Below are 72,089 nucleotides of genomic sequence, written 5' to 3'. Positions count from 1 at the left end.
AATTGTTTCCGATGCTAGTTCTTTGAATTCAAGCAACATATGGTCTACTCTTATATTGTTAATTTGAAACGAGTGGATATTACCTCTCTTTCTTTAATAGGTACATTTTTCGTTTATTTTTGAAGGCTCTGTGGGTTACATCAACTATTATTTCCATTTTATTATCCAGTCTTTGACAGTTTTGCGCTTCCCTCTCCCTGCATCTACCTCCACCAAGCGTTATGTTTCATTACACTTACGTCTTTTTTGTCACTTACTTGATATATTTTCCACCCATTTAATTCCCTTTCCCATGTCATTCCGCCTCCCCCACCCCGACCCCTCACCAAGTCTTCCACTCCTGCTTCTAGTAAGTATATTTTCATTCCATTGACAAATATTCCACAGCACCCCTACCACACGCTCATTGCCGACTCCATTCCATCACCACCCTCCCGCCTCCTGTTTCCCCCATCTACGCACCCCCATCACTCCATATTTAGAGATAGCTGATCATTATATAAATTGTGCATTTAATTACTTTAATTAATGAATCGTACCTGTTCTGCAATGTATTGGTTACAACACATAATATATTAATGACAAACTTTCGTAATTTCCTGTACCATAACATATATACCTACACTATACTAACGTTCGACAGAGGGTTGTGTTGTGCCACGGTTATAAATGTTCTACACTGTACTGTCGTGTGGATGTTTCTCGTTAAATCCAGTGTATGATATATCGTAGTCCTTTCGGCCTGTCACAAATGACCTCGATGTCGACAGGACGATAAACGTTAATCTCCCCTCCTTTCTGCATGACGTCATATTTTTGTTTACACCTTGTATTATTTTCAGATGTGTTAACAGATAACACAGTTCCTCCAACGACTTACGATTTTATGTATTTATGGTCTTTTTGTAATCATGGATTATGCAACATAGACTTAAATCCTTTGTTGCTTACTTTGATCACCACCCACCAGTGATTTACATAGTATATGTTTAGACCAGTATGTATTTAGACTGCACATTTAACTACTATATTTATGTGTATTTTGTGACTCAATAGTTTTATTGATGGAAAACTTGTTTGCTACCAGTCTGCCATACTTTTTGGGACGTCTCCTGGCAATACATTTAGAAAATCGTTATAACATTTAACAAAAATATTAAAAATAATCATTTATCTGTTTTATTGTTATTATTTCATTACTGTGTGAATGGTTGTAGGTTATGTATATCAGGAAAGAACAATTTTTCATTTTTAAGTTCGTGCAATATTAACGTATCTATATTTCACGTTTGTGGTCGGCGAATATACGTATCGAAGCAGACGATGATAATTAAAAATAATTACAAAGATGCATATTAAGTTGTTTAAAAATAATGTCTCTGTCTTCTTGCGCCGTTAATGTTTTACGAGCCAGTGACGCTCGCTTGAATGCTTAGGTAGCCTTCTTTGTCCTTTGATCGAGAAAGACGCCACTGGAGGCTGATATATGTAAAAGGTGTGTAATTTCAATTTATGTTGAGTTTTTTAATACAGAAGTTGTTAAAATTATAACCTGTAACAAGTTATTGCTAACTTGCCCAAGATTTCATTCCACATTCTTAGCCGTTTTCAGCATATTAGAAATTTTTCATAAAGCGGAGCCGTGCAGCGATCGCGGAAACCACTGCAGCGGCAATTTCAAATTAAATTAAATGAAAGCAGTTTTCCTGCAATATAACTGATAGATAACGGTACATTAAAATGTTCTCTTTCAGCTTCCTGGAGACTTGAGAGGGAAACTGTGGATTTTATTATGTCTTCTTCAAGTTGACATGGGCATCTGCTACTGTGTTATCAGTCACGTAAATAATTCATGACTGTTAAAATTTTACTTGTCTGTGATCAAAGACTGCTCCGCAAAACCTGTTCTGGCTAATAACATACAAATCAAATTTCATTTTTTGCTAGTTTCATGCTCTCATCTTACTCGTGGCGTTAATAGTGTTTATACATTTAAAAAAATCCACTTCAGGTTTTACGTTTAGGGAACATAGCATACTGTAAATTCCGTACTGGTAATTAGAGTAATTTTCAGTGCTTTCAAGAGATGAAAGTAGCGAAGGGCATTTTTTATTCCATAATTACTTACAGTAACGATACCATATTCCACATCTAACAAGCCACATCAGTGTCATATACAAATAGTTTGCAAATTAATGATCGTACGTCCACAGCAGGAAATCTTTCATTGTTGGGCGTATCCCCACATCATAGGTCAAAGTGCATAAAATTAAAATTCTTTCAACTGTAGAAACTAATAGTGAGAATCGTATTTTATCTGCCGTGCTCGTAACAACGAGCAATATAAAATTATTTAATATATTATGCCAAATAAACTGCATACATGGTAAATAAGGTGTGCGGTGGGGATAACGCGACACTTTCGTGGTTCTGAACTTGTCTATATGCTGGAACATCTTGTTCAATTGATTTTGACGACGACTTCACTTATCAAAGTCAATTATACCCAACATTTAAGTAGTATTATTTCTATAATTTTTGATCTAACAGTGGAATGGCGAACTGATGTTCCGTTTAGGTCTTTCTCACTTGTGGTCACGTATAAGGTGTTGGAGGCATCCATACCATTCAGGCTTAGGCTCCGTAATGAAGAGAGTGGAAATGAGTTACGGGTGCACCTCAGCCAATTTAAGATAAGCTGTGTTAACTATGATCCATGTGAGGAGGAGGGGCGGGCGAAGCTCATCTGTTGAGCGAACGATAGCTCGTGTCACGATCTTTGGCGCAAAGGGGGGATGGCACCTTCACAGCTAGTGACGTGGACGCCGTTTTCCGGGCAAAGGGGTGAAGCAGACCCCCTGAGCTCCAGTTCAGATGGGAGCGAGTTTACTTTTTATTCTACCACATGTATGACTTTCAAGTTTGTCTGGATGTATGACGGACCTACACCAGAAACGGGAGTGGACATACTATTCCTCTGGTCAACTAGATGTGGAGGCGGTCTGTGGGACTTTGTCGTCTCCTGGTAACTCGACGCTTTACCGCAGTTTGTTGCCACTCAGCAGCTCTGGATACTTTGTGAGCTACTTTTAGTTCGTTGCTTCGGTGCCCAAACCAAGCGGCATTCGTAAAGACTTATCTTGCTCGCTGCTGTGAGCCTGATAATTGTGACTGGTTCGGTTGCTGGTAGTGTGTTTCTTGCTGCTTCTGTATGACACTCTGTTCAGCCTCCTGTCGTTGTTCCGTGTTCGTATGCCTGGGCAGACGATTTGAGGAGAAGTTCACTGGTGTGAAAATATAATAGCCTCAATTTGGTAATATGCGTATAGTTGTGGTTTGATGGCGTGTTTTTTTAATTATTGGAGTTTTGGACTGCATGTTTAAGACTGCATGTTTAGCACAGGTGAGGTTAATCGGGCAAATGGATTGCGTGTTTCTTCCACCTGTGTTTTCCGTCTCGTGGGACGGTTAAGTTCTAGCCGGTTCCGCCTTGTGGTTTGATTTGAAGCTGTATTTCTGTTGGCTGCTGAACTTTGTAATCAGGTTTAAGTGGGGAGGGGACGCGGTTGTCGTGGCCAGTTATCTTATAACCTTTTAACGATTTATTATAACTGCTTTACCCACCTTGCAGCGTATGATGAATAAAGATTTTACTCATTTTACTTAAAAGTTTCTTCTCTGCTCGTTAAGCTATCACTGTGAGTTTGTGCCTTGGGGCGTACACCCACTGGTTGCTTAGAAAAGGAGGATTGTGTTGAGAGGCATACCAGGCCTTTGTTAAATAACATTGGGTCTGTTCGTCCGGACCACATTTCCTGATGTCGTTTCGTCTCAAGCACCTTCAATTGTTTTTATTTCCTTGTAATGAACTCCCTTTAGGTAAACCTTAATTGTTAGTTGTATTTTAGTCAAACACAATCTAAAGATGTTTCGTGCGTGACTGTTTTGAAGACTGTTTTCTATTCACGTCGTACTTGTTATAAAAACTGTTAATTCATTCTTGAGTTTTGCACTAAAACAGATTGTTTTTATCGATTATTAGTAATTGTTCTAAAATTGTTACATTCAGTAGGATGTTTTTGTCTCAATCTACAAAGGTCCTGTTGGCTCATTTTGTGAAGTTACTTTTCCTGAGAAGTATTAATAAATATCTTGAAAAGAATATTTTGCGTAGCACTTCCACTTTCCGGCAACCTTACTTCAGTAATGCATACCAGTCTCATCATCAAAAATTAATCGACCTTTCTGAAAGTCCGGAAGATGATGGCGATAAGATGAAGATTCAATCCCCTTCGCCTGCTCTGTTCTGATTACCAACTGAAATGCGAGCGTGATGTCAAGTACACACGATATTTACGTAATCACAACATTCATTATCTGTAGGAACGGCTTATTTCTGTACTGAACGTAAACTTGCATCAAGGTGAAATTTTAAGCAACAGTTCCAACAGCATAACGTAATACAACTTTAACGTGGGATCGCCAAACAACAGGACTTAACTTGTTTCGAAAGCGGTAAGGACGACTTTCCGAAATCGCACATCACGAGAATTCAGAAACGAACGTGGTCGAAACCACGGTGTCACATATTACTTTTGTTAATATCAATGCTACTAATGTTACCTTCTTCAATAGTACTACGTATGAATTTCTTCTGCTATTTTGTTGATGCGTTATTCTCGAAACACAACAGTGCCTTTATAACATGCAAGTTATCATTTTAGCGAGCTGTAGCAGTGTTGCAACATCTCAGCTAAATGTATAGCTACAGCAGATCTCAAATATTCAAATGTCCAAATGTGTGTGAATTCCTAAGGGACCAACCTCCTGAGGTCATTGGTCCCTAGATTTATGCATTACTTAAACCAACGTATGCTGAGAACAATACACACACACAAACACCCACGCCCGAGGAAGTACTCGAACCTCCGGCGGGAGAAGCCGCGCGGTCCCTTAAATGGCACCTCATACCGTACGGCCGCTCCGCGTGGCATAGCGTGTCTCGTGCACGACCGCGTCGCAGGTGAAACTGGTTGTGGTGTAACAATTCGAATATCCGTCAGAGTGAACGTAAAGCTCATAAATAATCTAGATTACGTTACGTTTCAGGACCAAGGTTACTCAACAAGTGCCTTTTATTGAATGTTGTCCTCCTCTTTAGCCGCGCGGGATTACCCGAGCGGTCTCAGGCGCTAATGTCATGGATTGTGATGCTGATCCCGGCGGAGGTTCGAGTCCTCCCTCGGGCAAGGGTGTGAGTGTTTCTCCTTAGGATAAATTAGGTTAAGTAGTGTGTAAGCTTAGGGACTGATGACCTCAGCAGTTAGGTCCCATAAGATTTCACACATTTTGTGCACTGATTTTCAAAGGGATAGGTCGTGCGGTAGCGTTCTCGCTTCCCGCGCCCGGGTTCCCGGGTTCGATTCCCGGCGGGGTCAGGGATTTTCTCTGCCTCGTGATGGCTGGTTGTTTTGTGTTGTCCTTAGGTCAGTTAGGTTTAAGTAGTTCTAAGTTCTACGGGACTGATGACCATAGATGTTGAGTCCCATAGTGCTCAGAGCCATTTGAACCATTTCAAAGGGATATGGATACGCAACAGTATCTTTCAACATTGTCATCACGTCACTATAAGCAGCGGTCGGGAAATTCTACCAATCGTTGAATTCATCTACTACAGAAACCCGCTCGCTGGTCACGGAGCAATTCGAGACCCGTCGTGTGAACTTCCTCATCATTGGAAGCTGTGTGATTGCTAAGACAGGTTTCTTTGACTTTCTGGTTACTTTCCTCGACGTTGACGACTTTCTTTTTCCTATAAGCATGTCTCCTGTCTCTGAGGTCTTGGTCAGTGTTGTGTACATAGTTCCGCGTAATCAGCGCGTACACAGTTTTCCCACTAGAGCGCGCCCCGCTAAGCACAACAGCGCAAGGTGAGCGCTCGTCCGTCTCTGCACTACGAGATGGCGCTGGCATAGAGACGGACCAAATTCTACTTATGCCGTTCCGTGTATTAATATGTAAGGCAGCCAATGAGATTGCTGCTAACGTAGAACCTTTTCTGCTCGCGGATCACACTCGTGCAGTGATACATGAATGCGCGAGGTATTAGTGTGCATTTGTCTGTACCGGTCTGTACGAGTTCTACATTTGTCTGCACCAATCTATAGTCAACTTTCAGTCTGCGCCTAGTAAGATTATCATATTCCTGTACAGAGCCATAAAGATAAAGGTATAGACACTTTTATCAAGTATCAGAGATATATGTGAGAATTAGATTAACGTACCAATACCAAAGGAACTTCAGATTGTCAATTGTAAATAGCATCGAGAACCAAGTTAAGTATTTTTTATGCTGGTTATTATTTTAATAATTGTGTGTGAAAATTAATGAAGTTCTTTTTATAGGGGGTCACTGTCAATCTGGTACTCTAGGCGTGCAAGAGGCATTTCTATCGTAGGACCTAACGGCAGAAGAATAAGGCGCCACGATAAGACCACGAGACACATTGCTAACACTCGCCTACTTCGTTAGAGCGACAAGTCAAATAATTTGATTGTGTGTGTACTGAAGGTCTTACAGTACGCACACCACAGTCAGATAGTTCTACCGTTATAGAGTAACGGAGTTTACGGTGAAACTGTCGGCGGTTGAGACGTTTTATCGAAAGGAATCTTGCTATCGCCTGTCATTCTTTAAAACACCAGTTACCACACCGCAGCAGAATTCTGTCCGCAAGAAACTCAGAACGAGTACCCTTATCTCATGCGACAATCCTGTTGCGTAATGGTGTCTTATTGCGTAATGGTCCTATGTTGGAACAACCAACGTTTTGAAGTCCAGCCGTATTTAATAACTTCATACCTTAAAGCTTTATCACTAGAGCTAACATATGGAAAGTTTTTACCGTATAAATGGCGTGCCACTGGAACTACGGACTCTTGGTTACTAACTGCAGCGGTTCAGCGAGGCCGGTCTATGTTGTGGGCACGGAGTGGCGCCCATAGCTGCGGTCGGATGGCGCGGGATCGAGGTCGCCGTGGAACGGAACACCGTTGATGTGGTCGGGTGGCGGCGGGCGACGTACAGCCGGCGCCACATGCGGATTCTGCGCTGCCACACACTGCGCAATTAGTGTCGCGGGACCGCGACACACTGACATCGGCGGCGTGCGCTGCGCTCTCAGCGACTGCCGTGCTGGCACAAACCAGCCCTGATTAGTCGCGAGAAGCCGCAGGAATCCCGCTTCGTGTCGGCGCTAAATAACTCCCGCACATATACCAAACAGCGTTCGGAAAAAAAGGATACGTCAACATCTCTCTTTGGTCAGCAGTATTCAGAGAGGTTTCTACACTACTGGCCATTAAAATTTCTACACCAAGAAGAAAAGGAGATGACAAACGGGTATTCATTGGGCAAATATACGAGGGGGCTTCAAAAGAAACCTGACACCGAGGGCGCTGCCACTCGTAGACGTAGCGCAGGGCTCTTACGCTAGCTGTTGTTAGTAGAGACCTTCGTGAAAAGGTCAGTGTAGAGTGTAGAGCTGAATCTGCAAATGTGTTATTGTGTTTCTCTGACTGTTGGCGGGCTACCTCTGCGAAGTCGTTAATGCAACTTTAAAAGAACAAAGAGTGTGTGTGAAATTTTGTTTCCTGCTTTAAAAAACTGCAACGGAGACACACCAGATGTATCACGAAGCTTTTCAGGAGGATGCTATGAACCGCACACAGGTTTTCGAGTGGTTTGGGCGCTTTAAACTTGGTGACATGTGTGTTGAAGACCAAGCTCGTTGTGGACGACCTTCAACATCGCGAAATGGGGAGAACATTGAAAAGGTCCGCCAAAAGATCAACGAGGATCGTCGCCCAACGATCGACTAAATTTCAACAGAGACTGGAATCAGTTGGAGCTGGTGCCAGCGGATTTTGAGTGGGGATTTGCACATGAGACGTGTTGCTGCTAAATTTGTTCCGCGCCTTCTCACACAGGAGCAAAACACCATCTGAATGACAGTGTGTCAGGACTTAAAAAGAGAGAATGCACGTGATCCAATCTTCTTGAACAAAGTCTTTACAGGGGATGAGAGTTGGTGTTACGGGTATTACCCAGAAACCAAGCAATCGTGAAGCCAGTGGAGGACTCCCAACTCTCCCAGACCAAAAAAAGCAAGGCAAGTTAGATCAAATGTCAAGACGATGATCATTGTCTTTTTTTTTATGTTCGAGGAATTGTGCATTGGGAATTCGTACGCCTTGGCCAGACTGTAAACCAACACTTTTACTTGGATGTTTTAAGGCGTCTGCGAGAGGATGTGAGGAGGAAACGGCCGAAAATTTGGCGAACAGGTGAGTGGTTTCAGCATCACGACAATGGTCCAGCTCACACGGCCTTACAAGTGACCCACTATTTGGCATCTCGGAGGCTGTCTGTTGTTCCCCATGCTCCATATCTGCCGCATCTATCTCCGTGCGACTCTTTGCAATTACTACGAATGAAAAAACGCTAAAAGGGTCGCCTTATGACGATGCGGAGGCGGTAAAAACAAAGGGCACTGGACAATATCAAACTTGAAGAGTTCCAAACATGCTTCCAACAGTGCAATAAGAGACTTGACGAGTGCATCGCATGTAGTGGAGAGTATTTGGAAGGTGACTGATGTAATTTTGTAAAAAGGTTCATCAATAAAATTTTATGACAACAATCCGGTTTCTTTTGGGGCTCCCCTCGTATTATACTAGAATTGACATGTAATTACATTTTCACGTTATTTGGGTAAATAGATCCTGAGAAATCACTAACCAGAACAACAACCCCTAACCGTAATAACGACCATGATACTCCCGGGCATTGAGTCAAATAGAACTTGGATGTCGTGTACAGGTACAGCTGCCCATGCAGCTTCAACACGATACCACAGTTCATCAAGGGTAGTGACTGGCGTATTGTGACGAGCCAGTTGCTCGACCACCTTTGACCAAACGTTTTCAATTGGTGAGAGATTTGGAGAATGTGCTCTCCAGGGCAGCAGGCGAACATTTTCTGTATCCACAAAGGCCCGTACAGGACCTGCAACATGCGGTATTATCCTGCTGAAATGTAGGGTTTCGCAGGGATCGAATAAAGGGCAGAGTCACGGATCGTAACAGATCTGAAATGTAACGTCCACTGTTCAAAGTGTCGTCAATGCTAACAAGAGGTGACCTAGACGTGTAACCAATGGCAGGAACCCCATACCATTACGCCGGGTGATACGCCTATATGCTAATGGCAAAATACACGCTTCCAATGTGTGTTCACCGTGATGTCGCCAAAAACGGATGCGACTATCATGATGCTGTAAACAAAACCTGGATTCATTCGAAAAAATTACGTTTTGCCACTCGTGCACCCAGGTTCGTCGTTGACTACACAATGGCAGGCGCTCCTGTCTGTGATGCAGCGTCAAGGGTAGCCGCAGCCATGGTCTCCGACCAGATAGTCAATGCTGCTGCAACCGTCGTCGAACTGTTCGTGCATATGGTTGTTGTCTTGCAACCGCCCCCATCTGTTGACTCAGGTATCGAGACGTGGTTGCACGATCTGTTACAGCCTTGCGCATAAAATGCCTGTCATCTATACTGCTGGTGATACGAGGCCGTTGGGATCCGTCACAGTATTCCGTATTACCCACCTGAACCCACCGATTCCGTATTCTGCTAACAGTCATTGGATCTCGACCAACGCGAAAAGCAATGTCGCGATACGATAAACCGCAACTGCGATAGGCTGCAATCTGACCTTTATCGAAGTCGGAAACATGATGGTACGCATTTCTCCTCCTCACACGAGGCATCACAACAACTTTTCACCAGGCAACGTCGGTCAACTGCTGTTTGTGTATGAGAAATCGGTTGGAAACTTTCCTCATGTCAGAACGTTGTAGGTGTCGCCACCGGCGGCAGACTTGTGTGAATGCTCTGAAAAGCTAATCATTTGCATATCACAGAATCTAATTCCTGTTGGTTACATTTAGCGCCAGTAGCACGTCAGCTTTGTGGTGTAGCAATTTTAATGGCCAGTAGTGTAGCTGACCTCCTATATTTATTTTCCGGGAGCGATATCTTCATCTCAGAGCAGGACAGACAGCCGGTGTCCCTAATTGCTTTTCGAAGACAGTTCAAGTTTTACCCTGTCTGATAAAAAAGATGAAATACGCAGAAGACATGGTGGAATGGTAATGTTGCTTGTTACACGTCCTCACTGTCAGTCGCTACGTAAATTATTGCAGTTGCAATTCTCTTTCAAAGCTAATACCATCGGCGACACACTTCTTTTCGTATTTGCTCTGGTGTGGCCTAGAAGAGCGTTTCAGGAGTTTTCAACAGCGTCAGGTGTTCAATGCTCCCTGTGAAGGACATTCCTATTAGACACAGTTATTAAAACCTGACACAGTATGGGGGTCTCTGCTGTGGATGAGCCATCTAGTAAAGTTTTGTGGTTCCTGGGTGGATGAGGGGTGAGCGGTATGATAAGTGGGTTGCCGGTTTCCTCTCGCTGCAACACAAAATGGACACATGGTTAAAATACGCTATATTACTGTAACGAACTGAGAATTTAACTTCAATGAAGTCCAGTATGAAGTTCTGTGGTTAACAGCAATCAAATAAGAAGTTCTCATTCTTGAATCTTGTCCGTTTCCATATCGTAATTGTACAGCGTAATTCACGAAAACTAAAGAAAAAAAAGATATAAACATAGATCCGCAAGTGTTTAGTTACAGCTAATAAAAGATTTTGTTCGAAATTTAGCGCATTCGCTAATGTGAAGCCTTCGCAAAACTGTACGAGATTAATGTAACGCATGATTTCCATTTATTTTGTTGTTATTGGTCTGGTGAAGCTAATAAAACATGTCGCAGACGTGTATCTCCAGTAGTGTCCCAGAATATCCAGCGAAGCTGAGATTATTATACAAGTAAAATTGTTTACTTCCACATTGACAACGTAGAATCTTTTATTTCATTGCTGGCAACCGCCAGTGAGTTCTTTTCGTCGCTTCCTAACCGTGAAATGAGCTGGTTTTCTGTATTGTTCAGTGAAAGAACATAACAACAACAGTGCTATTAAGTTAAACCACACAGTAACTGTTGTAGTTTGTTCATTGTTTATGATATAACGATACATTCATACAGTTTCAGTAAATATTGTTATCATAATTGTTCGAAAATTTAATTCTCTACAACTTACGTTGAAAACTCTGTGCCAATGTCTGGAATTTAAAAAACAAATTTGGCCAAGTAGTTATTAATATAAAATTTTTAGGAATTATGTTTTTGCTTCTCTGTATGTTCTGAAACGACTGGAGATACACGTGTGGGACACGTTTAATTAGACTCACCAGATCAATAAAAACAAAATAAATGGTAACTGTGTTTTACTTTATGTTCTTACAGTTTTGCGATGGCTTCATATTAGCGAAGTTGCTGTATTTTAGGCAAAATTTTTTTTGTCCTTATCTCCGTAACTAAAAATATGAACTTTTTTCTTTAGTTCAGCGCCTGCTATACCATGTTACCTAGTGCCGACTGGTGTGTTGGCGAAGGCATACAACAGCAAAGTCTCCATTACGGTGGCTGTTCGAGTTGGGTAATATCCAGATTTGTGGGGTTTTCACCCCACCGGTTTACGGATACATGTAGGCAAGCGTAAGGCAGGGGGCCAAGATTTCGTCACCTTAGTATGTTAGGAGCTGTCCAGGTCCTGAAAGGTAAAGGAAAAGACTACATATTGGTATATATATTCCCGGATCTATCCTACACTTGTAGGCATGTTACAATTAAATTATTATAATGTACTGAAGCCGGTATTATACGTAAAGTGTTAACACTGCAAAAAACAGAAATACAGATAAAAAGAGCTCGTTGTTTCATCTCCCATAGAAATTCTCAAAAGTACAATTAATTTAAATGTGTTTCTCCATTTTAACGTTGCCAGACAATTCCACTGCTATAAATCACCTGAAGGCCAGGGATGAACAATGTTTTCAAGTTATTTTTAACTTCCTAAAGATGTGTCACAGATGAATCTGTATATGTCTGTGTAGATGAGGAGTAATTTTCGTGATACAAAATTAACTGCTTCGTGCAATACCATTTCTTCCCGCTTGGTTTTTCCATCATGAAAAACTGAAGTACTATATATAGATAGCAAATGAAACCCATTTAAATTACAGTTCTACATTTCTTCGCCAGGTGAAAATGGGAACAAACGGAGACGGAATTAATAACATACCAAGAATTATTATAATGGCCGCTCGTGTAACATACACTCCTGGAAATGGAAAAAAGAACACATTGACACCGGTGTGTCAGACCCACCATACTTGCTCCGGACACTGCGAGAGGGCTGTACAAGAAATGATCACACGCACGGCACAGCGGACACACCAGGAACCGCGGTGTTGGCCGTCGAATGGCGCTAGCTGCGCAGCATTTGTGCACCGCCGCCGTCAGTGTCAGCCAGTTTGCCTTGGCATACGGAGCTCCATCGCAGTCTTTAACACTGGTAGCATGCCGCGACAGCGTGGACGTGAACCGTATGTGCAGTTGACGGACTTTGAGTGAGGGCGTATAGTGGGCATGCGGGAGGCCGGGTGGACGTACCGCCGAATTGCTCAACACGTGGGGCGTGAGGTCTGCACAGTACATCGATGTTGTCGCCAGTGGTCGGCGGAAGGTGCACGTGCCCGTCGACCTGGGACTGGACCGCAGCGACGCACGGATGCACGCCAAGACCGTAGGATCCTACACAGTGCCGTAGGGGACCGCACCGCCACTTCCCAGCAAATTAGGGACACTGTTGCTCCTGGGGTATCGGCGAGGACCATTCGCAACCGTCTCCATGAAGCTGGGCTACGGTCCCGCACACCGTTAGGCCGTCTTCCGCTCACGCGCCAACATCGTACAGCCCGCCTCCAGTGGTGTCGCGACAGGCGTGAATGGAGGGACGAATGGAGACGTGTCGTCTTCAGCGATGAGAGTCGCTTCTGCCTTGGTGCCAATGATGGTCGTATGCGTGTTTGGCGCCGTGCAGGTGAGCGCCACAATCAGGAGTGCATACGACCGAGGCACACAGGGCCAACACCCGGCATCATGGTTTGGGGAGCGATCTCCTACACTGGCCGTACACCTCTGGTGATCGTCGAGGGGACACTGAATAGTGCACGGTACATCCAAACCGTCATCGAACCCATCGTTCTACCATTCCTAGACCGGCAAGGTAACTTGCTGTTCCAACAGGACAATGCACGTCCGCATGTATCCCGTGCGACCCAACGTGCTGTAGAAGGTGTAAGTCAACTACCCTGTCCAGCAAGATCTCCGGATCTGTCCCCCATTGAGCATGTTTGGGACTGGATGAAGCGTCGTCTCACGCGGTCTGCACGTCCAGCACGAACACTGGTCCAACCGAGGCCCCAGGTGGAAATGGCATGACAAGCCGTTCCACAGGACTACATCCAGCATCTCTACGATCGTCTCCATGGGAGAATAGCAGCCTGCATTGCTGCGAAAGGTGGATATACACTGTACTAGTGCCGACATTGTGCATGCTCTGTTGCCTGTGTCTATGTGCCTGTGGTTCTGTCAGTGTGATCATGTGATGTATCTGACCCCAGGAATGTGTCAATAAAGTTTCCCCTTCTTGGGACAATGAATTCACGGTGTTCTTATTTCAATTTCCAGGAGTGTAGGTCAGCTCTTGACTGTCGCCATTACACACAAGAGAGTATAATACATCACTGAAATACAGCCCAACATTTGAACACAAATCTTGCTCACACTAGCTTTTGCAGGGTCACCTCAGCGTAAACAAACTGAATTCCTTCGTAGACGAAAGCTTTCGAACACGTGCTCCTCCGTGTTCTGAAGAACACAGTGGAGAGAGGCGAAGCATTCTCACATGGCTAGACGTTTGTTACGAACAGTGAACACGGGAAATTACTAGCAGACGATATTAGAAGCAGGGGCGATATTGGGACCCTATAACTTATTTGTCGTCAAGGTTCTTGTCCAAAACGTCTTACGATTACATGTGAGAATAGCAGTTTAGTGCATCAAGCTCATCGTAAACCCCTCCAAATCTGCTCCTGACATCCGAAATCAAGTAATGCATTCCCTGACACATTCTGCGTCGTTTCGGACCAGTAGTTACGGACTAGAAGCGGCCGGACTAAGGAATTATGGTCCCGCGTTGGCTGCGTCTAACACAAGAGGCTTCGTTTTGAATGAGGCCGTGACCGGGGAATGTGCAGTGCTGATAGATGGTTTCGCAATGTGTTTAAAGATCAATAGAAGATGTTTAATACACTGTAAGGCGTCGGATTTTATTGACGTCTTACGTGAAGTAATTAACACAACACTTCTATTTTAAGAGATCGAATATATGTTACTTTATGGAAATGTGCGGGCAAGGAAGATGACGTTACAAATAGCCTGTATTGCATGCTCAGGGGTAGACTACGGCACAGTGTTTTTGCTGGGAAACCTCAGCAATTGAAGACTTACGGACTGCTCGGTGGCGAATTGCCGGGACGGAACAGCGTTTGTGCACGGCTTCCACAGTGCGATGTCGTTGGGAGGGCGGCCACATCCGGGAGTCAATGGCACAGCAAGGGACGCAGGGCCTGCCGGCTGAAAGCCATCTCTTAGCTCTACACTTTTACACCGGCTAGGGCTGTGAAAGTTTTGCGGAAGCTGGAGTGGAAAGCGAAGCCTGTTGTGGCGAAACGGTTCCACCCCAGGCACAGTCCAAACGCCACAGCATAAATTAGAAGAAAAAAAACCAGCAAACACTGGCTCTTCTAAAAAAGTTGGCAGGAGTTCAAGCTTAGCTGGAAATTTTCATCTCCTAAGACGACTACTACGGACAGGCACAAGGCTATATGACTCGACGTATGAGAGAGCACTCTTTCAGAGACGAGCTTTTTGACTGGGCAGGAAAGTGCCGCCATTCTGCTGTTCTTATGCAATGGCGGAGCTGTCGGGTCTGAGCTTTCACCGTGATCGGAGAGGACGTGTCTCTGTATGCTCCATCTTGTGCAAAATAGAGAGGCACCTAGACACGGACCGATTATCGAGTAAAGGTAGCATCGTATCTCTGTGAGACGTATAATCGTCACTCTGTAAGCAGAGTGGGGAATTTAGAAATCTCTAAGAGCAGTTGGACGTATGAAGTACTCTTTGTTATAGCGTGCTTGCAGTGAAGCTCTGTCTTTATTTGGCTAGTGGGTAAGCAGTTGATCTGACTCGCACACTGTACGACACCAGACCAATTCGCGGAAAGGAAAATAACGGACAATATTAACGCACGCCGTTGGTAGACGCTCGATGGGAAATTCACCTACCCAGGTGAATTTCCCATCGAGTGTCTACCAACGGCGTGTGTGCCCCAATTAGTATCAGACACTTTCACTATCGTTTTGAAATTGCTGAAACCGCAGCTCGGTAAAATATAGGCGAAACGCCCGCTAAATCACGCAGGGCTAAAAGGTAATTAAGGTTGTGGAAAGGGCCAAGGGATTTGCGGTCGGATTCATTTCACAGTGGCGATTTATTATCATTTAGTTCACAAACCCACTTTTGAAAGAATTAAATTTGCTTCACACCTGAAGCCCTCCAAACATGCTTTAAAGTAAGTTCAATTTTGAAAAGTCATGACTCAGTTAAATTTACGAACAGATAATACGTATACATATATGAGTTCAGAATGCAGAGCGGCTGAAGGCCGCCGGATTAAATCTTCAAAATTCCAAATATACTATGATGATTACTGGAGGCAGAAGGCCACAAAGGTTTGATGGCCCACAAGGTTCACAGAAACAGGTAAACAAACGCAGAACAAAGTTAAAACCTGAAAATTCCGGATATATATATATATATATATATATATATATATATATATATATATATATATATATATATATATCGCAACAATGGGTAAAACAGTACAGTAAGTTTAGAAATTTCCTTTTGCAACATCAATGGCAGAAGGCCCACAATAAATTATAAAACCTTTGAGAGGAAATTACAATAACTTTTAAAGAGCAGAAGGCAATAATATTTGATCTTGAAGGAAACTCTGAGAACATGTTTACAGGGCTGAAGGTCTCAATAACCTTGCCCAATTGAAAATATAAAATACAGTAAAGCCTCAAAAACGTTTTAAAATAAATATTTTAAACATAGCTGCACAACAGCAACGGTTTAACTTAATAAAATTATAAATAGCTGACCAGTTACGTTCTGAAGAACACCAATTTATATTTGTCGAAACCTAGGTAAAGAATTTCTTCATCCATTGCTACTGGTCGGCTGTTAATAAATTTATTCCTTTAAAATAAATTACAACAACATTAACACTGTCAAAGAATAATTAAGGGAACAGCACTCAGGAGCCTACAGGCGACCGGTCCAACATAGTATTACTATCTCCAAACAAACGCATACATGAACTGAGCTGCCAAAACTACATACCATGTTGGGCAGCAACAATAGGTGAGGAAAAGGCACTGCCTAAAAACTACGTTAGAGGCCAGGGCAGGTAACTAGAACACTAGCAGCCACAACGCGGCAAATTCCGCTGGTGCACTTGAATTGTAACCAACCATTATAGTTAATTGCACCGCATGGCGGCTAAGCTTCGGCAATAGAGACTCCCGGTGTTGCTCAGAGGAAAACCTCCCCAAAAGCGAAGCACCGAAACGAACCCCACAACATGAATGGAAGTGGCTTGGGTACTTGAAATATCACTGAACTTTGACGTCCTGTATCGCTGAACCATGAGGCTCGTACCGATCTGACAGCTGCACAGGCGCTCCGACACTGCACGGCGACCGCCACCGGACCCAGCCGACTGCACCGCACAGAGATATCCTTCCTGGTCCGCACCAACCGACCGACTGCCCGCTAGTCGGTCGGCGACTGCTGCTCCGTCGCAAGTGCACTGCTGGTCCTTCTCCCACTCACTTCTAGACTCACGACGGCGGAAATACTGGCTCGGATCCCATCATACCTCATGAATTGGTGAGAGATGGAAAGGATCCCCCGTGGTACACAAAAAAGGTCCGTACGCTGTTGCAAAGGCAACGGAAAAAGCATGCTAAGTTCAGAAGAACGCGAAATCCCGAAGATGGGCTAAAATTTACAGACGCGCGAAATTTGGCACGTACTTAGATGCGAGATGCCTTTAATAGGTTCCACAACGAAACATTGTCTCGAAATTTGGTAGAAAATCCGAAGAAATTCTGGTCGTATGTAAAGTACACAAGCGGCAAGACGCAGTCAATACCTTCGCTGCGCAGTGCCGATGGTACTGTTATCCACGACTGTGCCGCTAAAGCGGAGTTATTGAACGCAGTTTTCCGAAATTCCTTCACCAGGGAAGACGAATGGAATATTCCAGAATTTGAAACACGAACATCTGCTAGCATGAGTTTCTTAGAAGTAGATACCTTAGGGGTTGCGAAGCAACGCAAATCGCTTGATACGGGCATGTCTTCAGGTCCAGATTGTATACCGATTAGGTTCCTTTCAGATTACGCTGATACTATAGCGCCCTACTTAGCACTCATATACAACCGCTCGCTCACCGATAGATCTGTACCTACAGATTGGAAAATTGCGCAGGTCGCACCAGTGTTCAAGAAGGGTAGTAGGAGTAATCCATTTAACTACTGACCTATATCATTGACGTCGGTTTGCAGTAGGGTTTTGGAGCATATACTGTATTCAAACATTATGAATCACCTCGAAGGGAACGATCTATTGACACGTAATCAGCATGGCTTCAGAAAACATCGCTCTTGTGCAACGCAGCTAGCTCTTTATTCGCACGAAGTAATGGCCGCTATCGACAGGGGATCTCAAGTTGATTCCGTATGTCTAGATTTCCGGAAAGCTTTTGACACCGTTCCTCACAAGCGACTTCTAATCAAGCTGCGGAGCTATGGGGTATCGTCTCAGTTGTGCGACTGGATTCGTGATTTCCTGTCAGGAAGGTCGCAGTTCGTAGTAATAGACGGCAAATCATCGAGTAAAACTGAACTGATATCAGGTGTTCCCCAGGGAAGCGTCCTGGGACATCTACTGTTCCTGATCTATATAAATGACCTGGGTGACAATCTGAGCAGTTCTCTTAGACTGTTCGCAGATGATGCTGTAATTTACCGTCTAGTAAGGTCATCCGAAGACCAGTATCAGCTGCAAAGCGATTTAGAAAAGATTGCTGTATGGTGTGTCAGGTGGCAGTTGACGCTAAATAACGAAAAGTGTGAGATGATCCACATGAGTTCCAAAAGAAATCCGTTGGAATTCGATTACTCGATAAATAGTACAATTCTCAAGGCTGTCAATTCAACTAAGTACCTGGGTGTTAAAATTACAAACAACTTCAGTTGGAAGGACCACATAGATAATATTGTCGGGAAGGCGAGCCAAAGGTTGCGTTTCATTGGCAGGGCACTTAGAAGATGCAACAAGTCCACTAAAGAGACAGCTTACACTACACTCGTTCCTCCTCTGTTAGAATATTGCTGCGCGGTGTGGGATCCTTACCAGGTGGGATTGACGGAGGACATCGAAAGGGTGCAAAAGAGGGCAGCTAGTTTTGTATTATCACGTTATAGGGGAGAGAGTGTGGCAGATATGATACACGTGTTGGGATGGAAGTCATTACAGCATAGACGTTTTTCGTCGCGGCGAGAGCTTTTTACGAAATTTCAGTTACCAACTTTCTCTTCCGAATGCGAAAATATTTTGTTGAGCCCAACCTACATAGGTAGGAATGATCATCAAAATAAAATAAGAGAAATCAGAGCTCGAACAGAAAGGTTTAGGTGTTCGTTTTTCCCGCTCGCTGTTCGGGAGTGGAATAGTAGAGAGATAGTATGATTGTGGTTCGATGAACCCTCTGCCAAGCACTTAAATGTGAATTGCAGAGTAGTGATGTAGATGTAGATGGAGAGGAAGCACGCCCACTGGCTAACCGACATCCCTGCACCAGGAAAGGACTGACCCAAGTTCCACAAGACGGTCATTGAAGGGGCCCAGAATGGCTCAGAGAACCATTTACACGTCGCCAGATGATACGACCTACCTCTCAAGGCAAGTACGCCGAGAACATTTAAAACAGGTTGTCACTGGAAATCATACCAACTACAGACACAGTTTGACAAACACTTGCTCGAAGACTTGAACGATACTCAACAGCAACTAAGCACGCACGAAGACAAATCGGGAGTGGATGCACACACACTTAGCCGACTCATGAACGATCGCCGGTAGGATGACCCTCCGACGATGCACCAAGACCGTGAACCGGCTCAAGAGATGCGTCGTGGCAATGGTCGGGTGAGCCATGTCGACGCAGACCTCACCGCTGCTCCAAACCGACTGAACAAGTGCCGCATTACAACTCCCCGACTGGCAGGTCCGGACTGCGCTCTAGACACGCTCCAATTGACTGGCAGACCCGAACTCACAACCCGAAGACGCCTCACGAACGACCGGGAAGTCACGGCAGTCGAGCAAAGATACTACGAGAGGGGATATATCGATACGCGCAGCTAGCGGCAGTCACGGTCAGCCAAAGCAGCCCTCAGTGACTGCAGTGATTTAAATTAACGTAGTGTGGTGGAAGTACGCTAAAACCGGGATGTAAAATACATGATGGTGGGAACACTAGTCACGCACGGCTCAATAGTGTCTTCATTCAATATGTGCGTTGACTTCCGTGCCATTGCGCTGTATTCAAGAGCTGTCAGAAGCATTTAGGAGTTACTTTTCTTGGTATAGCCCGACGACATCCTTTCTTACCTGTATTTAGTGAGACCCCATTGCACAGTTAATTTAGAAGGGCCACAGGTCCAATACGAATTAATACCATGCCAAACTCAGAGAGAAAAAGATAGGGGATATTCTTGTCAATCGAAACTTTTAACCCGCTAAAGAAATTATTTCAACAGTCAATTTTATGCATACTCAGATGTAAACTTTTTGTTCTCTCTTCGTAATTTCCCACACTGGCCCTCTTTCTATTCCATCGTCGGCGAGTGTAGTGGCGACTCTTCCAGTGGTTTACAGAAGCACAGAGCAGATGATGTGGAGAAGCATCGGGTATGCCCTGCTGGCATTGACTGGAGGGACTCTAACGACACAACGGTAATTCATGTGCACACTCCATCCTCTTCTGTTACCTGTAAAGCCAAAGTATCGTGATGCCCGTTTTCAACAGAATAATTGTCGTCCATACATGACACGTGTTTCTATGAAATTTTTGCGTGAACTGAGGTACTCCCGTGACCATGAAGATCCCCAAATTTCTCCCAGATAGAAAACTTGTGTGGGCACTCGGGATGTCGACTTGATCTCACTCTCAGTCCCAAGTTATTAACAACAAGTTACAACAGCTGTGAGTCAGTTTGCCTCGTACGAAGACACTCTTTACAACCTCATTATGACACCCACACTCCCAGCCAGATGTAGTGGAATGGCATACCGATAAATGGCTTCGTAATGCCAAGATCTTTGTAAGTTACACTCTTTTACTGTTTTCTATTACTAAATTAATATCAATAAAATCCGAAATTTTCCATTGCATTACGTCCTTTCCGTCTGTGTGTTTCACTTTTTCTGTGTGGCTGTTGTATTTAAGTCTAGGTTTTATTATTGTATTATTTAAATTATTCTCAGTGGAGGATAACATGATCACGGAGGAGAGACTGTGGTTTCCTACACCTACATATATACTCCGCTAGCCACCATGCTGTGTGTGGTGGAGGGCACTATTAGTGCCAAAGTCATATTCCCCCCTCCCCCCACCCACTCGGCCCTTCGTTCCACTCGCGGTTCGCGCGAAGGAAAAAGGACTGTCTGAACGCCTCAGTACAAGCTCTAATTTCTCTTATCTTTGGATGGTTATCATTTGCGCGATATGAACGTCGGTGGTAATAATGTATGGTCTACATCCTCGCCTAAGATCGGACTTTGGAATTTAATGAGCAGCTCCTTCCGTTTCGCACGTCATCCATCTGCAACTGTGTCCCGCTTCAAACTTTTTATGAGATTCGTTATGCTATCGCTATGGCTAAATGTACCAGTCTCAAATCTTGCCGCTCTTCCTTGGACCTTCTCCGTCTCTTGAATCAGGCCCAACTGGTAAGTGTCCTATAGAGACGAACAATACTCTAAGACCGGACGAACTGAAGTATTGCAAACGATTACCTTTGTTGAAGGACTGCACCGCTTCAGGATTCTACCAATAAACCACAACCTCCTGTTTACCTTATCCATTACTTGCGTAATCTGATCGTTTCATTTGAGATCATTTCGAATAGTCACACGTAGATACATGACGATGTTTCCGCTTCCAAAGTCTGGGCATTTATTTTATACTCATACATTAATGGGGATTTTCGCTTTGTTATACACACAAGGTTACACTTACTAATATTGAGAGATAACTGCTAGTCATTACACCACGAATTTATTTTCTGCAAATTGTCATTAATTTGTTCACAGCTTCCGTGTATACTACTTTCCTGTAGGCTGCAGCATCATCGGCAAACAGTCTAATACCATTGTCAATATCAGCAACCACATCGTTTATGTAAATCGTAGAAAGCAGCGGACCTAATACGCAGCAGTGGGCACACGTGATGTTAAGATGGTAACCTTATTCAGGACGACATACTGCTCTCTGTCTGTTAGAAAACTTTCTATCCAACCGAATATGTCATCGGATAGACTGTAAGCACGCACTTTTTGGAGCAAGCGACAGAGCGGGAGTCTAACGCCAATCGAAAGTCGATGAATATGGCATCAACCTGGGTATCTTGAACCTGTTGTATATCATGCACAAAGAGGGCAGCTGTGCCTCGAATGACTGCTGTTTCTTAAAACGTTGCTGGTTTCTGCAGATGGGCTTCTCAAAGCCTAGAAACGTCATTGTGTCTGAACACCAAATGTGTTCCATGATTCCACGACAAATCGAAGTCCGTGAAATTGGCCGGTAATTATGAGCATCCGATTCTCTACCATTCTTATACACTGCTATGACCTGGGCCTTCTTACAGTCCCGTGGAACTTCCCGCTGTTCCAACGATCCCTGATAGATGATGGATAAGAATAGTGCTATACTTGTAGCATAGTCAACAAATGTGGTTTATTAAATAAAGAAATTTTGAATCTAAAACATTTCTATACCAAGGCAGCAGTTTTCCTATCACAATTAAGTTTCGATAACGAGTTTCGGCTGACACCTCAAACCTTCTTCAAATCTTTCAAAATAAGAAAAGCCGGTGAATAACCATTGTAAACGATCGTTAGCTGCTGTCATCCAAGAACATACATTCGTAAGAACCAAAACAATAACAGCACATCGCAGGTTGACTTTCATATAAGAATATTTTCCAGAAAATGTGCAGCTAATTCCTGTTATACTAGTAATGACCCTTTGAACCAACTATTACTTATGCAACTGGACACTTTCCTATATGGCTGTCAACCTTCGAAGTTACCGTCTATAGCCTGGTTTCTCACGGCGACGTTTTCTATTTCGTTCTGTTATTATTTCGGTACTTAGGAAAGCATGTTGTGCACGGCTACCGCTTACGATGCTTTCTAAAAGTTATCCACCAACCTTTCTTTTTTATAATGATCTGAAGAAGGTTTCATATAGCAACCGAAAGTAGTTTTCGAAATTTAATTGTGACAGAAATAGTGCGGTCTAGCTATTGAAAGGTTTTACTTTTAAAAATTTTTTAGTTAATAAACCAAGTTATTCTCTGTTTCCTGTCACCCGCCGTATTTCTTGAGACTATTTCCGACGCATGCTATAAAACTATTTCTAAATGTGCAGAAAGGGGTTTCTTTAGTGGCTACCTTTCTACAAAGTGTCCAGAAAAGGACTCCCTGATTTAAAAATTAAATATCTTGAAAACAAAGATCGATAGAGGAATGCAGTAAACGGTAAGTTTATTGTGAAAACTGTAAGAAGTTTATACAGCAGTACGAAATACTAGTTACAAAAGATGCTACCAGATGGCGCTGTAATCGCCATACGTAATGCCTAGTATAAATAGTGATCCGAAGCCCAGAGCGATCAGTTCCACTATTGAAACGTGAAAGGAGGTTAGCGTATCGAAGGAAGAGATTAAAACCATGTACTCCAATGAACAACGCGTTATCTGGTGCTAAAGTACCACAGGTTAGAAGAGAGTCCTACGGCAACCAGGCGAAGTTTTCAAGCACGATGTAATGTTCTAAAAGGACTCGATGCGAAAACCATTCGTACGCTCTTCGCAAAATTTCAACGAACAGGCAGCGTAACTGATGATCTAGTGGGGCATATTGGCCGCAAGCAAACCGCAGTTACACCTGAAAATATCGCCACGGTTCTGCAATTATTCAGCGAAATCCAATGTCATCCGTCCGTAGAATTGCATCTGAGACTGGTTTGAAGCGTTCCAGCACGCAGAAAATACTGAGAAAGAACGTACACATGTTTCCATTCAAAATTCAAACGCACCAAGTCATACCCGCACGAGCTGTGAAACAAAGGGTTGCCTTTGCTAATCAGACGTTCACAATGATTGATAGTGAAGGATTTGATGTTGGCTGCATCTGCTTTACAAATGAAGCACACTTCCACCTGAATGGATACGTGAATAAACAGAACTGGCGATTTTGGGGTTCCGAAAACCCACATTGGTGTGAAGCGAAACCCCTGTATTCTCCGAAAGTTACTGTGTGGGCTGCAGTATGCAGCAGAGGCATTATTGGCCCTTTTTTCATTCGAGAAACGGTCACTGGTGGACGTTACGTTGCAATTTTGGAACAATTTGTCGCCACACAGAAAGAGTTAGAGGATCGACCAGGTACTGAATGGTTTATGCAAGATGGAGCCCGACCGCATCGGACCGAACAAGTTCTTGTTTTTGAGACTCCTTTTCTGGACACCCTGAATCTATAAGCTTTTTGTTTCAAAGTATCAGAAGTAAAAGCAAACTTTGTAAGAGACAAATTTGGCATGACCTATTCTCATCATTCTAAAAGTTTCTTTTCCAGTAAATCCTGCGTATTTCAGTTGTTACAGAAGCTAACTACAGTTAAAATTTCAGTCAACATAACTAACATTTCATATCAACATTATGAACTTGAGCGTCATATGGTTCTAAGTGGAACTAAATTCTGTGTTTTCCATATATAGTAATTTTGAGGTAAACCTGCTCATCAGTTTATTAGGAGTGTACGCAGTTCTCAGCATCCTTCTGCAACACAGGTTGCTCACAGCTCACTCGAATACAATGCTGTGCTATAATAAATAAATTTCATTCCAAAATTAAGACGTAAGTTTATTGAATAGAAGATTTCATTTGGTGAGGAAAACTTTCTTTGGCTGTTTTCGCTTGCTTCTTTTATCTTCCTTGCTGAGTCCGTTCCTATTTCGCATCCAAGGTTGCTTAATCTCATCTTGTTGAGATCCATCGACTAATCTCCTTGAACTACCATAGACACAAACAACGTCCGTGAAATCCTGTATTGTGTGTACAATTCAGTCTCCGTCTGTTTCAAGTTCTTGTGTGTTAAAACTGAGTTTTTTGCTGATCTCAGTTTTCTGTTTCTCAAGAATTTCGCTTACCTTCAGCTTACTCAGAATTCATAGTCTGTTCTCAGTTGACCGTTACGTTTCCATTATCATGAGATTTTTCCACACATTTAATGAGTTTTTAGTGAACGTTACTTTGTTAGCCACTCAGCGGCAATCTTGGTAACTCCTGAACTGGTTCAGAATAAAACATGAATAAGTTGTTTAATAGGCTAGGAAAACAACCGATCTCTGCTAAACAGCGACACCAGATGGCCTTGGCTACGTTGTATTTATCTTATATCATGATGGAGAATGCAACAAGGCACGGTAGATACTGCTTGTATATTCCTCATTTATTAAACAATATACCCGAGAACCTCTAATATGAATAAATATGGCCGGCCAGGGTGGCAGAGCGGTTCTAGGCGCTGCAGTCTGGAACCGCGCGACCGCTACAGTCGCAGGTTTGAATCCTGCCTCGGGTATGGGTGTGTGTGATGTCCATAGGTTAGTTCGGTTTAAGTAGTTCTAAGTTCTAGGGGGCTGATGACCTCTGAAGTTAAGTTCCATAGTGCTCAGAGCCATTTGAACCATTTTTGAATAAATATGCTTCTATAACCATTAACAAAAGTGCTTTTGTGGTTGAAAGCGCAAGTGCGCATCTCGCTCATGGCTCTGTGTGTGTGTGTGTGTGTGTGTGTGCGTGTGTGTGTGTGTGTGTGTGTCTGAGGGTGGGCAGGAGGGTGCTGGTGGTAGTGGGGAGAGGTAATAAAGGGCTTTGTTGAAATAATAAGAGTTAAATGTGTGAAACTGAGAACAGAAGGAACGAAACAATTTAAAATTATTCAATTATAATGGAGGAAACAGGCTGGATACTTCGTATTCTGATAAACATCTTATCCAAACATGTATTTGTATATTAAAATATAGTGCACATCGTCCAGTAAAATTACGTCTGGACATTTATGATAACAGTGTACCATATTTCGTTACTGACATACGAACATGGTAAACACTGCACATTAAAGAGTCCTCTTGATGCAGGAAGAAGAGAAGTATCAGCGAACGTTATCGTATTCATTGATGGGTGAGAAGGACCTCAACTGGGATAAAGTTAGATTACCTGAACTAACGACTTACTGTCTGCAACTCCTCTACAGACTTAATGACGCTGGCCCTCCACTCTTTACCTCAATAGATTTGTAATCAAAGGGGATGGCAAATTGAACAGTGTGATTTAACATAACAGCATTCCTGTCTGCCTCATACGCGAATTTTTTCCACTGCACGGTATTCATCAGAATATAACCTCCTTATATAAGCCACTCTTGGTAAGCGTAACATGAGGGTGTGGCTATATAGAATGGAAGGCAATCAGAGCGTGAGAACATACGAGCAATTTTCCGACACACGTAGATTTCTGGCCGCTGCCGTAATGAACCAGTCTTAACTCCGCAGCGACTTTGGTAAAGGCGTTGAAAATAGGAAAACAGCATAGAGAAACCTCTTGTTTGGACTCTCTTGCAAATCGTTAAATCTGGGATTCAACAATTATCTTATTGTATCATACAACATGGTGAAGCCTCAAGAGGAAAGCTTTGTGGAAACTTTCGTCACATCTAAGATTGTTAAATCTGTATTATTTACAAACTTATAGAAATTTTACTAAGTAACTGAGGAAATGTACAGGTAAAGTTTATATGTAGAGTAAAGCGTGTGCACGCCGCAGTTTGTAACTAATTTACGTTTATATCAGATAGTTCAAGAATTGTTACCCTGCATGTTTACAGATAAAGTAACTTATCTTAATATGATAGAGACAAGGCTTTTAGCTCACATGGTTACAAGCCCAACGCTCTGACAACGAGAGACGCTCGCTAGGAACGTACGTATCTTGAAATAGTTATCCCAAGACGATGAACGTGATATATTCATTTGCTTCTGGAAGTAAGGTTACAAAATACTTCTTTTCAATACAGAATTTTTTGCAAGAGACGTCTGATCAGCCGCAGAACTGTGAATACACATTTTTCCGTTTGGACTGCGCCATAGAAAAATAAAAGTCATGGATGGTATTAGCAATATCATTGAAAATAGTATCTTCCTGAATCAACGCACAGCTGAAATAGTTTTAAAATGGTTTAGAAACACTGTAGTCATTTTTTTTTTAGTTGCAATTAGTGCAGCAGGGCAATTGCCTCTGATACCCTTTGATACCCATAACTGCATCATGAAGGTGTCTTTATATTGGCAACTTCAGTCCGGGGAACAACCAAATGCCGACATGAGGCAAATCCGGCAGGCAATTCGGGACTGTGATCAGTTTGCTGGCCAAAACCTAGCGCATGATCGTCGTTTTGTGGCCTTGGGCGGCCGGGAAACTGTCTCTTGGTATTGGAATACTACAAATTCTCTCCCACAACGATAGAGGACATCGAGATAGTATTCAAAATTAAAGGTTTTCCCTTCTGGTAAAAACTCCATAAGGCAAAGTCAACCGAATAACATTCGATAAGTACAGATTTTAATTATCAGATACATAAAAGTGGTTATAACTGTAAGATTTCTCCGAAACACAGTCATTCCGCGGCGAAATTTCCTACAAGGATGAAAATAAAGTTAAAAAATGTTGAAAAGAAGTATGAATGCACTCACGCTGCCAATAGAAGTGGTCTACTCTCACTCAGCTATATACGCCTTAGCATACCAGTCAGATTAGAAGTCCTCTTGGCAGACGCATTATCGCTGCACTTTCCTAGCCCATCCCTTCTGACTCATTGTTTAGGACAATGTACCCGACACTGAAGGTTAATCTATTATAGATATTAGTAACATATTCTTGATTTGCTCTAAGTACGATCAACATAAGAAATAGTTTATTCGTCACCAGAAGATTACAGCAGTTCACTTTTCTTGAAGTGCGACCCACTTATTCTTCTGAAATTATGAAGAGAACTTATTGCATTTTTTGCGCTCCATGTCTCTGCTTATTTTACTATAAGGACATTCTGAAAATATGTTTAACTGATGTACATGTAGGGAGACAATATTGCGTATTACTTCTGTTTGTGTCGTATATACATGTTACAATACCTTGCAAATATTTTTGCTGTCATTAATGATGTGTTGTTTTGCAAGGATGGCTGTATGGTGTAACAAATATTAACTGACAATCAAAGAAAATGATAGCTGGAAGAATACCCGACTTGACGAGCGTCTATTTACAGATTTTTTCGAATGCCTGGCAACAGAATGTATCATATTACATATTTCAGTATTTGGAATCCCTCTACAGCTACAAACCCATGTACACGGAGGCGAGGGAGTATAGTACATAATACTGGATTTTTTCTTGTTTACATTCCTCAATGACTAATATCACAGGCATAAGAATTAGAAATGGCAGCCTAAATGTAGTTAAGTTTCTTAAATATAATACACTGTGAGCAAAACAATCCTTAAGCCAGTATCGAACATGTGTGTACATTAGCGCTTCCGCCTTCATGGGAAGGACTAAATTTCGTACGAGCTTGAGTTCGTCATCGGTTGAGGGTAACATGGCAGAAGCTTTTATTAGCGTAACAACGTTAAAAGCGAAGTACAGTAATCTCGACGCTACAACTTTCTGAAGCAGCCGTATCAAGTATTAATGCACTGGCATTCTCTTCATCGAATTTAACAGCACCCAGCGCAGGTGGTCTTTCAGATAAATTATGTTCTCTATTTTCCTACAGACAAATGCAATGAATCTAAACTGTTTACGAGCTGGTGGAAATTTGTTTACAGTTGGGGAAATTACATTCATAAGATTTTGGAAAACATAGTCAGCGATCTTACAGGCAGTTAAAATTAAAATTTAAAACAGTCTTGATGGCAATCTAGTTAAAATATTTTTTTATTGGCAAGAGTGACCGGTTTTGACTCCATGGAAGAGCCATCTTCAGACTCCATATCGGTGGATGGACACTGGTAGATTAGTTCCGTCGACCCTCGAAGCTCGTTTAACAGCACGAGCTTACATAGTGTCCAAACCGGTCACTGAGTCCAATAAAAAAATTGTTTAACAATATTGCGATGAAGATTGTTTTAAATTTTAATTCTACAATACATTCAGTTTAAACGTATTACATGGTAATACAGTTAATGATGTGTACTCGTACGTATGATCAGTTTAGAGAAAGAGCGAACCTGAAAATGGTAAATTGCCATTCTGAAATTGGTAACGTGTAGTGATGATAATTAACGAAGAAAGGAAATGTTACACTATCTGAAGTACGCGAAGTAATTTCACGGTATGAATAATTCCAGAAAATAATAACTTCATTACTATAGGACTCTAACAATGGTTAATCTACAGAAATTGTCTGTAGTTGTATTCTGGACGATGAGGAAGAGAATGTGTAAGAAACTTTGATGTTTCCTACGCAAGGTGGATCTCTGAGAACAGACACCCATTCTGTACATGATTATTTCCATTGATCGTGCATGAAGTATTATATCGCGTGATACATAATAAAGAGATGACAAAAATCTTGTATTCTGTATAAGGGGTTTTGAAAGCATCTATAGAGCAGAAAATTCGGTTGTTGTTACTCAGGCGGCCAATCGACAGGTAGTAAAGACCGTACCTATTGTATAGACCACGCTGTTGTGGTTCCTCTGTAGGGTGCGGTGCCACCGTAAGGGGTGGTGCGTGTGTTGTGAGGGCGTAGGCGCTGGGAAACTAGTGGCAACGCCGTAGACAGTTTAAAAATATTATGTTATTATACGTGAGGCAGGCACGCATCTTCTTGTGAGCTCTTGACGGTGCAGTTGGCATTGGAACACAGAATCCCTTCCTGGGGCCGCATGGTCTCGAACCGGAGGCTGCTGCTCACACTGACTAGTCCTCTCGCCGTCCGGCAGTGCTCCGGCGTCGTGGTACTGCTTCCCAGTCCTCGAATCGAACGACGTCTTGTCCTCAAATTCAGCTTGGCTTATACTCCGTTAATGCCTATTTATTTCTCAAGAACCTGGTTTCAAGTAACGTAGCCCCACAATAAAGAGACTCGCATGTGTTGGCAACGACCCGATTACCACATCACTCCTTGCTGCGCGCGGCAATATCTACCGCTATGCCGAGCTATCCTCAATTTGCAACTAATTTGGGCATGAGTTATTGTGTCCTACATGCCGAAATACAGAAGACAGTTAAAATATAGTGGTAGTAATAGGATCATTGTGTTTGACGGTCAACAACGCTGGTAAGGCAAGTGTCAAGCTGGGCTGTGCGTGTTCAGCACGGTCTAGGCATCACTGCAGATCGTTTACGAGCAATGCACACTTATAATTTGCGTTAAGACGCCGAGATCGACGTGTAGTGAAAGACCTAACAGAGTTGTAAAGAGGGCTGTTTGTGGAGGCCCGATTACCTGGAGCATCAGTAACCAAAACACCCTACTTACTGTATGTTTCAAGAGCAAATGTTTCCACAGCCATGACAGCTTACACAAAACGTTTAAGGACATCATCGTGTAAAAGTAGTAGTAGGGGATAGCCAAAACTAAATGACAGATTTGTGTCGAAACAACACAAACCTACGGCGGCTGAGGTGACTGTATAGCTTAATAGCCATCTTCGAGACCCCGTATCTATCGACACTGTCCACCGAGAGCTCCATAAAGGGATTATTCGTGGAAGAGCTACTACACCGAAACCATTAGTAACGACAACCAAGGCAAAGAAGCATAACATATCGCATCAGGAACATAAATCCTGGACAGCTGAACAATGGAAACACGTCATATGGACCGAAAAGTCGATACCGATATTTCCGACATTGGACACGGATTACGTGTGGAGAACGCCAAATGAAGCCTACAGTCCTGATTGCTTGATTCCAACGGTTAAGCATAGAGGTGGAAGTGTGATCGCGGTATTCTGCTGGTCCCATCACTACTCTCAAAAACTGTGTTATAGCCAACGCTTATGTGAACATTTTAGGTGATCAGGTGCACCACAAAGATTCAAATGTAGTTCGCTAACAATGATGCCATATTTCATTACGGTAATGCACCCATTCACACAGTCAGGACAGTGGTATGAAGAGCATACAATTAAACTGTAGCGTCTTCGCTTTTCCAGAACAGTTCCTGGACTTGAACATTATCGAACCCTGCCGGCCTCTCTGACCGAGTGGTTCTAGGCGATTCAGTCCGGAACCGTGCTGGTGCTACAGTCACAGGTTCGAATCCTGCCTCAGGCATGGATGTGTGTTATGTCCTTAGGTTAATGAGGTTTAAGTAGGTCTAAGGCTAGGGGATTGATGATCTCTGATGTGAAGTCCGATAGTGCTTAGAATCATTTGAAATTTTTATCGAAGCCTTGTGCGTGATATTGGAGGGCAGACTCCGGAGCAGATTTAGGCCGCCCTCGCCACTACAGTTGATTGAAGAGGTTCTGATCGAAAGTAGCATAACATTCCACTGGAGACTATACAATAATTATATGCCAATATTCGAAGAAGAATGGCAGCTGAACTACGTGCACATGGGGGACCAACCCCTTATTAATAAACCATTCCCAATTAAGTACAGGTGTTGACGTTATTTTGCCTATGCCCTGTAGTGTGGTTGGCGTCCAGCGCTGTGACCGCAATACTCCGCGGCGGCCTTCATGCTACATTCAGTCACGCTAATTTTACCTAAAACACTGGGTAGTGCCACTATACTGCCCTAAAAGGTGGAAACGAAACAGTCTCTTGGCTGCTGAAATAATGGGCTCCTATTTTCTAAACTCTGCATACATTACTACCCACACATCCAACCTAATTTCAACAGATCGTTGGAACTGATAAATAGCGTGGTGACATTTTTCGTATTTTATAATATTTTATCACTGCTGCGAAACGTTTAGTGAAAACTGCGGCGATACCAAGGCATTCCATACTTAATTAAATGTACTTGAGCAGTCAGGGTTTAAATGCAAGGGTTTTCTGCAGCATTGCCATGAATGTTAGCAAGTAGACTGTTTAGGTTTTTATGCTGGTAACGCCACGTAGCGCTCTGTATGAAACTCACTGACTATCCTGTGTGAGGTCTGTGGCTGGTTTGCTTTGTTGGAATATTTGCTATTGTAGTGTTTCGCAGTTGGATGTGAACAGCGCGTAGCGTTGCGGATTTGGAGGTGAGCCGGCAGCAGTGGTGGATGTGGGAAGAGAGATGGCAGAGTTTTGAGAGCGGATGATTTGGACGTGTTTCCGTCAGCAAAACGAAATTTGTAGGACTGGTTATCATGAACTGATATGTATATGATGACTTTTGGACATTAATAAGGTAAATGCATTGTTTGTCCTCTAACAAAATCTTTCATTTGCTAACTATTCCTATCAGTATTTAGTGCCATCAGTAGTTAGAATCCTCTATTTAGCTGGAAGATTTTTGTGAGGTAAGTGTTTCGTGAAATGTATTGGTTATTGTTAGTCAGGACCATTCTTTTGTAGGGATTATTCAAAGTCAGATTGCGTTGCGCTAAAATATTGTGTGTCAGTTTAGTGTTGATCAGAATAAGTAAAGAGAGAAATGTCTGAGTACGTTCTGTTCTGCTCAGCTGTTTGAAAATTAAATGACGTAAGGGGTTTACCAGCACTGTAATTCATAAATTTTTCCAAGGGGACGTTTCATGTTCAAAGCCTAAGTAGTTGTGGCTCGAAAATTTCTTGAGGTTAGAAACTCTAACAACACGAACGAAATCATTGCATTACTGACGAAAAAGTTGTTGCCAGTCTCATTAATAATAACATTATGTTAGTTGTCAACTTCTTCTTCTTCTTCTTCATCTTCGCGGATGGATCACTTTGAACCACGAGTAATCATCATTTGTTGGCCTTTTCGACCAGTATTCCTTCATACGCTAAAAGTCGACTAGTTTTCGTTGTGCAGACCACGTATATCTGTTAGTTTCTCTCTCTTCTTCCTCCAATCTCCGTGTGTTTCTGATTTTTCTGATTTTATTCCTGTCATGTAGATTTGGAGACCCTAATTCTCTCAATTCTGTTTCTGTCTGTTTGTACTAGTTCGGTCTTGTAGTTTTGTTCTTTAAAAACGTATGGATTTTGTGCCTTAACCTGTTTGAGTCCATTCTTTCTAAATGCCCACATGAATTGGATTTTTCTCATGCGCATTGTGCCTGTTACTTTTCAGGTATTTTTATATATTTCTGCATTTGGTTTTGCTAATGCACACTATCTTTAGTTCTTGGTTCTATGATTTTCCTATATTAATTTACTTTCTTTCACTTCTAATTCCCTTTTATTGTTCTGTGTTGTAGATTTAGTGACTCTGATGCATAGAGAGCTTCGGGTTTTATTACTGTTGTGTATATCGTATTTTGCAGTTCTAAGAGACACTCTATTTGTTGTAAACGTTTTTGGTGAACTGAAACGCCATTTCCATTTTCCGGGCTCTTGATCTGACAGATCTCTTTTTATTATACTTTTCTGCAATCCACTCAACTACATATTCAAATTCTTTTACCCGAGAGATGTAGTTATTACCAATTTTGAGATCAGAAGGTGCATTTTTTATGTCAGTCACAAATTTTGTTTTTTTTAATAAACTTTCTAATCCTATTTTTGCTGCCTGCTCTTGTAATAATTGTAGCTGTTTCTGTGCATCGGTAATGTCTCGGGCGAGCAGTGCCATGTGCTCAGTAAATGCTAAACAGTCTAATTCTATGCCCTTACATTTTGGTCCCAGTCTGTGTACTGGTGCACCTGCTTTTATCCATTCTCGAACAACATTTTCAAGAACACAATTGAAGAGCACTGGGGACAGTCCATCCCCTTGTCGTACTCATGTGTCTCTATCAAATTCAGGACTCAATTCTCCTATAAATTTTACTTTTGATTTGGTCTCTGCGAGTGTTTCTTTTATGCCTAATGCTTCTTTTAAGTCGACAAACGTGATGACATAACTTTTGTTTGAAGTACTATAAAGATATTTCAACGAGTTTTTTATATTAAGGAATGGTTCTATGCATGATCGACCTTTTCTGAATCCATCTAGGTATTCCCCTAGTTCTGAATCCAGTTGAGGTTCTTCTCGGTTTAGTAGGCCATTAGACAGAATTTTGTCTGTTATCGATAATAAAGGGATTCCACGATAGTTTCTTGGGTCTGTATTGTTTCCTGTTTTATACACAAGATGTATGATTGCTGTCTTCCAGTCTGTGGGGATTTTTTCAGTTTTCCAGATTTCACCTACAATTTTTTTCAGTGTTGCAATAAGATTTACTCCTGCAATTTTCCATAACTCTGCGATTATTTGGTCTTCTCCTGATGCTTTGTTATTTTTCAGTGACTGAATTATCTCTTTAATCTCCTGTAAACTTTGTGGATTTGAGTGTCAGTTTTGTTGTGTATGACGGAACTACAACTTTTCTGCAGGCTATCCTCAATTCAATAATTTACGAAAGAACTTTGCAAGAATTTCACTTCTTTCTGTGCTTTTATGGGCAGTGTCTCCATGTTCATTTTTGAGTTGGAGTGTGAAGGAGAGCACTTTGTTAATTTTTGTCTGAACACTCTGTGGAAATTTCGGTAATGGTTTTTGTTGAAACCAACTTGTATGTCTTGCAATTTTGTGTCTTCGTGTGGTTTATGGACTGTTAGTACTACTTTTGTGATTGTTTTCCTGGTATCTTTGAGATCTTACAGAGTATTTTGATTTTTGTTACACAACCAATTTTGCCACGTCTGCTGTATGAGATTTATCTGTTTGTCACACTCATCCGTCCACCATACGTGTTTACGTGTTGTTTGCGGTGCTACAGAGTCAGCTGTTTTTAAAAGTCCTGCTTGCAGTTGTTGCCAGATTTGTGGCTTTAAAACTTGTGTTTCATTTGCAAATTGTTCTTCGCCATTTATCTTTTGTTCAGCATGTTTAATGTGTGGAAATTTCTTGGTGAATTTTATTTTTTCTGGAATGACATCTAGGGTGAATTTAGTTGGATAAAGGTCGGAATCTAGGTCTAGTCCGTTAAGGACTTTAAGTTTCATGATTTCTACCGATATTCACCTTGTAATGGATTAGGTCAGATCGAATTATTTTTGGAGGCTCTTTCCTTGAGAAATATCGATTTGATAAATAGGTCATGGTTTTTGCTGATTTCAGTGAGTTGCATCCATTCCAGTTGATTTGTGTATGTCCTGACTATTTGTACAGCATGTTTAATGTGTGGAGATTTCTTAGTGAATTTTCTTTTTTCTGGAATGACATCTAAGGAGAATTTTGTTGGATAAAGGTCGGAATCTATGTCTAGTCCGTTAAGGACTTTAAGTTTCATGATTTCTACTGATATTCACCTAGTAATGGATTAGGTCAGATCCAATTATTTTTCGATGTTCTTTCCTTGAAAAATATCGATTTGATATATAGGTCATGCATTTTGCAGATTTCTATGAGTTGCATGCCATTCCAGTTGATTTGTGTATGTCCTGACCATTTACCTACCCAATATCTATATATCTTTTCTTTACCAGATTGTGCATTGAAATCGCCCATAATGATTTAGACATGGTTATTTGGGATTTTTTCGAGAATAATATCTAATTGGTTCCATAATTCTTCTTCTAGTTTGTTTTTGTGAGTGATGTTAGTTGGCGCATGTCCTTTGATTAGAGTGTATATCTTATTAGCTGATTTTATTGTCATCTTGGAGAGCCGACCCAAGTAAGATTTGAAAGTTGTGACTGAAACAAGTATTGCTTTATTTACTACAAATCCATTTCCAAATTGTGGACATTTTGCCATGGCTATTATTCGAGGTTTTCCTTTGTATATCCCATATCTTTTTGAATGAAAAGGATTTTTATGTGTATATTGTGATTCCTGGAATGCGATAATTTTGATTTTACGTTCTCTGGATATGTCCAGGATGTTTTCTAGTTTTCCGATTTTCAAGAGAGACTTTACATTAAATATTATTAGTCAAATTCTCGATTTTCGTTTGATTTTATTATTACGGGGTTTGAGGCATTCCGATTTACCTCCATTCTCAATTCTGTGGTCTCCTCAGAATCCGGAGAGACCATTTGCGGTTTTTCAATCGTGGGATTTGACTGTCTGGGGTAATTTGTCTTTGAAGGTGCTTTATCCATGTTGATTTATTTGGAACGGCTTTGTGACTGAAATTGAGATTCAGCTGCCACTAACATGTAGAACAGACGCTGAAGGGGTACCACCACTAACCTGTGGAACCGTCGTGCCCTTTGTGCTAATAGCCTTGGAACATAGCTTCTATAATATCCCAAAAAGCAAGGCAGCCTCTTCCGCCAGTTCCAACGTACCGATGATCTTCCTCTCCGTCTTCACTGCCGTTGAGGTCTTCACCGTATCCTTAGCAACGGGCTCTCACGAGGTGCTATTTCTCGGGCCAGGTGAACCAAGGTTTGTTTTACGAGATGTTACTCCTCACCCTCCTCCTTCTTCAGCCGGGCTTGGCACCCGCTGTGGTGGAGTTGTCAGCTGTTATTACTAACTGACTATTTTTACACAAGCAGTTAAACTACCAGACTATCTCGAGTTAGGATTACGTGGGTTAGTCAGAAATGTTTAATTTTTAATCGAATAAATTAAAACTTCGGGCATGAAACTTTGTAATTAATTGACCTTCTCTACATATTCACATCGGAATACGACACGTTTTTCCGAACAATGGATGACTTTGATGAGGTGTTGGTAGAAGTCTGCTGTTGCAGAAACGTATCCACCTGGAAAATTGCATTTTCTTCATTGTAGAATTGCCTAACGCGTAGTGGTTTCTTCATGCGGGAAAAAGGAAGAGGTCAAAGGGTGCCACGTCATGATAATATAGAGAGTGAGGCCGAATTTGTTACACAAAGGAAGTATGTGTGACTGTCCAATTGCACAAGGAAACTGTGCGTTTTCGTTGTGACGCAAACCACCTTTGGGAAACTTCTAGGGATGTTTCTCTTCGGCAGCCTCCCTTAACGTAATGAGGAGATTCATGAAGTATTGTGGTGTGACGGCTTGTCCCTTACAAGTGCGGTCTGTTAAAACTGCACCATAGGAGTCCCAAGAAACACGCGGCATCACATTGTCGTATGATGGCTGGGTCTTCGCCTTTTGCGGACGTGGTGAATCAACGTTTCAATTTATAGATTTTTTTTCCTAAGTCTCGTGGACACAGTGACACACGAAGCACTCCTTGATGGTGAATAAATGTTTACAGAGGTCACCTGGCACTCCCGCAACATAATCGCTTCTACCTCAGTTCTTCAGGGTTTATGGATGTATAGGAGCAGTCGTGGATCGTAGCAATCAGAAATTTCCGTGAGGCACAAAGTGCTGAAAACTGATCACTTTCTCTGCTGTCGTCTGGACTAGGATACGCCGGTCTTCCAGCACGCTTACATTTTCCAGTTCTTCACAGAGAGGTCCGCCGCATCGTTCTTAGTCGTTGTTTCTTGTCTGACCATTCTGGAAGCATATGCGATATCTATTCACACTGTTATATGGTGGTACATTATAGCCGTACACCTCCATCAACACAGAATGCACTACTGAAGTGGAGTTTCTCATCAAAAGTGGCAAACGAGTTACTACACTGAATTCTGCTTTATCGACATCCCACGCCGATTAGGTGGGACGCCTCTAGCAGCGTGCTACGGTACTGTCACAGGGGAGTTCAGGTTGTATCAAGACTTTCGGAATGTACCTACAAACAAATAGAAATTTACGTTTATTCTTTCTACATAACACTCAAAACAGTATGACTTCCATTCGTACTTCTCAATAGTTTCCCTGAAAGGAGACGTTCTTTTGGTGCTCCCAGAAATGAACTGTGCTAAGCACAATTCTTTCATGCATATACTTTCATGGGACTGAAAGTATATTGAATATTCAGCATCGCCCTTAGCCACTGAAAAGCTGAAATTTTTTTTCCGCAACTGCATCATTTACTGCAAATTATCGTGCTTCAACAGTAGAAAATACATAGATATGTGGTGTCTGTTCGTCCGGACATGTCTGAAAGATAAGGCAGCACATACATGTAATGAATGCGAGGAATGCCTATGATATCTTAAGTGTGGATGCACACTAGGCTCAAATTCTTATAGGAATCGGTGGAATGCCGCCAGTAGTGAGGGTAATAGAGAAGAGGATCTATATTCGCAGTGTGTGAATTCTGTTCTGACGGGAGTAGTGCCCGAGTAGTCACTGCTGCTGCGTTGATACTGGTCGCCGTGGGCCACATAGCTCCGTCTCTTGCCCAAATCTGCGATTTTCTGTTCCAACTGAGTTTGATGACCGAGGATCTACCGGCATCGAGGGCGACGAGCACGAGAGTTTACTACCGCATCTATTAGGCACGACAACCCCGTAACAACGTCGAACAACAATACCCGGCCATCTGCTGGACCATGGTGTGGCGCGCCATCCAGACCCAATAACTGCCCACTTACGCTCGTTCCCTGTGATATGTAATGGTGAACGGGAAATCTGCCACACGCCAGGGTGTACACAGGTATATAAAGAGAAGCAATGTAATGCATTCTAGGATATCACTCAGATTACTCTATAACCGATGGCAAACACATTCCTTGCAGGTTTGTAAATACATAATGGACGTTCAACGGTTGTCATTACTTAAAGGGGAAACTTAACAACATAAAAGATGTCGAATGTATGTCGTGCGCATTACAAGATATAAAGTAACGGGCTTACTCAGCGCTTCAACTTTTATTGGTGTGTTACGCAATTTGGGTGGAATTATATGTTGTTGGAATTGGAGAGTGGCGTGCCGGAATATCATGTGATCTGAAAGGCTGTTTCCCAGTCTAATTTCAGTGTACGGTATCACGTCATGATTTGTTATGTGGTTGTTTCACTACTTCTCAGTTTCTTCACCACCAAAAAGGAGTACAGTTATGATTTAGGTTTAACTACACGCCGAATTAGCGGTTATTACAGAAGAACACCAGAGGCAGATTTAAGACAGAGGTAGAAGGGTTTTGGCTGTCATAATTCTCCCTTTCAAATCAACCAACAAGGCTTTTATTACAAGTATCCTAGGAAAACTAAAGACAAATATAAATGTTCGGACTGAGAACTGAACTCTTAGTATTCCGACATGCAAGATCTGCGCCTTAACGGTTACACTATCTTCCTTGAAATCATTCCTGCAAAAAAAAAAAAAAAAAAAAAAAAAAAAAAAAAAAAAAAAAAAAAAAAAAAAACATGTGAAGATTCTGCGAGGCACGTTAAGGATGTAAGTGTACCTTAACCACAAAGGACTGTGGTTTTTTGTTTCTTGAGGGTTCACGACAGTGAGTGGTAAAGGAGGATACCCTGTCCAGCGCGGATATCACAGGAACACAGTAGTACGCAGAGGCACGTAGAGTCCAGTTGTGTGAAAGATCTCGGTAAGAAATCTAGCCAAGTGCTAGCCACCTGTTGTAGTTCGCTTCCTACTTCCAAAGGGAGTTACATGCTCCAAATTACTTTTTGTTAATTAATACGGCTTATGTCTAAGGTGTTATCCATAGAACGAGTGTGTTTAAATGGTTAGGGAGTTAAGTGGGCGCAAAGCAATTGTTCATGACGAACAAAGGCGTGGAACACCTATTTTGATTAATAAATGGATGCAAAAAGGAAGCTTTGTAACACAGCCGATTGTCAGTGGATGAAATTTATGCTATGTTTACACAACTTTCCAGATCTCTGTTACGTAAGACAGTCACAGATATGCTGGGATACCGCAAACTGTGTCGCAAGATCGATCTCAAAACAGCTGGCAAAGAAGCACAAGAAACATCGGGACAGTAGCAGCTTCCCTTTTTCTGAGGTGGGTTTCTCCGGAACTTTGTTGTGACTGGATATGACACTTAGATGGCTCATTACAGGCTTGAGGCAGAAAGACAATCGTCAGAATGACAGTTTCCCTTCTGCCAAAAGAATTGAGAACCACCGTTTCAGGCAAAACTGTATGGTCTGCAGCGTGGAGTGGATGCGCGGTTTGAGGCGCTATGCACGGACTGCGGGGCCCCTCCCGCCGGAGGTTCCAGTCCTTCCTCGGGCACGGGCGTCTGTTTTGTTCTTATAATAAGATAGCTTAAGCAATATGTAAGTGTAGCGACCGATGACCTCAACAGTTTGGTCCCTTAGTCACTCACTTACACACACACACACACACACACACACACACACACACACACACACACATTTATGGTCTCAGTATTTGGGGACCTAAAAGGTATCGTTATGGTTGAATTCTTGTCTCTGACGGATACAATCAATGCATAATGATATTGTGAGACCCTAAAACAATTTCAGAAGGTGCATTAAAAAATAACGAGTGTAATGTTGACGAGAGGAGATGGTTGACCCATAACAACACCTGTCCTCTTGCAGCCTTCGCTACCAAGGCGTTGGTTGGTTGATTTTGGATGATGAGACCAAACACCGTGGTCATCAATCCCAATTGATTAGGGAAGGATGGGAAAGGAAGTCAGCCGCGCCTTTTCAAAGGAATCATCCCAGCATTTGCCTGAATCTATTTAGGGAAATCACGGAAAACCTGAATTAGAAAGGCCAGACGCCATTTTCGACTATCGTCCTCTGGAATGCTGGTCCTGTATGCTAACCACTGCGGTACCTCACTTGGCATCTTCAGATTATCATCCTTTGCCCTCCCTGAATGCAGACATAAGTGGAGTTAAAATTGCAACCACGAGCAAGTTCAGAATGAGGTTCTGAAGTGGGGAAAGAAGCTGAAGGGAGAGATCTGTCAGTACTTGCGCCACGGATCACCATACACTTTAAACGGAATGATAGTCATGTGGAAAAGTGTCTACAATTTCCTGTAATGTTTTATTTTTTTAAATAAAAGTTTTCTAAAAGAATTCAAAAATCTAGAACACTTACTTTTGAACATACTCGTAAGCATTTGGAACAAATCCTGTGTGGCAATGAGGTGTGGTTTACTGACTTTCCTCTACAGCTCTCTTCCGTGACTGGCACACTAATATACATCGTGGGCCTATTAACAGATGAAACGAGTACTGTTTCTGTCTACCAATATTAAAACGCTATCCGTCACAAAACTGTTCATGTAAGGTGCATTTAATGTAAGCAGTAACGGCTAAAACATGGACTACTTGAAAATATGGATAGTTCGTCCCTTCTTAACATGTCTAGACATTCCAGTACGACGGACGGTTAAAGTCGCCATAAAGTAATGATTACAAGGGAGCTATTTAGGAACAAGATAAGCTAGAAGATGTATGAAGATAAATCAGATAATTATAATCAAATTTGTGGTTATCAGCTGAACACTGCACTAATATTTTCTTTTTGAAATAAGAGAAAGGCACAGTCGCTACAACTTGAGTCTCATATTATCATAGTTTTCGTGACATGCAGTGTCAGTTCTAAAAGAATTGCACAGCAGTTATTAATGTACGCTCACTGCAGTCCTTGTTAGGCCTGTTTCTCATATCTATTGTAACCATATAGTGGTTGAAACTTCCTGGCAGATTAAAACTGTGTGCCCGACCGAGACTCGAACTCGGGACCTTTGCCTTTCGCGGGCAAGTAATCTACCATCTGAGCTACCGAAGCACGGCTCACGCCCGGTACTCACAGCTTTACTTTTGCCAGTATCCGTCTCCTACCTTCCAAACTTTACAGAAGCTCTCCTGCGAACCTTGCAGAACTAAAACTCCTGAAAGGAAGGATATTGCGGAGACATGGCTTAGCCACAGCCTGGGGGATGTTTCCAGAATGAGATTTTCACTCTGCAGCGGAGTGTGCGCTGATATGAAACTTCCTGTCAGATTAAAACTGTGTGCCCGACCGAGACTCGAACTCGGGACCTTTGCCTTCGCGGGCTAGTGCTCTACCATCTGAGCTACCGAAGCACGACTCACGCCCGGTACTCACAGCTTTACTTCTGCCAGTCGGGCACACAGTTTTAATCTGCCAGGAAGTTTCATATCAGCGCACACTCCGCTGCAGAGTGAAAATCTCATTCTGGCATATTGTGGTTGATGACTCGAGGAAAGGGGGACTTAAGTAGAAAATTTAGAAAAGGTAGCGAGTTAGACGGACAAAAATTTGTTCATTGCAAGCACCATAAGCAGCCTTTCTCAGTGTGGAAGTTATGGCAATGCACACCGACATTTTTCGATCTGTTCTTAGTATCTGTAACATCCTTCGGTGATTTCGTTAGAATTGATACATCCCTGGGGTACTGTTCGGTATTGGTTGAGTGTAATAGAAATAATTTTGTTTACATTCATTTACATTGATGATTTCTGTTCAAGTGGATGGGAATCATACCAAGTCGGTCATAAGATGGATTCGATCAAACTATAATGAGGAAGGATAACGGCAGTGACCTATCCAGCGCTAGCATCCCAGCATTTCATGACTGCTTATCCAGCATGTTATTACTATGCTTCTTTGAAGTTTAGAATGAGTGAGGGAGATACTGGGAGAAGTAAAAGTCAGAAGGTGGGTGGTGAATTGTGTCTCGGTAGCACACTCAATAAGAGCACTGTCCGAGGTAGACTCGAGGATCAGCTGAAACGCCTGCAAGTAATTTTAACACATTTCAGTTATTATCACTGACCTATTGCTAATCGTTACTGGCTTTCGGGGACTCATCTCGGGGTAATTGACATTTGAAAGACCGTGTGTTGTGGCACAAAATATGGTAGCTAAATTCCCTTGGTTGTTCGCAAGCTTCTAATTATTGCGACACATTATTCATATCTTACGAGTATGATAGGTATGACTCCAAACGCACACCCAGGTCGCTGCAGTTTACAAACATACTACTCCCGCTTGTTTCCTCCGACTATGAAAAGGGCAGATATGTACCCCAGAGTCAATTTAGAATGTTGTTAGTATCAAATGGCGATAAATTGAATCTTACGCACTAACCGAGTAGCACCTCTAGAACTAGTATCGACTGAGCAGTATTAAACGCGTTGATGGTGTAAATCTACTGGTGATCAATATTTTCTGAAGTTAATACTTGGCTGAAATATAAAAGACAATGTAAACATCTGTTGCCACTAATTCTCAATATTGAATCCCCTCTGCCCTACTGGAATATCAACGGAATTTTCGAGCGATATATGTTTTATACGAAAGATGGAAATCGAAATGCAAAACATGAAAAAGTTAGAAATTTTTACGATGATGTCACTTTAATAGCTGCTACAGTTTCATTAACGGCCCACTTGGAATTAATAATACTACGATGAATCTTTCAGCCAGATAATCACTGACTTGATCTTTACATTAACGTTTGTACTGTGTTGCAAGTTTAGTCTTTGCAGTAAGTGGTTGCCTATGGCCGAGGGAAAAAGGAAACGAGTGTCGTCCTTACATCGACATTACAGCCGCAACTCGAGCAATAAGATAAACTCGGTGTCCCACAGTTCGGTTTAAGAATAGACGTAGGTGTTCATTGGCATAGACTAACCGTAAACTAAACTGTAATAAATACCTACGAGGCCTATTAGTTCGAATATAAATTACGTTTCTTGATATCTATGAGATATCCTCTGATGCCTGTTTAGTGAGAAAAATTATTTGTAACTCAACTGTTAAATTTCGTAGTGAGCCGTGCGTGGCTCATGTTTCCGCCATCATGTATTTTACACCCTGTTTCTAACTTACTTCCACCTCACTACGTTAATTTAGATTAATATTCTCACTGAGATGCTACTTTGCCTGACCTTGAGCGGCGTTAGCAGCGCGTATCGATATATACCCTCTCGTAATATCTGCTCGACTGCTATTACTTTCCGGTTGTTGTCTGTCGAAGTTAGTTCGGATTGGCAGTTCGTGTCGGGTGTGGTTCCCTTTGCATAAAGAAATATTTGTATCACTTCCGGGATGTTTACCGTGTAGCTTCTGTTATTTTGTAGATTCTGAAGATGGCTGTGGCTGAAACGGATAAAGGTGTACAACTTCGTAACAATGAACCTAGAGATGAAGACGAGTGATTATACTGACAGGAATTTTCCATGAAGTTATGTACACTTTGTTGCATTTGATAAGTGTTCCTACAAAGGAACACTAATATGAAATTACTTACAGTATGTAGTTTACCGAGTATTATTGGGACGGCACAGTGAAACGAGTTTCGTGTTTTCTCAGAGGAGGGAACCACTCACCGCAATACAGTGTGCGTTACCGGCTTCCAAGTGTTCTGTAGAGTTGCAGCTCTTGCGAGCACTCAGGGAACCCCATTTACGGAAGGAATGCCGTTTGTCACACACTCCACTCTCAGGTAATGAGGTAGGCATTACTCAGCTGACATCGTCTCATTGTGTACGTGTTCAGCGCAGCACCCTCAGAGCGTAAGCGTGTCTAAAGTTTATAATGAAAATTTTAGGTACAGTCTGCCTGCTCATATTTTTTAGGTTGATCTTCCAATGTAACTTCTCAAAGTTACATCCTGATTGCTGCGAATAAGTAAATAAATTTTATTTAACACAGGTTGCATCGAAATTACCATCCTGTATGAAAGATCAGCCGAAAGCTCAGTGCTTCCTTGACTGGTATCTACATGTCTTCTATGAGGATAGTTTGGTACAGATATTGGCAGCGTGTTTACGTCTACATCTACGTCGTACTCCACAAGCAACGCCACGGTGTGTGGCAAAGGGTACTTCTAGTAACGCTAACTGATCCCTCCTACCCTGTTCTACTCGCGAATGGCGCATGGGAAGAACGATTGTTGGTAAGCCTCTGTATTCGGTTTAATTTCTCGAATTTTCTTGTCGTAGCCGTTATACGAGATGTATGTTGTCCGACTCGTCCTGAACAATAGTAAACCTCTCCATGACACACCTCTCTTGTAGCGTCTGCTAAAGGAGTTTGTTGAGCATCTGGGAAACGCTTTCAAACCGACTAAACGACACTGTAACGAAAAGCGCCGCTCTTCGTTGGATCTTCCCTATCTCTTCTGTCAGTCATACCAGGTTAAGATCCCATACTGATGAACAACTCTCAATAATGTGTCGAACAAGCTCTTTATACAGGTAATCCACTACTTTTGTGGATGAATTACATCACCATGACATACTTCCTACGAATTTCAGTCTGGTATCAGCTATTCCTGGATATATCTGAATAGCAAATGGAAATCGATGGCGTTACGTGTCAAACAGAGAAAATGACTCCAAAAGAGCGATCGCGAACGAGGTATCGACTACTTCTGAATTTACACAAATGGACATCGATATTTTAGAGTAAGTATCAGGCAGAAAATCTGTTAAATTATTTCATGCCTCACGTAATAGTTTAGGAACTTCCACCACATCACATCGGCAGTCAGCGATATCTTCTACTTTGGTAGCTGAGAGCAACGGCGAGCACATTCAATTACAGCGTAAAATTTATCTCAGTGAGAACTCACGAAATAAATTAGCCGTTGTGCCAATTTCGACTGGCCCTTGAGTGCATCAAAACGTTCTTGGAGTTAACAATTCACAGAGGCTCCTACCGAAGTCTTGAAGTGTCTTGGACGGATCCACCGACAAAGCCAAATGGGCCATTGAAACTGAGTACACAGTGGAATACAGTACAGCCAATAAATGGCTTTCTGACCGATTGGCACATTTTTTCGCCACTCAGGTAGCTATTTATTTACACCTTTCTTTCTGTTCACTACGCTTTTGGGTATTTAAGCCATTATCAAAGGGTTACTATATAACAGGCACACTATATTACCATTAAAAATTTCCCAACTTCAGATTTTGGTGCTTCTAAATAATTTGATTTTCATATTATTTTTGTCACGTTATTTTCTTTACGTACACGCACACACACACACACACACAGAAATTGTTCGACCGCCCCCACGTTTTCTCTTTGCTCACCGTTACATCACTAGACAAATCCCGTATAATGTGTTCACACAGGAATAATTACCTTTTTATAATGCAAACGAATGGGAACACCAAATGCGAAGACGGTTACATTTGAAACATACAGCAACTTTTGCACTTAACTATATCTCCGTTAATTTACTTTCATACTGTTGTGAAACACGTAGGAGCAGTTTGTGTGCTTTATATAGAAATAATGAGTGGAAAATAACTTAAAATGGTGAAACTTGTCGTAATAAAGGAATTTAAGTAAATAACGGCCTGAGAGAGGAAAATATGACTGTGTTATCCACAATGAAGAAGGTAAAAGTATCCTACACTAATATATTGTTCGACCCTATATGTATTGTAACCATGTGATACAACACGATTAGTTTTACTGTTTCCTGTGATATTCATTGAAATGGAAACTGATTGAACATGACACTGTTTGTTCTATTTGAGTTAGACATTTCACAGACAGAGTAGTCTGATTAGATATGCATAATCAGCATGAAATGATAACTAAATCGAAACCCTTAGCTGCCGATAGGTCTCCTTGATATGCATCAATGGGGACAGCTGAAAATGTGAGCCCCGACCGGGGCTCGAACCCGGGAGCTCCTACGAATGTAGGATGTGGACAGTTGGGAGTGTGGGTCTCACAGAAAGCGTGCAAGGGATAAGTCCATGCAGTTGTGCTATTGATCTGTCCTCGGTGGCTCAGACGGATAGAGCGTTTGTCATGTAAGCAGGAGATCGAGGGTTCGACTCCCGCTCGGGGGACACATTTTCAGCTCTCCCCTGTCGGCAGCAAAGGGTTTTGATTTCAGTAACATTTCATTCTAGAGAATATGCGCGGTCATTAATGGTATCTGTTCTTTCGGGAATAGATATCATCTTCATATAGTTAAAGGCTATCCGGCCATTGACCTTCTTCTGTGCGAATGCACACACTTTGCCAGAATTCTTACGGGACTCGTCAGCGTAGTCTGGGGCGAGTAAGAAGTGAATGGGCAAATATCTACTAGGAGAAGTACGAATGTAGGTTGTGGACAGTTGGGAATGTGGGTCTCGCAGGAGCTGTGCAAGTGATAAATCTAGCAGTACGACTCTGAATCGCTTCGATGTCTTCCTTCAGTCCGACTTGGTACGGATCCGGAAGAGTTTAACATTACTCAAGGATTGGTCGCACTAGCGTCCTATATGCGGCCTCCCTTTAATGTGAACCACTCTTTCCTAAAGTTCTCCCAATAAACCGAAGTCGACCATTACCTTACATTGTTCGACATTTGGAGCTACCTGCCATTCATCACACGAATTATAAATTTTATCTAAGTGCCTGAAGTCTTCCTACAGTCATTCACTTTGACTCCTCAGACTCATTAGTAAACTACCGCACTTTGCTGTCCACGCTGTCCCCCAAATGTCTGTAACGAACAACAGCGGTCCTGTCACACTTCCCTAGGGCACTCCTGACAATACCCTTGTCTCTGATGAACACTCGCCATCGAGGACAACATACTGGGTTCTATTATTCAAGAAGTCTTCGAGGCACTCAGATCTCTGTGAAATTATTCCACACGCTCGTACCTCGACATTAACAGCCTGCAATGTTGCATCGTGTCAAATTCTTTTCGGAAAACTAGGAAAATGAAATCAGCCTGCAGCCCTACATCCTTAGTTCATACTATATTATGTGAGAAAAGGGCTACCGTAGTTTCGCACGAGCGATGCTTACTAAAACCATGCTGATACACGGAAATAAGCTTCTAAGACTCATAAAAATGTATTGTATTGGAAATGAGAGTATGTTCTGGATACAAGTCAGTCATTTAGATAATGAAAAACACAAAAGTAGAAATAAATGCAGATGCCCTGCGTCACGTCCAAAAGCGAGACTACTTGTACGAAAGAACATACCTTAATTAATTAGGACCCTTGAGTCTTATGAGCACTACCGTGTCAGTAAACAAAGGTGGTCTCACAGCTCGTGTTAACAAGTACAAATTGAGACATTTCGTTGTCCTAAAGCCTACTATCGCTTCGAGACGTCTCCATTGTAACATGGTTTGAATAAATAAGACCGCTGCGACTGTTGCAATACTTTATTGGAGAACACAAATAAATATAAAGTAGTGTGCCATTTGTAACAACATGTACAGGGTTCTCAGAAGCAATCGGAAAACTTGTAATGGTGTTGTACGGTAGGTCGTGCAGAGAAATAACTGTTAACAAAAAAGCTCGATACGTGGCGCCGTTTCCGAGACAGTTAGCATTGAAGTTAGCCAATCTGGACGTTGAATTCCTTTGAATTTGATTTTACTTTCACTTCGTGAGCTTTCGGATTGTTTATATAACGTTCTGAAAGAATGATTTGTCCTACATGTGGAGCTGATTCTGCCGCTTTTTAAGTGATATACCTAGAAAATAATCAGGCTTTAGTTTGCTCTGTCTTCGAATGCTAGTGAATCTATTGCCATGCGAATTAAGTTTAAACGAAACCAGGCATTCCTGGAATATTTGTTCATCAAGCAGCTAAACGTTAAACTTCATTCGTGGATTGGAGAATGTTTACAAGACTGCCTTTACATTAAAATAATTTGGCATATTCTTAAGAAATCAGTATTATAAAAGTGAACAGAAAATCTGTGGAGACATTTGTTCAAAGGTAGGGAAAACTGATGTGTTTTGTAAACTGAGGAGCTTAAATTAAGACAAAAATGTCTCTTTTAACTGAAAATAATGACGTTGTAGTTAAAACGCTGTCTCATTGTATCAGAATATTCCTGCTGGAAATGTAACGGAATAGCTATCGTAAGTTGAAGCAGTAGGTGACATGTTAAAAAAGAAGACCTTCTCTATATGTGTTTCAAGAAAATTAATGACTACTTTGTAAGCATGTGTGCTGCATTTACCAAATAATATACGAGGATGTTGGCAAAGAGATCAGTAGTTCACTAATTCTCCTTTATCTCTATCTCCGGAAGTGATTCGTACAATATAATTACAAGAGTAACTTACAGGTTTCGTACTGTATCTAGGATTGAAAACGCTTTTAGACCCGGCAATGTTCATAGTAGGAAATATTTGTTGCCACAGTAATTATAACTTCTGGCTGAGTTTGCAAGCTTTGTACCATGTGTTAGCATACTTTATTTATTCGTATATCTCTATAGTATTTCTCGGAAAAGGGAACACCGAGGGCTGCGTTGCTTCATTGATTTCTGGGCAAATACGTAAAAACTGCACATGCTAAAAATGGCTCTTTTTATTAACAGTAGGACGGGACGAAGTGGTGTGAAGCACAGACGTCAGTAGTCCTCGTTGAGGTCGTCATCGTGGAGCAGCAAACTATGTTCAGTAATGCTATCAAGTAAGTGAATGTAGTCATTCCGCATATCGATATTAAAAATATTTATAGCCATTGCAGATTGAACATTGGGTCATTTTCTACCACAACAGGTTGCTTAAGGGCCACTATACAACTTTAAGTTGTGGTACGGTGAAACTGAACTTTGTTGAGTGGGTTTTAATGTCGAACTATGTTTGAAAACTACAGAGTTTTGATAATGTAATCTCAATACATATTTTAACACCCACTTTCGGAACGAATTAAATTATGGCTGCGGACCCAGTAACCTTTCTAACTATAGTATCCTGCGTTTAAAATACACTTTGTATTTAGATATTATTTGCCTGTTAAACTATAGCGCAATAAGAATTTGCCCCTTAAAATTACTCGAAAGAAGTTGACCGATAACAATTTTACACTAGCACACCCACATATTGATGTATACTGGGCGTTATGGAACACGTACATGGGACTTACTTACGGCTCGTCATCATGTGGGAAAGTCGGAACCCCTATCTGTCTCACTGTTTCAGTGAAAATAAAAGGTACTTTGGTACAGACTTCCGCTGGTCGTTCCAGATTCAGTGTCTTTATTGTGTTCTTTCTGCAGCGATTTATGCATTTGCCTCTAAATAGCTCTTTCGGGCTGATTAATATGCAATCTGTTAAGAGATTTACTGAGTAACAAAGAGAATCAATTTGTAGGTACAGGTTACCAACTACATAAATAAATACGTCAGCAGTACCGGTTGCTGCGTTTACGTTAATAACGGTAAATGGACTTCAAGGTGGATGACGTTGTACGGAACGATCTCAAAGGTCAGGAAAACCGAAAATACACTTTGAAAAATATTGGTTTCCTTACCCCTGGAAAGTAACGTGTTTACTTGCCCATCGAACGTGATGTGAATTACTGTGATTATATATTTTTTTTTTTAAGAAAGATGACTGGTCTAGTTGAAAGGTTTGTATCCATGTTTAGAAGATAGAAAGAAAGAAGAATTTGATTTGTAGAATCAGTGCCCTAATAGAAATGAGAGTGGTTGAGTATCACATAATGTGCTCGAAATTATCATTCAAGGATACACCCGTACAGTACCGCCATGTATCCAGAAAACATGTGTCAGCAAGTACCACCTCTGTACCGGCAAATACTACAACCACCATGGTCATTAAAGACTTTATTCACTCTTATTTTCTATTATGTCGCTTTGTGTTGGATTAGCCAGATTTTTTTCTCCATTGCGTTTTTCTTAGCTAGACAGTGTAATTATAGCAACTTTCGCAGACATTTCAGTACTTTCCAGTACAGGTGCTTCCTAGACATATCAAATGAAAACCACAGAACGTAGCGTATTAACTAAAGCTTGGCTGAATTTCTGGTGAGGAATACAGTAAAGGCAACTGGGTAGCTACGACGGGCGGAATGTGAAGAGAGCAACGAATCAACTAGGCAAAGAGACGTAGCTCTGTAGAAATCTAAGAAGATAATGAATGTAATGAACAAAGGAGACAATACAAAAACACAGCGAATGAAACAATGAGAAGCGAGCATACACTTCTAACGAATGAGACTGACAGAAAGTGGAAAGAGCTAAGCAGCTATGTCGAGAGAATAAACCAAATGGTATGGAATAGTATATGAGCAGGAAAGGATGACGCCTCTGGGGAAATTCATAGATAAGCGCTGTAAGAATATCAAGCGCCCAGAAGGAGAGACGGTATTAAACAATGGAGAGAAAGCTAAAAGTTGGAAGTAATATACAGGGCAATCACACTTGAGCACATAATTATAGAAAGAAAAGAGGAACCGTAGTAGTACTACATTTTGTTGTATTAAATATCCAAAGATTTGGGTAAAGATGTAGTGGATTTGGCCAGAATTAACTGTACCAAACAAAGATATAGTCAAAAACCGCTCAACCAGACGGCGTTTCCTGATGAGAGAGGAAAACTAACCATGAAATACCACCACTGATAATGTTTTGCATCAATAAAATGGAACGACTTTAGAGAGAGAAACGTGCATTTTCTTGTGATTGCAAAGACACAAATGAAATGCCATCACTAATTCTAAAGCAACTACGGACAATAGAGCCACCGAAATGAAGAAGTTAAAGAAAAGAGTACGTAGATGAAAATGAGATGGGGGATAGTATACTGCAAGAAACATTCGACAGAGCACGGTAAGACCGAGGCCGAAATGAGGCTCCTGGAGTAGACAAGAATCCCTCAAGAAACAATGAAATGTGAGAGTCTGCCGCGACAAAACTATTTCACCTGTTGTCCTAGATGAATGAGACACGCGAAATACCAACCTTCACACTTCACGAAATCTGTAATAATTCCAATTCCCAAAAAAAAATTATGGTGATAGTTCTTAGAAAAACCTACATTATTGGGAGTGGAAGACGTTTTTTCCTCTTCTCTCTCACTTTACATCACTTCAACACAGAAACGTTGTACATATCTTTGCTGGCTTAAGGTTTCATGTCTTGTATTGTAGTGTAAATTGTAGCTGAGCGTCACGTTTAGCATGTTGTGCAACGTATGTTTTATCAACAGGTTACTTTCAGTGTGTAGTTTACAGATTAATATAAATTTTTATATCTAATACTGTAAATGGAATTGCTGTGTGCGAGAGGATGAGAGGGAGAGAGAGTGGAAGAACAATAGTCGGTGAGTCGAATAGAGGTGTGAGCAGGAGGGCGCGCGTGAACGCAGTCGCCGAGAACTGCAAGTCGTTGTAGTGTCCAAATGCGAAGTATGCTAAATACTGCCGACCAGACCACATACATTTCAAATGTGTACTTAATATTGCTGTCTGAGGAAAATACCAACAGAGGTGGGGAGCACTACTAACTAAGTTGACAATGTGTATGGTGATAGGCTGCGATTGTTGACTGGATGGGCAGCCTTCACTGCAGTGACGTGAGTTGCAAATAATGAAGTATATCATATTCTTTCATTTGGAAGCTAACAAGACTTCGCACGCGTTAAGGAAGTGAAAGTAGTTTAACATAGTTTACTCTTTTCTCTATGTGAATCAGTGGAATATTTACTTACACGCCCACTACGGACGAGCCAAGCAGCGGCACCTTAAGAGGGCGGCGTTATTTTCTCTACACTCATTTTAACCTTTTACGTTTTAAAATAACTGCGCTTACAGAAGGCCAAAATTTTTAATATTGTTTAACAACTCGCTAGTTTAAATAAACTTAAGAACGAAATTCTACAATACAACCTTGGATACATATATTGTTTAGTTGGTGACTGAATGAAAATTTAACCCTGGGTTTCTGTCTGGTATAATCTTCATCATGATTGTTCAAAATAATTTGAAGTAAGCTGACAGGACGGCAATATACAATGCAATGTCTGAAGCGTTGTTATTCAGAGAGTGTTGTCGACTGCTACTTAGCTGCCGGCCGCGGTGTCCGTGCGGTTCTGGCGCTGCAGTCCGGAACCGCGGGGCTGCTACGGTCGCAGGTTCGAATCCTGCCTCGGGCATGGGTGTGTGTGATGTCCTTAGGTTAGTTAGATTTAAGTAGTTCTAAGTTCTGGGGGACTTATGACCTATGCTGTTAAGTCCCATAGTGCTCAGAGTCATTTGAACCATTTTTGCTACTTAGCTCTACTATATTTTCTCCGTGCAAGTACCAGCACCCCTGGAAAGCTGTGATAAACTAATCAGCAGTTTCTCAAGTACTGTAATATGTGTGATCCTCAGTATGTAAAACCCTGATTTCGTTTATCGTTAGGTTGTTGACAAATGTTTCGTACATAAAAATCAAAGCCGGAAAATCTCATTTTAATTTCATTCAGTAACCGAGAGAGACGTTAGATACGTTCTTTTCGGCAGGATTGAATCGTTAAAGGGTAGAATATTTGAACAATACGCCTTCTAAGACTTTAGGAGATATGGATCTGTTTATTGTGGTGTTACTGCATCCTCGGTGAGCAATGACTGCTCTAGATTGTAGCCTGCCTATACAATATGTAAAATCGTCAGGCGTACCTGCATCACACTGCTTCACCTGTGTTCTAGCCTTCGTGTTACTATGCAGCTTTTACATTAGTGTTGACACATTTGGGAAAATGCTTCATAGTAAAACCGTAACGCCATCAGAGTAGCAGATGCATGCACACCAAAGTTGCGTAGAGTTACATATAACCGAGGTTAAGCGAATCAGTGAATGGGTTTATTTTTCTGTACATACCATCGAATTGGTCACTGGCGACTGGACGGAGCTGTATAAATATCATTGTATCCTAGTCAGACTACTAAGAGTAACGATCGCTGTATTTATGCTTCTTGTTCACACTCCTTTTATAGATGAGGACCAGCTGTCAGCCTGGGAAATTAGACACCAAAGATTATCAATCAATACTGGCCTTTACCGACTTTTGGCTAGACTATTTTGGACATTTGCCTCATTCCTACTAGTCCACAGAAACCAGGAACAATATGCAAGGGAAAAATTACATTAATTAATTAAGTACAATACTACATATTGACGCAGCCATGTTGGAAGGAGAAATGCCTTACCACACTCAATTTATGTAGAATAGTGAAATGTTCCTATAAGAAACGAAACATATTTGAAAAATAAACGAACCTACTATACCAGTTTTCATTGGTTCCTGTGGATGATTAGTTACTGTTAAGAACAAGAAAAGTCCGTGTTAATTCCTTGCGACTACAATTCCTTGCCACTGCCATCAAGGTGATCAGGTCCGGTAATTACAAAATTCATTAACGAAGAGCCCGTGGACAATAATATTGCAAGGCACATACTTTCTCTGTAACGCAAAATATGAGAAGTAACTTTTGTCAAGAAGGTACAAGCTGTCTTTTATTTGAGTGTTAACCACATCCAATGTTTCAGATACGTCAGCTGCGACGAATAATGAACGAGAGAATAACGATTAAAAATGGTACTGGAAAAGAAATGAATCTTTTTCTAGTAAGCATCGAAGTATTGACAATGGTGAATTTATGATAAAATTTGCGCATAAAGATCGGATTATAGAAAGGGTATTTTATATCCACTTCCAGCGATTGAGGTTGTAATATCTTCTTCGGCGGGCTATAGATTTATGGTTTTATTTATGCAATGTGGGTTTTTTGTGGGTGTAGGTAGACTATGGGGCTCGTCTAGGTTGAATGTATTATGAATAAGGAGATGCAGTAAATCGTATAACCATTTTTCTCTCAGTCTATTTGCTTCTATTGTAAGAAAAGTACTGAGTGAAACTTGTTTACATAGCGCTGCAAAGCCTATGCCTAAACCATATGACGTGGAGCTTTAAGATCAATATTAATTGTATACACGAAGCAGATGTATGTCTGACTAGCAGAAAGTGTTTACTGGCACAAAGCAGCCCTTTAATCCGTGATAAGCCCGTATGTGGCAGCTAATCTGTCACTCCTAATCGTTTGCTGATCCGGTGGATCTGTCACTAAAATTGAATGAGATACTGGGCGCTTCCTGTATTGTCCTGCGACTGACAAAAATACTCCAGCCGGCCACAAAATGTGACCACCGGTCTATAACGTGTTTCCGTTCCGTCACTCTAAAGCCAAGTTTCACCGTGTAACACCATGTAAATTTTAGTATTACAGACCACTGTGTCCACAGTGAACAACATTCAGTGTCCGATGGAAACGTAATTTATCTGTTGAATGATTTATTGTGGTCCGCCACCATTTCCTCCTTCATGCAAATACACTCCTGGAAATTGAAATAAGAACACCGTGAATTCATTGTCCCAGGAAGGGGAAACTTTATTGGCACATTCCTGGGGTCAGATACATTACATGATCACACTGACAGAACCACAGGCACATAGACACAGGCAACAGAGCATGCACAATGTCGGCACTAGTACAGTGTATATCCACCTTTCGCAGCTATGCAGGCTGCTATTCTCCCATGGAGACGATCGTAGAGATGCTGGATGTAGTCCTGTGGAACGGCTTGCCATGCCATTTCCACCTGGCGCCTCAGTTGGATCTGCGTTCGTGCTGGACGTGCAAACCACGTGAGACGACGGTTCATCCTGTCCCAAACATGCTCAATGGGGGACAGATCCGGAGATCTTGCTGGCCAGGGTAGTTGACCTACACCTTCTAGAGCACATTGGGTGGCACGGGATACATGCGGACGTGCATTGTCCTGTTGGAACAGAGCAAGTTACCTTGCCGGTCTAGGAATGGTACCACGATGGGTTCGATGACGGTTTGGATGTACCGCGCACTATTCAGTGTCCCCTCGACGATCACCAGAAGTGTACGGCCAGTGTAGGAGATCGCTCCCCACACCATGATGCCGGGTGTTGGCTCTGTGTGCCTCGGTCGTATGCAGTCCTGGTTGTGGCGCTCACCTGCACGGCGCTAAACACGCATACGACCATCATTGGCACCAAGGCAGAAGCGACTCTCATCGCTGAAGACGACACGTCTCCATTCGTCCCTCCATTCACGCCTGTCGCGACACCACTGGAGGCGGGCTGCACGATGTTGGGGCGTGAGCGGAGGACGGCCTAACGGTGTGCGGTACCGTAGCCCAGCTTCATGAAGACGGTTGCGAATGGTCCTCGCCGATACCCCAGGAGCAACAGTGTCCCTAATTTGCTGGGAAGTGGCGGTGCGGTCCCCTACGACACTGCGTAGGATCCTACGGTCCTGGCGTGCATCCGTGCGTCGCTGCGGTCCGGTCCCAGGTCGAGGGGCACGTGCACCTTCCGCCGACCACTGGCGACAACATCGATGTACTGTGGACACCTCACGCTCCACGTGTTGAGCAATTCGGCGGTACGTCCACCCGGCCTCCCGCATGACCATTATACGCCCTCGCTCAGAGTCCGTCAACTGCACATACGGTTCACGTCTACGCTGTCGCGGCATGCTACCAGTGTTAAAGACTGCGATGGAGCTCCGTATGCCACGACAAACTGGCTGACACTGACGGCGGCGGTGCACAAATGCTGCGCAGCTAACGCCATTCGACGGCCAACACCGCGGTTCCTGGTGTGTCCGCTGTGCCGTGCGTGTGATCATTGCTTGTACAGCCCTCTCGCAGTGTCCGGAGCAAGTATGGTGGGTCTGACACACCGGTGTCAATGTGTTCTTTTTTCAGTTTCCAGGAGTGTATCTTCACGCCAGCGTAACAGTTACTTCCAGCATCTTCATTTATCTCCTGTATATGTTCTGTGCTCTGTATTCACTTGAAATTTCAACCTACTATGGTTTCCTCTTGCGTTTTGTAAGTTATTCTCTTATGTTTTAGCACAGGGCAGGCCACGGCGTGATAAACATCATATGGACCAGTTATACGGGCAGCATCGGCTTTGCCCGCTGCTTCTTAGAAGTATCTGGTACAGCATCACATTTTATTCAGTACTGCGGTGTGTCATTCTTCGGTCGGCACAACTATCTTCAGTTTGGCATCGTCGTTATGAACGCTGTGTATCCTTAGCTACTTTTCAATGGTGTGGACGACACCAACATTTCCATTAGCTTTTTCTAGAAAACGACGGTATCTAGCGATGTATCGCGACAAGCCTTCGCAAATGAGTGGAAATGCGGATTTGAGGAATGGGGATTCTCTATGTATACACTAAAAAATCGCAGCATCATGTAGGAATTATGAGACATCAACGAAAGTTAGTAGGCGTGTTCCTACATCTGAAAGATGATGTCTATTTGAACTGAATGTCAATTGCATAAGATTGGAGCTGGTGGATGTAAACTAGGTTCACTTTAAATACGCATTGTAAGGGGCGGGTGCATTAGTTACCTTTGAGATTTGACTTAGCAAATTGAGTTAGTCAAGAACGGCTCTAAGGCGGTAAAGATGCCATTATCAAGACCTCATTAATTTTTACGAGATAGCGTAATGGGGCTACAAGATGTCAGATGTTCCTTTAGCGATATTGCAGAAAAACGTGGCAGGAATGCCTCCACTGCACTTGATTGCCGGCCGCGTTAGTCACGAGAATATGCGGTCAGAAGATGATGGAACTCCGGAGGCTATGTGGCACTACCGAGATGAAGACCATTATGTTCGGCATATGCTTCTGGTGCATCGCACTGCATCTACAGTGCAAATTGAGGAGCAGTTGGCACCACAGTGACACAACGAACCGTTATAAATCGACTGTTTCAAGGACAGCTCCGAGCCAGATGACACCAAACCACCGCCAGCTGCGGCTTCAGTGGACTCAAGCGAGAGATCACTGGAGGGCAAGGAGAAGATCTGTTCCGTTTTCTGATGAAAGCTGTTTCTGCGTAGATGCCAGTATTGCCGTTTGTTGGTTAGAAGGAGGCCAAATGAGGGCCTGCAACCAAACTGTCCACATGCTAGACACCCTGGGCCTGTACGTGGAGTTATGGTCAGAGTTGCGATTTCATATGACAGAAGGTGCACTCTCGTAGTCACACTACCAAATTTTATGGAAATCTGGTGATTCGACCTATTGAGAAGCAATTCATGATCAACTATCCAGGGTGTGGTTACCAACACGATAATACTCCTTGACATACCGCGGTTGTAACCCAACATGCTCTACAGAGTGTCGACACTTTGCCTTGTTCTTCTGCATCTCCAGGTCTGTCTAAATTTGAACACAAATCGAACAACATCGGACAACTCCTCCAGCGTGATCCACAAACAGCACTCACCACCCAAATGCAACAGACATGGAGCTCCATCTCATAAATTGACATCCGTCATCTGCCCAGCACAATGCATGCACGTTTCCATTCAACATTTTGGAGGTGACGCCGTTTATAATCTACCAGAATTTCACGTTTGAAATGGTTTATCTCGCGCTTGGTTTAACCTGCAATCTTTCAATGTCAATTAAACGTCTGGCCTAAACAAATGTATTTAAAAATTTTCATTAAAGTACATGAATTATTGTTTGGTCTTATGAATTTTTACCGTTAGTGTAACACGCAGTCGCATAAGCGACGAGTACTGCTTATTTGTTGTTGTTGTTGTTGTTGTGGTTTCAGTCCAGAGACTGGTTTGATGCATCTCTCCATGTTACTCTATCCTGTGCAACCTTCATCATCTTCAAGTACCTACTGAAACGTACATCTTTTTGAATCTGTTTAGTGTATTCATCTCTTGGTGTCTCTCTACGATTTTTACCCTCCACACTGCCTTCCAATGCTAAACTGGTGATCGGTTGATGCCTCAAAATATGCCCTATCAACCGATTCCTTCTTCTAGTGAAGTTGTGCCACAAATTTCTCTTCTCTCCAAAACTGTTCAATATCTCCTCATTAATTATGTGACCTACCTATCTAATCTTCACCATTCTTATATAGCACCACATTTCGAAAGCTTCTATTCTCTTCTTGTCTAAACTATTTATCGTCCACGTTTCACATCCATACATGCCTACAGTCCATACAAATACATTCAGAAACGACTTCTTGTCACTTAAATTTAAACCCGATGTTAACAAATTTCACTTCTTCAGAAACACTTTACTTGCCACTGCCACTCTACATTTTATATCCTCTCTGCAACGACTATCATCAGTTGTTTTCCTCCCCAAATAGAAAAACGTATTTACTACTTTAAGCGTCTGTATGGCGAAAACATTCTGTTGGCACCCACCTATATAGGGAGAAATGATCATCACGATAAAATAAGAAAAATCAGGGCTTGCACGGAAAAATTTATGTGCTCGTTATTCCCGCGTGCCGTTCGAGAGTGGAACGGTAGAGAGACAGCATGAAGGTGGTTAATTGACTCCTCTGCCAGGCATTTTATATGTGAATAGCACAGTAATCTCGTAGATGTAGATGTAGATGCATCATTTCCTAATCTATCCCCGAAGCATCACCCGATCAAATTCGACTACATTCCATTATCCTCGCTTTGCTTTTGTTGATATTCATCTTATATCCTCCTTCAAAGACAATGTCCATTCCGTTCAACTGCTCTTCCAAGTTCTTTGCTGTCTCTGAGAGAATTACGATGTCATCGGCGAACCTCAGAGTTTTTATTTATTCTCCATGGATTTTAATAACTACTAAGAATTTTTCTTTGGTTTCCTTTCCTGCTTGATCAATATACAGATTGAATAACATCGGAGATAGGCTACAACCTTGTCTCACTCCCTTTCCAATCGCAGCTTCCATTTCATGCCCCTCGACTCTTATAACTGCCATTTGGTTTCTGTACAAATTGTAAATAGCCGTTTGCTCCCTGTGTTTTATCCCCGCCAACTTTTGAATTTGAAAGAGAGCATTCCAGTCAACATTGTCAAAAGCTCTCTCTAAGTCTACAAATGCTAGAAACATAGGGTCAGTATTGCCTCACGTGTTCCAACATTTCTACGGAATCCACACTGATCTCCCCTGAGGTCGGTTTCTAACAGTTTTTCAATTCGTCTGTAAGGAATTCGCGTTAGTATTTTGCTGGAGTGACTAAACTGATAGTTCGCTAGTTCGGGTGACGCTGAGGGAATTAGAGTAGGGAATTAGGCACTTAAGGTAGTAACTGAGTTTTGCTAATTGAGGAGCAAAATAACTGATGATGGTCGAAGTAGAAAGGATATAAAATGTAGATTGACAATGGAAAGGAAAGCGATTTTGAAGAAGAGAAATTTGTTAACATCGGGTATAGACGTAAGTGTCAGGAAGTCGTTTCTGAAAGTATTTGTATGGACTGCAGCCATGTATGGAAGTGAAACATGGACGATAAATGATTTGGACAAGAAGATAATAGAAGCTTTCGAAATGTGGTGCTACAGAAGATGCTGAAGATTAAATGGGTACATCACATAACTAATGAGGAGGTATTGAATAGAATTAGGGAGAGGAGGAGTCTGTGGTACAACTTGACAAGAAGAAGGGATCGGTTGGAAGGACATGGTCTGAGGCATCAAGGGATCACCGATTTAGTATTGGAGGGGGGCGCGGAGGGTAAAATACATGGAGGGAGGCGAAGAGATGAGTACACTAAGCATATTAAGAACGATGTAGGTTGCAGTAAGTACTGGGAGATGAAGAAGGTTGCACATGATAGAGTAGCATGGAGAGCTGCACCAAACCTGTCTTAAGACTGAAGACCTAAAGTCCTGTTCATCCTGTCACGGAACTTCACAAATTCCCACTATATCTAACGGTAGTCTACCCATTTTCCTTTTCTAATTTTCTGATCTACCTTCCCGAAGTGATCTAACATTCCACGCTGCGCCAGTTTACTTTCTCCTGATAACAACGTTCTCCTGAGTAGTCCCCGCCCGGAGATTTGAATGGGGGACTATTTTACCTCCGGAATATTTTACACATGGGGACGCCATCATCATTTAACCATATAGTAAAGAAAAATGACGGCTGTAGTTTCCTCTTGCCTTCAGCCGTTCGTAGTACCAGCACAGCAAGGCCGTTTTGGTTAGTGTTACAAGGCCAGATCAGTCAATCATCCAGAGTTATGCCCCTGCAACTACTGAAAAGGCTGCTGGCCCTCTTCAGAAACCATACGTTTGTCTGGCCTCTCAACAGGTACCCCTGCGTTGTGATTGTACCCACGGTAGGGCTATCGGTATCGCTAAGGCACGGAAGCCTCCCCACCAACGGCAAGGTCCATGTTATGAAATGTATCACAGTACCATTCAGCAAGAAATGAGGTATTTAGTTGACAGAAAAAGAGCAAAAATCGACAGACGAATTTCATTGTTCTGAACATCAAAGAGTACTTTGTGCTATATTTCCAGACATACATCAGAAAGAGACATTGGTTGTACGAATAGCAAAATTTCTGATGTCGCATGTAATACTCCATTGTTAATTGCAAGCAGTTTAGGAAAGAACTGAAAGAAGAGTATGAAGACTTATGTATAAATGCAAAGAAATTTTACAGAAGGAAAAGCCTATTCTGCAATGATTTATTGATTTATAACTCGCTATTGTTGAGTTTATGAAGGAAAGTGGAATGCAGGAAAAATAGAACATCCAGAATGGATTCCAGATCTGCCATTTTATGTGGGCTCGACTGCACAATACACAAAGTAAGTTACAGCAGGATGAGAAACTATTTCTTACTGATTCGATGGAGATTCATTTATATAAAAAATCGCGTTTTACGAAGGACCATTCTGATAAGTATAGTTCAGTTGCCTAATGTAACTGGAATTAATGGAAACGCGAATTTTGAAGTATTCAGAGTGGCCTTTAAACCCCTTTAAGGACCTTATCCTAAACTATTTGAGAACAGTCACCATCTTACATCTGGTTTAGAGCTGCTTTTTAGATTGTTTGCCATTTCCATAGCATGATTATGTGGAGATATAAGTGATTGAGTTGGACGATAAAATTCATTTTCTAATCCCAAATATAAGGTGAATATTACTGAACTATACAAAAAACTCATATTTTTTACAAACTACGGCGTGCACATACTTTATTTAACATCTAAATGTCGCTATAGATATTCGGATTTAGGTTACGACATGTCTGATATGCCTGCTATCGTTGACGATGATGTGTCGCATACGAATAGCGAAATTCTGCATGACCCGTGACCTGTCGGAACTCAATGCAGTCGATAACCACCTGAAAGGCTGTTTCTAGCTCAGCAGTAGTTTTGGGGTTACTACTGTACACCTTGTATTGAAGATAGCCATACACAAAGGAGTCGCATGTGTTCAGACCCGGATAATAAAGCGGCCTGTAACCTCTGGGTTACTTAGAGCTAGAAATGAAATGATCGTATGGCATTTATTGGCCGGGATATCCTCTTGGAGGTTCAGCACCCGTATTGAGAGTCTTTTTGACATCACGTCGGCAACTTGCTTGTGAATGAGATGAAAATGATGATGAAGCACACGCAACGCCCAGTCCAATGCCAGGTATCGAACCCGGGCCCCATTGCGTGTTAGGCGGTAGCTAGAATGCGGTTTCCATAGTGCTCCTCCAGGACCCTGTCATTCGTAGATGGGGTCGATCCCCGTTCTGCATGAACCACATCTTGCCGAAATCAGTGTCACTGGATAACTGGGATGAAATCATCTTCCAAAACCTTCACCGTTCAGTGGTCACTGTGCCATCAAGGAATATCGCATCAATATTAGTATGACTGGACACTGCCACGCACTCATCCGTTGAGCGTGAAGAGACTTCTCCATCGCGAAATGCGGATTCTTAGTCTCTCAAATGCGCCAATTTTGCTTACTGACGAAGCCATCCAAATGAAAGTCGGCTTCGTCGCTAAACCAAACCATACAGGGCACACTAATTCCGATCATGCCCTTGGGCCAACCGTGCAGTTTGAACGTCAAACGCAAACCGTCCAGGATTTATAACGATTTTATTTCAAATAATTCAGTACTTGTCACCTTGTACTTTTACGTTAAAACTGTCCAGTATATCTACAATACTGAGCAAGTTTGAGTGTGAAAGGCTTTTTGTTCAATTAAGGAACTAAATAATTCACGATCACATATGAACATAGGACGAATTAAATACCAAAGGAAAATTATAGCACGTCTTCAACGTGCCAAAAATAGTTCTGAAAAGTTCTTTTGTTTCTGATCTACGTTTTTATGAGATTTCAAATATAAAAACTGGTTGTATGCAGTGCCACTGTACTGCCATATAAATGTTTTCAACTCACAGTCTTCCTGTCTCCGGCGTCCTCACGCTCAGACAGCGTAGCGGTTGGGAAAGTGTACAGTAGGCTAAGCACTACGTAAACGTGCCTATGCCGGGGATCGAATGCTCTACTTCACTATCCTTCTTCAAATTAAGGCCTTCAACGACTGCATTTCCTCACTGATTTTGTAAATAATCTCCTCATTTCGCAGCCTACCACAGAACTTAATGTTAACATCCTTCTGCAACACCACACTTCTAAAGATTTAATTGTTATTATTTTACGTAATCAGTGATTGACTTTCACACAGTAGTATGTTTTGAGATGGAGATGTATTCATCTCTGTGTATAAAAGGCAGCATCCTAACTTGCTGAGTGACTGACTGATTGGCTCATCATCGCCCAGCCCGAAACGCAAAGCATGGAAACTTGAAATTTGAAGAAGTTGTGGTTCATATACTATAGGCTTCATTTAGTAAGGATATTTTAGAAATACCTACGCTAAGGAGGTGTTATAGGGGTTGAGGGATTTCTTTGCAACAAAATGTCGCTATTAAGGTCATTCTGCAGACAGACCTATGAAAATTGGTATTTAGTTTCTCGGGCAGAAATAAAGGAACACATATCAGCATTTTTGGAAATTTAACCCTACGGCTGTGAAAAAGGTTTCTTATATAACTGTTATTAGAAAAATACTGAGGTATTTTTAAAGCTACATGTGGGAACATTAAGATTTGTCTTCTCGATTACAAATAAAAGAAATACGCGTTTCAGTGTATTTGGCAATTGAAGCTCTAAGGGGGTGAAATAGGAGACGAGGTTTCTCACGAAATTCTTTTGTTAGGATAACATTTTAAAGCTAAATCTACGTAAGTTGAATTTCGACTTCCCAGTTAGAAATAAAAGAAATTGTTCGACTGGTTTTTGGAAATTCAACCCCTATGGGATTAGAAAAAGAACATACGCATGTCACTGTTTTTCAAAATTCAACACCTAAGGAGGTAAAAAAATTTATGAAAATATTTCATTACGAAAGCATTTATAAGCTAAACCTTTGAAAATTTGTGTTTGGCTTATCGGTTGGAGATGAAAAAATACGTGTTTAACTGTTTGTAAAAATTGAAGCCCTAATGGGGTGAAATAGGGACTGATTTACTGACTCATCACCGCCCAGAGCAAACCAAAAGTACAGAAACTTGAAATTAGGAGAGGGCTTGGATCTTATACTGAACACAACACCTGAGAAGGGACTGTCCGAAATTTCGCTCCTAAAGGGGTGAAATAAGGGACGAAAGGCCTATTTGAAAGTCTGTCGAAGGGTACTTTGAACGTAGAACTACGAAAACTGGTATTTGGTTTCTCAGCGATAAAACCAAAAATTAGTGTCGCAGCATTTTTGGAAATTCAATCACTACGCGGATGAAACTGTAAGTGAAAATTTTTTTTGGAAAATAAATGATTACTAAAGAACTCCTAAGGATCCCTTAAGGATAAATCTGTGACAATTCATGTAGGTGTTTCAGTGTTTCTAGTAATTAAACCTCTAAGTTAGTGCAATGAGAGACGAAATTTTAATGGAAATATTTCGTTAAATTACAAAAATTTTAAAGCTTAATTTCTAAAGTTGGTATTTTACATTTCGGTTAGATATAAAGAAATATTTGTTAAGGGATGAAAGTTGCTACGGAAAAATGTTCGAAAGAACGCAAAATTCACGATTAACAGAAACATTGGACACTAGCTGGCACTGTAGTCTTTCGGTCAGAACTACATTCGTAAAAAGACCCTACTTATATGTCCTTATTAGCGTGATATGTTTGGGAAGCGCAGTTTGTGAACAACTAAAAAAATCTCATTAAATTAAAAAAAATATTCGTGAGGGAAGCAGTTGGCACTAAGCTAGTCGTGTGTGTAGGTGCCGTCCCATCATTTACAAACAGTTTATGATGTGGAGAACAAGAGCAGTACGGCTACATCTATTGCTACGTATGAACCATATTTAGGTTGTACTGGTAGTTATACAAGAAATTAAATTTAATTTCGCTTTAATGACTTTTAGCGTTCATGGTCTTTGGATGTACCACTGTCTACATCATGAAAGAAATTTCCTGATTTGTTGGTGTATCAACGCAGACAGTCGAAAGTGTCTACAAATAATGGTGTAGCACTTGCCGCCAAGGTCGCAGGCTTGGAAAGCTTCGTCTAAAAAAGATCATGAGCCACAAAAGACTAGAGTGGACGGCTACGCCTTGTCCATTACAATCAGTATGAAGCAAGAAAGGAATTGCTTCTGTCAGGAATGTGGATACATCTCTTCAAGCTCCCGAGCGAAAATTGCGAAATGAACTGCATGCAATATACATTTGGAAATGAGTATCTTACATAACGCCTTCGCTCAGAGATACATTTTCTCATGCTCCCGAGCGAAAATTGCGAAATGAACGGCATGCAAGATATATTTGATGTCGAGTATCTTCCAAAACGCCTCGTCTCACAGAGACATATTAAGGTGCCCTTCACAAACAACAGAAACTGAATAGTGGCTGACTTGAGGCGATTCACAATTTAGCTTCTTTTATAAAGATAATATGAGATATCGAGAGGATGAATTGCCAAACGAGAAATTTAACTCACTGTGCAAGGAGGTTTTAGTTCAGGCCAGAGGTGCGTCTGAGTTTCGGAATAGATTTCCCACCCTCATTAAGATTGCTGCCCATTTGAACCAGTACTGCTTATCAACATTCTCACTGACCAGGTGTTGCTTTTTATTCTACATGATCGAGATGGATATGCTGCGAATGCTCCCATCTACGCTATTTTCACGGTGTTTCAGCATACTTTCCTCGTTTGAAGAAATTTTATCCGGTGTATCACTCCCCGACAGGGAACGTAAATCATGCTGTCTGAAGATAGAAAACGTCCGTTAGGAACAGAAAGTAATACACAGCAATCAACATCCCCGCGATTTGATAGCTCTACGGTATGTACTCTAATTACCAATCGGATGCTACTGTTGAATACGCGATTTGAGACTTAATAAAGTCTACAGGTGGTGTAAAATTCGTCTGGCGCAATGTCTTCCCTGCGTGGCTCATAATTTGTCGTTACGCTTGGGTCTACTGTCTTACGTATTTTCTACACATTTCTTCCACGATTTCAGAAGCTCCCAGCGACCTGTTAGCTTAATAGCGTAAAGGATATTGGTTTGGTAATGTTGAATTTTCCGGCAGTCGACTATAAAATGCTTCTTTGTCTGGCTATTACGCTGTTTACGAAATTATGCAGTGAGAGTTTACCCAGCATGCAATATCGTAGTTCTGGCAGTGGTGGGAGACTATAACGATGTGATCACAACATTATTTATGGACACATTTTCGGCCGAATTAATAGCCATACTATCACCCATCACAGCTGTTACTTCCTGAAAAAGCAGGCTTACGAATTTACTGTTTCGTTGTTTACATGAGTGCGTACAACTGTATCCTCCTACACTCTCCTAAGCTTTGGTAAATATGAGTCTCAAGTTTCTGTGGCCTGAAAGGTACTTCTCAAGAGGCCACTGATTTCCCACTGACTACCTGTATTTCTGTTAAAGTTTTCCTTCTTACAGGCTCAAATGGTGATATTCTACATGTAGGAGCTATCTTCGTGTGTTTTCTTCATGTAAGTGGTAATTTCCAGTATGGAGTGTAACTTAATGGATTCAGTCTTTAGATAAGATCTGAGCTGATGCATCGTAGCCGGCCGAGCTGGCCGAGTGGTTCTAGGAACTACAGTCTGGGACCGCGAGACCGCTACGGTCCCAGGTTCGAATCCTGCCTCGGGCATGGATGTGTGTGATGTCCTTAGGTTAGTTAGGTTTAAGTAGTTCTAAGTTCTCGGGGACTGATGACCTCATACGTTGAGTACCATAGTGCTCAGAGCCATTTTTTTTAATGCATCGTCGATGCATTCTGCCGAGGCATTTGCGTAGTCATATACACAGGTGAATAGATATGCATCCGCGAAGGGTGTGTACCGACTGCACCGGAACTGCAAGTGATTGCTTCTGCTGAAAGGAGACAACCAACAACACAATAGCAGTGGCATAGCGGAAAGTCAGTACTTTGTGGTTGAAAATTTATGATGGATTCCGTATTGATCACAGGTAGTGTGGTGCAATACTATAAATAACATTATACAACGATTAAAATAACTTTAAGACTGACGTTACGCCGAGTATTGTGAAAGAAGCTAGCCGCCATCCGCTCTTTCTTCTATCTCGAGTGTGCCACGTGCTTGCTGTCTAGCCTTTTACACACAGCGTCTTGTGTAACGTCACTGGCTGCAATCCAGCAGCAGTGACACCCTACCCACACTACGGAAATCTGTCAGTTTCAAGGTAATTTTAATCAGAGTGTATGGATGGGCGGTGCAAACATAAGATACTGATGTGCTACCTAATAAGAAAATGCACAAGAGCAGTATATTAATGTCGAAAACGGACCACTATCACCTTCGAGTGTCTGCTAAGAGGCATCACATATCCATCGGCTGAGCAAACACCCATGATAACATAATCCGCACTCTCCGTTTCTATCACGTGACTAGCCTAGCCCACTTCACCTATGATATCATTACAGAAATGGCCACAACCCATTTCTCCTACTTTCCACGTACCCACCTCTTCGCTTTACAGCCAATAATGAGTAAGTAATTTACCGATCATTAAAATAAAACAGCCAGTCATAATGCAACCTCAGAGCACCCATCTTTGCTGTGTTAAAAATTATCCGATCCATCTGAATGTGTTGCACCATGTTTTAAAGGTTTTATCCAAAATATACGAAAGGTGTGTAACAGTATTTCCACATCTAAAATATGTCACACACACACACACACACACACACACACACTCACACACACTCACACACACAATAGTTTCTCACATTAAATATTTGTTCATCCTTGGCCTATGATGCTTATCAAATGTCACAATGTGTTCAAAGAACATGTGGGAATGCAGCTAGGGAACTTCTTTGGCAAACGCCAATATTTCGTCATAAGGACACCCTGTCATTTTCAGTACACAAATGCATTGAAATTTAAAACGTTGGTTTGCAGAGCACTTGAGGAAAGATAACAAGTACACATATAAACATTAGAGCCTTATGACAACCAAAGATGACCAACACTAGAAGTTCTCTTTAGCGAACATTAATAACAAACAGGTGAGGAAGCATTAACTTTGCCCTTTGATTTCTGAGCAGGAAGATACCATTATTCTACATAGAATTTAAGCAGTCACTAATTAATTTAATTTCAACTGCTCTGTAAATAACACTACCCCAATGGCTTGAAATGCATGCCAGAATCTCTGTGCTGTTATATTCCGTACGATGGCCCGTGCCAAGGCAGTTTTCTTCAATAGCAGATCTCCTTGGCTGTTATAAGCGTACATGGCACTGATGCACAACACGCCTGTTCTCCACATTCCTGATGATCTCATCAGTGTATGATATGCCACAGTTAGGAAGATAACGATAGACACCCGCCCTAAGCAAACAAAAACCATTCTTTACTTACACTGAAAAGGCCGTACATTTAGATAATGGTCGAAAAACACTTCCCATCATATTTCCTCAGAATACTGCTAATGCTGATGGAAATGCTTGAGACGCAAGATCAAAAGGTTCTGTAGATTTGGTGCCACCTAGGTAATACCATCACACACCCAAGTCATTTTTTGTATATAACAACACAAGTCCGACTTGGCTTTCACTAAAGCCAATCTGAAACAGGTGATTTCGGGAGTGACTAACTCAGCCGACAGACGTTCTGTAGATGAAATAATATGGATCCTAGGAAACAAGTTTCGGAACCTGAGAACAATATTGGAACAGAGATCAAGGTAAACATCATCTCTTCCCTTGTTATTCCTCATGAAAACCACACATTGCATGTTGCACCACCATACAGCGAGAACTTCAGAGGTGGTGGACCATATTGCGGTACACACCGGTACCACTAATACCCAGTAGCACGTCCTCTTACACTGATGCATGCCTGCATTTGTCGTGGCATACTATCCACAACTTCATTAAGGCACTGTTTGTCCACATTGTCCCACTCCTCAACGGCGATACGGCATAGATCCGTCAGAGTGATTGGTGGGTCATGTAATCCATAAACTGCCATTTTCCATCCCAGCCTCTCTAGTCGAGCGATGTCGTTATCCTGAAGGAAGTAATTCACAAGATGTGCACGATGGGGGCGCTAATTGTCGTCCATGAAGACGAATGCGTCGTTAAGATCTGTCGATATGGTTGCACTATCAGTCGGAGGATGGCATTCACGTATCGTACAGTCGGTAAGGAGCCTCCCGTCAGCACCAGCGGCCTACGTCTTCCGCACGTAATGCCATCCCAAAACAGCAGGGAACCTCCATCTTGCTGCACTCGCTGTATAGTGTGTCTAATGCGTTCAGCCTGACCGGGTTGTCTCCAAACACGTCTCCGATGATTGTCTGAAGGCATACGTGACACTCATCGGTGAAGGGAACGTGCCAATTCTAAGCGGTCCATTCGGCACGTTGTGCCGCACTGCAAGGAGTCGTGGTTGCAAAATGGACGTCGCCATTGACGTCGGGAGTGAATTTGGCCTTCATGCAGCCTATTGCGCACAATTTGAATCGTTTCACGACACCCTGAGGCTGCACAAAAAGCATTATTCAACATGGTGGCGTTGCTGTCATGGTTTCTCAGAGCCGTAATACTTAGGTAGTGGTCATCCGCTGCACTAATAGCCCTTGGGCGGCCTGAGCGTGCATGTCATCGAGAGTTCCTGTCTCTGTATCTCCTCCATGTCCGAACAACATCGCTTTGGTTCACTTCGAGACACCTCGACACTTCTCTTCCTGACACAAAGTGACAATAAGGACGAGTTCGAACTACGATTTTGACCGTCAAGTCATAGTTGAACTACAGACAACACGAGCCGTGTGCCTCCTTCGTGATTGAATGACTGAAACTGATCGGCTGTGAGACCCCCTCCGTGTAATAGGCGCTGATCACGCATGGTTGTTTACATCTTTCCACGAGTTAGTGACATCTCTGAACTGCCAGACGGACTGTGTCTGTGATACAATATCCACAGCCAACGTCTATCTTCAGGAGTTATGGGAACCGGAGAGAGTCAAAACTTTTTTTGGTGTGTGTATTTAAATTCTCACTCCCATACAAAAAGGTATCGTCCACATATTTGTAAGACCACATACGTCTTCATGCTGCCAACTACAAGGCTGATTTCTCGAAAACTTCCATGATAAGTTTCGCAATAACGGTGACAATGGGCTTTTTGTCGCAACTGTCTGTCTGTTCAGAGTACTGGTCATTGAAGAAACATTAGGTGGAACTCAACTGATATCGAAATAACTTTCGTTAGTTGAACACAGATCTGAACCTAAGTTAAAAGCAACGAACCCGGGAGAGGAACGTCAGTGAACATAGAGATCACATCGAAACTTATTAAAATGGTACAGTACTCCAAGCACAATCCCTGTGATTCGCGTAGGAAATTCACCGAGTTCTTCATGTCATGCAACTCAAGGGAGATACTTTCGACCTCAACAAAGAAGAAAAATGTTTTGCTAGACGCTTAGTCACAGTACCAATGGGTCTGACAATAGACCTGAGCGGATCACCTTTCTTGTGGAACTTCAGAAGGTCTTACAGTCTAGGGAGGGCACCACAAGGGTTAAACACTTAATATTATCCAGCGATAAGGATCTTTTTTCAGGTAGTTCTTAGTCTTCCTCTTGGCACATTTTTGTCAGGTCAGCACTGATCCCAAGATAATCCGAATAAGATAGTAAACACTGTATCCTTTGGCTGTAATATTGGTTGGTCATCGCAACAGCTGCATTTCCCTCATCATCCCCTTGTGAACGCAAGGTAGCCGTTCCAGCTATTGCTATATTACTCTGTTATAATACTCTTGAGAGGACGTGTTTGTCAACGCCTGTCATGCAATGTTGGCGGTACGTTGGGACATACCGTTTGTTAGAAGCCAACAATAATTGCTATATGTAGAAGGTTATAGTTATTACAATCTATCTTAGCATGTCCATGTGCTTCGTACCTTGGTTCACAGGGCCCACGTCATCTCGACCCTGAAAGGTAGCTCAAAAGTTGAGGACTCGAAACAACATCCCCCATAAGCTATGCGGAACTACTTGGGAATCTTCAGCAACCACCCTGCGATCCTCAGCTCTGGGCTGGGTGCACTCAAGCGCGGAGTATTGTGCACCTGTTTGGACCAACAGTCGTCATACAAGGCTTATTGATACCCAGTTGAATACGACAATGCCCATAATATCTGGCGCAATCAGATCTACTCCAGTTTATTGGCTTCCACTGTTAACCGGTATAATGCCTCCTGATCTACGCAGATGTACTGCCCTTATGAAGTAATTCCAGAAGATCTCTAGGAATCCTAACCTACCCGTGCGTAGCGACCTGCCACTTTTAAATCTTAAGAGACTGAAATCACGTCATCCAACTCTGCGCGATGCTGCTGATATGGATGCTAAGGATTGGTAACCTCTTGAATAATGGAAAGGTCAGTGGGAAGCAGGGACAGATGTGCACCTGCATAAGATCTTCTCAGGTGCTAAACTTCCAAGTGGATTCGACCTACCACGCAAGACCTGGACTACTCTCAACAGAATCCGTACCGGCCATGGCCGATGCATGGATGCCCTCTTTAAGTGGAAGAAGCTGCCTTATGCTGCCTGTGACTGCGGAGCTCCATACCAAACTGTTCACCACATTGTCAGTGAATGCAGGATTCGAGCCTATCACGGCGCCAAAGAGGACTTCCTGCTAGCAACTCCAGACGCAGTGCGCTGGATTGAAGGACTGGATATTTAGTTGTAAAGAAAAACTTAAGTTTCTTGTGTGTCAAAATGTACATATGTATATGTCATTTGATTTCATGATATGTCTGTATTAGCCATACACCAAATAAATAAAGTCATTTGACGTAACCCACCTCAAAGTTCTCTTTCATCAGAATGGTTAGAGTGAAAGATATGTGAGTCCAGCATTGTGCTGTCGACCAATCCTGAACCTGGAGAGGGATGATAACAACGAATAGGCATTAAATTCCATGGCCCTTTTGCATTGTGCTACATCACTGGTCGTATTCTGTAGGAATATGGTATGAAATGTGTTCGAAATTATTTGGTAGTTCATTACAGAAATACAGAGTTTATACTTTTTAGAGGCCCTTCACACCACAGTGCCAATTCGTAACGATCGCAGTCTTCGATGAAAGTTCGTTTTTGTACATCACCTCAGGTATCAGTAGATTTAATATAAAACAAATTATATTTTCTTGTGTAGTACATGATGCTTTATCTTATCCCCTCCCCCCCCCCCCCCAAAAAAAGGTGCTGTTTAGTGTGAAACTTTAATGAAAAAACATTTAAAAATCGAGATTTCCACCGAAATGTAGCCTTAGGAGTCCAACACTCTGTATACAATTTGGTAAACGTTTTGGCCGTGAGTATACAACTATAACACTTAACGTTATCAATGTGTGTGTGTGTGTGTGTGTGTGA

Source organism: Schistocerca gregaria, chromosome 3 (genome assembly GCF_023897955.1).
Source record: "Schistocerca gregaria isolate iqSchGreg1 chromosome 3, iqSchGreg1.2, whole genome shotgun sequence".
Classification (NCBI taxonomy): domain Eukaryota; kingdom Metazoa; phylum Arthropoda; class Insecta; order Orthoptera; family Acrididae; genus Schistocerca; species Schistocerca gregaria.
This window is presented reverse-complemented; position numbering follows the sequence as displayed.